Source organism: Camellia sinensis, chromosome 8, assembly GCF_055761805.1.
Source record: "Camellia sinensis isolate YWXY chromosome 8, ASM5576180v1, whole genome shotgun sequence".
NCBI classification, from domain to species: Eukaryota; Viridiplantae; Streptophyta; class Magnoliopsida; order Ericales; family Theaceae; genus Camellia; species Camellia sinensis.
Genome location: NC_138968.1, coordinates 145,018,892 through 145,090,980, shown reverse-complemented (window position 1 = coordinate 145,090,980; position 72,089 = coordinate 145,018,892). Strand labels below are relative to the sequence as shown.

Sequence of the window (72,089 nt, the reverse complement as noted above, 5' to 3'; positions counted from 1 at the left end):
CTAGTGAACCATGAGTTGTTCTACAACTATATGAAGCATATGAAAGTTCATTAAACCAGCCAAAAACAGATGTATGCCATGCCAAATATGCCCAAATAACCACTAAAACTCAGTCAATGCATGCAAAAATGATGAGCTCCTTTGGAAGGCCATGCAAGGGGTTACTCTACACCTATATGATGCACACATAAAAGGTCAAAACCACCTCTGAAAATGAGTTATGACAACCTTAAAACTCACCAAATAAGCCCTGGAATTGGTCTAGGAAGCATGCAATGAAAGGTCCCTTTGAAGGGCCTTGAATAGGATTGCTCTACACATGCATCATAGACATAAAATATGGCAAAATGGGCTCCGGACAGAGCTAATGCAGACCATAAAACTCACAAAATAAGTCCTGGAATGTGACTTCACAACATGAAAAATTGAGCTCCTTTGGAAGGCCAACAATACTAGTAAAGAGAATGAGGGGTGAGAGGGTCACCCCTCTATGATTTTGGAGCTCAAAGGCACATCAAAGCCACTGAAAATCCACTGGATTTCAGTGGCTAAGAGGCCAAAACAAGGCCAATGCAAATGCTCAAATGCATGGCTCAAAGCATGAGGAAATGAAGCATGCAAGGAAGAAGATGACTCCAAAAAGAAAAGTGACCTCAATCAAACTTAAAGCTGAGGTCAAAAAAAGACTTTTTCTAGTTTATGTGGAAGTCCAAAAAAGTTTTCAAGTGAGGCTAAGATATGATGCAAAATAAGCCTTAAAAGAGAGAATAGAGCAAACAAGGAGGTAGATGATCTCAAACAGGAAAGTGTCCTTAAACAAAGTTCAATAGGGGATCAAAATAAGACACTTTTCAGTTCATGTCAAAGCTCAAAAATGCTTTCAAATGGAGCTAAGGTATAGAGCAAAATAATGCAAAAATAGGGGAAATGAGGACTTACCCTTGTGGCACAGCAATGCAGCCAACCCTGGACCAAGAAAGTGAGCTTTGAACCTCTGAAAATGAGTTCCAAGGTGCTGGAAGGGATGGTGGAGGTGTTAGGCTTAGAGGTGTAGTGTAAATGGCCAAGAAAAATGGTGTTTTGAGCTTGGAATGGAGAGTTATGGAGGGAAGTATGCAATGCTCCAGCCAAATCTTTTCTAACCTTGCAAAATGAAGTTGAGAACTTGTCTTATAGAAGACAAAGGGCCATGGCTTCTTTAGGAAGCCTCAAGTAAAGGGTGCAAGCTTCTAAAGGAAGCTAACCAAAAGGGTCAAGCTTCCTCAAGAAGCTTGGCCAAAGGGTCAAACTTCTCTTCCAAACTAAGCAAAGGGACCAAATCTTGCTTAAGAAGAGAAACAAAGGGCTCAAATCTCGGACAGTGGGTCAAATGGAACACAGCTGGCATAGCTGGAACACACTCAGAGAGACAAAACAGAGGGTAGCTGCCGACCAGTTCAAGTGGTCGGCCGACCACTTGCCCTGGTCGGCCGACCAGGGTTCAAAAGGTTCAAGGCCTAAATCTGGTTATCCATGAAGCCCTTGAAGTTAGCTTTCCAATGCCGCAAACCTTGCATTAAAATTCCTCCTGTGCAAAAAGTTATGCCAGTTTTGGTGAAGCCGCGCAGATTCGGTCCAACCGGACTTCAACCAACCATATCTCCCCCACCTGGATTTGTCCTTAGGAGATTCTTGAGTGAAAAATAAAGCCCCATAAGTAATCTTTCCAACGGTGGTGGCCTCATATCTTAATTCCTCCTTTGCAAAGAGTTATGCCCGTTTCGGTGAAGCCGCGCAGATGTTTTCTCTCCTTCCCGGATTCATGCTGAACCACTTTTGACCAAAAAAGCTGGTCGGCCATCTGATTTTCTGGTTTTCCATGTGGCCACTTTGAAGCCCCAAAAGTTATCTTTCCAATGGCACCAACCTTGCATCAAAATTCCTCCTGTGTAAAGAGTTATGCCCGTTTCGGTGGAGTCGCGCAGTTTCGGTCCTACCTGGATTCATGCCGAACCTCTCCCAAACTAGTTTTCGTATCTCTTCTCCTCTTTTCTTCAACTCCAAACCCCTAGACAAGGTGTTTTGAAATATTTTTCAAATATTTCATCTATCTTTCATTCATTTCTACTTTGTCCTTGCTCGGTTTACCGAAAAGCGCAACATTTGACAAAATGCGAGCCTCGGAACATCGTAAAAACTTTATTTCAAAAACGTTTTGAAAGAGAGGGTTTTAAGGTCTAAAATATTTTGATCAAGATTGTTTTGGTCCAAAAAGGGATATGAAGTTGAGATTTAACTCTCTCCTTACCGAAGAAACTGAACCTTTCCCCTGCACACCTTTCTCCACCATGTAAACCATCAGTCGCGTCCAAATCTTAAGGGCGGTCAAAAATGGGGTGTCTACAGCATGCATGCATGAATCATGTTCAATTCTACCATCTAGCCTTAATTCTCTTTGAATAATGCACAAGGTAACTTAAACTCATAGAGTGTGAGTTAATTTCTTACCTAAAGTCCACAATTCACTTTAGATTCTAGGTAGGCTCAACAAACTATCACCAATTCCTTCCAATTCTTGAGAACCCTTAGCAATTCTCTTATTCTTCTTGACTTTAATCTCCTTCTTCGTCTCTCTTTCCCTCTTACGTTTGTTGTGTGTATAGGCTCAAAGATGAAGAAAAGGAATGAGTTGAAGCACATAAAGAGCCTTATATAGGGTTACTTAGTGGTGATTAATTAAAGTTAATCAAATGGGCATTAATTATTCTAATTTAATCGTTCCGAATCGAATTGTAATTAAACTTCCTATAAATTTCTAAAAATTCCAAATAACTCAAAAACCAAGTCAATTTCGTGATCAGATGCTGATAAACCTTCAATTCGCAGAACAGAACAAAATTAGAGACAGATATTCCTACGCAAAACAAATAGAAACTCATATACCACATAACACATGCAATTAATGCAAAATTTTCACCTTAATTACTTATTAGGCATTTTTAATCATGGTTTAACAGGTAATCATAGGTCGGATTGAAAAATTTAGAAGTCCCCTAGATATTAATTTGTGATTATGTATCAATTTTAAGTCTTCCAGCCCCGTCTTCACCTCGGAATTGTCTTGGCCAACGTTGAATCCACAACGCCGATATCGAATCACGATAATGAGCCACTCCGGAATCTACTAAAGCTTCAGGCCCGAATTCCACAGAATCCACTGAAGAACAACTATCTCTTTTGTATAGAATAAACAAACAATCCTTTGATGTGCACTTCTTAAACCATGAGTTGAATACTCAATCAAACATCAAAGAAAACTAACAAAATAGCCCCAGATATAAATCCTAATATCCAAGAAGAAGATCTGAAAGCGTAACCCTAGATTTGGAGCAACTAGAGGTTTTATAGAGCTTGAGATCGCGAGGTCCGCTCGAGCGTGGGAATGGATGCTCGAGCGGAGACTCTATATCGCGTGTTCCAAACCAGGGTTCACGCTTGAGCGTAAGATCCCACGCTCAAGCGTAAAAACACACCACTCAGTATATTTTGCAGACAAGTCAAACTTATGGAACCCAACATTCACCGCTCGAGCGGGGGAATGTCCGCTCGAGCGGACAAGCAACTTCGAATATATTTTTGCATTTTGCTTCGGGGGCGCTGCCCTTCAACCCCGCCGTGGCGCTGCCCCGAACCTACCAAGAGGCGCTGCGCCCTGGACCCCCGCAAGTTGACCGGGCAGCTCGATCCCCGTCATAGTCAGCGAAATGGCAAACATGAAAGAATTATCTTCTGAAACTTCTCTGCAAGGCACAATTTGGGTTGGATTCGCATCTAAGTACTCATAACTTTACTGAAATAAAAAGAGCGAATAAAAGTACAACTGAAAGGAGTTTTATAAAACGAGATTGCCAAGAATAAAAACCTAACAAGGTTGTTACAGGATGAAAGTTTATTTCATCAAGAAAAAGGATTTCTTCTTGAAGATTCAAAATTTTTTGTATATGCCAAAAAAATTTCATCTAAGCTATTTAAAATGGATGAATCCAATTCATTTTTCATTTTTTACACTTGACATCCTACTGGGCGTGTCAAAAATTATTGGCTCATTTTTCCTACGAAGGAAAATATCATAAAGGCGAGCGTGCCAGCAAGGATTAAAAAATCCTTACAGATTAAATTCAAGCCAATTATCAAGCAATTGTGTTGACAGTTCTTTTGCTTCAACGAAGAGGACTTCAAAATTGTCAAGTGTAGAGAAAATAAAAATTAAAAGAAGAAAGAAGGAGGCGGAGAAAGATGATTGAGTGAACAATCAAACTAACCATTAATTTATCTCTACTCCTATGTTTCGAAAGAGAAGTGCATAAAATAAAGTGAAGAGAACTTACCTCTACTCCCATGCTTCGAAAATGAAGTGCAGAAAATTAAGTGCATGAAATATAAATGACAAGAAAAATATACATCAATTGACTTTGATTTGAATTCTGGATCGCTTTACAATGTAGCTATGAATGACTATTTATAAGCAAACATTTGTAAGAAAAAAACTACCTAAAACTACCCACTCTTTCACCTCCTCAATTTCATACTCTATGATCTTCCAAAACTTCCTTCAACCTCCATTTCATACTCCATGTTCTTCACTTTGTTCTCCATCATCTTTTCATATTTCGTAACTTCTCATAACCACCAAATGAGTAGGAGGGTGCCACATGTCCTGCAATTATATAAATAATAAATAATAAAATTACAGATTTATGGTACCAACAGTACTAAATCAGAAGTAAGATCAACTAAAACATAAAATGCAATTACCATGAAATTAATAATAAATAACAACTAATTAAATGAGAATATATCTGAGTCGTTACAACTTAGCCCTTAGGGTAAGGTCATGAGTTTAACTTTCCTTGAAGAAGTTGAATTAAGGGGGCAACCATTGTCCTTAACTCCCATATGTACTAATCTAACAATTAACAACTAATTTTTGCCGATAAAAAAAAAAAAAAAAAAAGACTTCATCTCAAATAATAAAGATCAGTATAAAAAATTAATCATTCTAACATTCTTTCTTTCTATTTTTATATATATTTATACATGTATTTTTTAAAAAAATCATCTTAAATTTCTTGTAACCTACCATATATATCTCGAATCAGTAATGCTATGTGAATAAAAGACACAAAAATGTTCAAAAAATTCACATATGATCTATATTTATTCTTGGGTTGTGTTCTAGACTTCCCCTCAGCATTATGGTTAGTATTCTTGTGATCATAATTTTTAAGAATATACCTTAGACTTGAATTCTTGGAAAATTTCAACAATTTATCAAGAACACAAAATTGCTAAAGCAAATTTTTGTTCTCATTCCTATGTTGACGTTGAACATGTGATCTAAGAAGTAGGGACGGAATTAGGAAAAGATTATAGGGGGCTATGGCCCCCTGTTTCTATGAAAAATATTATTTGCCATAGTATTTTAAGAATATACATACCTGTGTGTGTCAATTTCCGACCACACGGCCAATCAAGCACTCAGCTGGAGAATACTGGCAGAATAGATTAAGCCCGAACGACCTGTCACAAAAAGAAGAGATTCCGGTGGTAGTTCGTCCACCCGGGGGCACTCCAACGATCAAGTCAGTAAAATATCTCTCAAAGATAACCAATAATGCTTAACTCACTAGACAGAGCATAAAAAGCATACCTTAGACCCATGAGGGTGCCTCCCTTTTATAGCCAACACAATCTTAGACCCAGTAGAAGCCTAGCTCAAATGGACTTAGGATTACTGCTAATCTTGGACTCCCAATAGGATTGGGATAAACTCTTTAAGAGTCTTATCTTTACCCAAAATGAAGTCCTCTCTCATTCTAGGACTCTTATCCCTTATCCGTTTATCTCGAATTCTGATATCTTCGCAGATAACCTCAGTCTTGCCGAGATTATCTCGGCGTCATGTCCAAGACACGTGACACCTCAGCTGGCACTTGGTACAACCTCGGCCACGTGTTGTCATTCAAAAATTATGTCCCCACAACTGCCCCCTAGGTTCTATTACCTCGACATCCAGAGGTGATGGAACCTATATCATTCCTTCCTTCAATCATGGCCCCGGTTTAACTTCAGCTTGTAAATTTTTCTTAAAATTTCAACAAATGTTAAATATGACCTCGGTTTAACTTCAACTTGTAAATTTTTCTTAAAATTTTAACAGGTGTTAAACATGACTTCGGTTTAACTTCAACTTGTAAACTTTTCTTAAAATTTCAACAACTGTTAAACATGTCCTCGGTTTAACTTCAACTTGTAAATTTTTCTTAAAATTTCAACAAGTGTTAAACATGATCTCAGTTTAACTTCAACTTGTAAATTTTTAAAATTTCAACAAGTGTTAAATATGACATCGGTTTAACTTCAACTTGTAAATTTTTAAAATTTCAACAAGTGTTAAACATAACCTCGATTTAACTTCAACTTGTAAATTTTTAAAATTTCAACAAGTGTTAAATATGACCTTAGTTTAACTTCAACTTGTAAATTTTTAAAATTTAAACAAGTGTTAAACCAACCTTAGCTTGTTGATTCCAACTCTCAAGCATCACTCTCCAGCCCTCTTTGGTGCACTACTTCCAGTGTCATTGTGAGTCCTTTTGGACCTCCCTCCATTGGTCGTGTCGAAACAAAGTTCCTTCCCCTGAACATCCCGATGTTCTTTGGAGCAGGTTTCTTTTGTTCAACGTGTCTTCTGGGATTCTCCATGCCCGACCTCCCGCGAAGGCCAGTGAGAATGTCCCTTGGTCCCACCTTGCTGAAGGACTGCAAAAACCGTTTTCTGCCCCCCTTTCTAGGCACCTTTCTTGGCCGCTGGAATCGGCATATCTTGTAGCGGGAACGGTGGCCACATGACATTGTTCTGCATCATGAAATTGATGACCATTTGCAGGTCCGCCAATTTTTCCGCCATTCCCTTCATCTCATCGTCCCTCCACAAGCATCTATCTTTTCATACTTGGAGGTCGTCCTCGTTATAATACCCACTCCGGTTCGATTTCTTCGGTACGCCGCCCTCCTGGCCGACGTCCTTTCCTCCGTGATTCTTATCACAAGTCTCTTCGTTGCAGTTATCTTCTTCGAAGTCAGGGTCAATATGTTTCCCACTCTCAATAGGGGTATCGTCCCCAACCTTCTCTTTCTGTCCGTCGTTGGCCATCTATTCTCTTTTCTTTCCCACAGACGGCGCCAAATTGTGTGTGTCAATTTCTGACCACACTGCTAATCAAGCACTCAGCTGGAGAACACTGGAAAAATAGATTAAGCCCGAACGATATGTCACAGAAAGAAGAGATTCCGGCGGTGGTTCATCCACCCGGGGGCACTCCAACGATCAAGTCAGTAAAATATCTCTCAAAGATAACCAATAATGCTTAACTCACTAGACAGAGCATAAAAAGCATACCTTAGACCCATGAGGGTGCCTCCCTTTTATAGCCAACACAATCCTAGTCCCAATAGAAGCCTAGCTCAAATGGACTTAGGATTACTGCTAATCTTGGACTCCCAGTAGGATTGGGATAAACTCTCTAAGAGTCTTATCTTTACCCAAACTGAAGTCCTCTCTCATTCTAAAACTCTTGTCCCTTATCCGCTTATCCTGGATTCCGGTATTCTCGCAGATAACCTCAGCCTAGCTAAGATTACCTCAGCGTCATGACCAGGACACGTGGCACCTCGGCTGATACTTCGGTGCCACCTCGGCCACGTGTTGTCATTCAAAAATTATGTCCCCACAACTGCCCCCTAGGTTCTATTACCTCCGCATCCTGAGGTGATGGAACCTATATCATTCATTCCTTTAATCATGACCCCGGTTTAACTTCAGCTTGTAAATTTTTGTTAAAATTTCAACAAGTTTTAAACGTGTCATCAGTTTAACTTCAACTTGTAAATTTTTCTTAAAATTTCAACAAGTGTTAAACATGACCTCGGTTTAACTTCAACTTGTAAATTTTTAAAATTTCAACAAGTGTTAAACCAACCTTAGCTTGTAAATTTCAACTCCCAAGCATCATTCTCCAGCCCTCTTTGGTGCACTACTTCCAGTGTCATTGTGAGTCCTTTTGGACCTCCCTCCATTGGTCGTGTCGAAACAGAATTCCTTCCCTTGAACATCCTGATGTTCTTTGGTGCAGTCTTCTTTGGTTCGACGTGTCTTCTGGGATTCTCTTCTCGTTGATTCTCCATGCCCGGCCTCCCATGAAGGCCGGTGAGAATGTCCCTTGGTCCTGTCGTGCTGAGGGACTGCAGGAACAGTTTTCTGCCCCCTTTTTTAGGCATCTTTCTTGGCCGCTGGAATCGGCATATCATGTAACGGGAACGGTGGCTGCATGATATTGTTCTGCATCATGAAATTGACTACCGTTTGCAAGTCCGCCAATTTTTCTGCCATTCATTTCATCTCGCTGTCCCTCCATAGGCATCTATCTTTCCATACTTGGAGGTCGTCTTCGTTATAGTACCCGCCTCGGTCCAATTTCTTTGGCACATCGCCCTCCTAGCCGACGTCCTTGTCTCCATGATTCTTATCACAAGTCTTTTCGTTGCAGTTGTCTTCTTCAACGTCAAGGTCTACATGTTTCCCACTTCCAGTAGGGATGTCGTTCCCAACCTTCTCTTTCTGTCCGTTGCTAGCCCTCTATTCTCCTTTCTTTCCCATATATAGCGCCAAATTGTGGGTGTTGATTTTCGACCACACTGTCAATCAAGCACTCAGCTGGAGAGCACTGGCAGAATAGATTACGCCTGAATGACCTGTCACAAAAAAGAAGAGATTCCGACGGTAGTTCGTCCACCCGGGGGCACTCCGACGATCAAGTCAGTAAAATATCTCTTAAAGATAACCAATAGTGTTTAATTCACTAGACAGAGCATAAAAAGTATACCTTAGGCCCATAAGGGTGCCTCTCTTTTATAGCCAACACAAATCTAGTCCCAATAGAAGCTTAACTTTAATGGACTTTAGGATTACTATTAATTTTGGACTCCTAGTAGGATTTGGATAAACTCTCTAAGAGTCTTATCATTATCCAAACTGAAGTCCTCTCTCATTCTAGGACTCTTATCTCTTATCTGTTTATCCCGGATTCCGGTATCTTCGCAAATAACCTCAGCCTTGCCGAGATTATCTTGGTGTCATGTCCAAGACACGTGACACCTCGGCTGGCACTCCAGTACAACCTCGACCACGTGTTGTCATTCAAAAATTATGTCCCCACAACTAAATTGTGTGTGTCAATTTCCGACCACACTACTAATCAAGCACTCAACTGGAGAACACTGGCAGAATAGATTAAGCCTGAATGACCTGTCACAGAAAGAAGAGATTCCGGCGGTGGTTCATCCACCCGAGGGCACTCCGACGATCAAGTTAGTAAAATATCTCTCAAAGATAACCAATAATGATTAACTCACTAGATAGAGTATAAAAAGCATATCTTAGACCCATGGAGGTGCCTCCCTTTTATAGCCAACACAACCCTAGTCCCAATAGAAGCCTAGCTCGAATGGACTTAGGATTACTGCTAATCTTGGACTCCTAGTAGGATTGGGATAAACTCTCTAAGAGTCTTATCTTTACCCAAACTGAAGTCCTCTCTCATTCTAAAACTCTTGTCCCTTATCCTGGATTCCGGTATTCTCGCAGATAACCTCGGCCTAGCTGAGATTACCTCAGCGTCATGACCAGGACACGTGGCACCTCGGCTGATACTTCGGTGCCACCTCGGCCACGTGTTGTCATTCAAAAATTATGTCCCCACAACTGCCCCTAGGTTCTATTACCTCGGCATCCTGAGGTAACGGAACCTATATCATTCATTCTTTTAATCATGACCCCAGTTTAATTTCAGCTTGTAAATTTTTCTTAAAATTTCAACAACTGTTAAACATGTTCTCGGTTTAACTTCAACTTGTAAATTTTTCTTAAATTTCAACATGTGTTAAATATGACCTCGGTTTAACTTCAACTTGTAAATTTTTCTTAAATTTCAACAAGTGTTAAACATGACCTTGGTTTAACTTCAACTTGTAAATTTAAAATTTCAACAAGTGTTAAACATATCCTCGTTTTAACTTCAACTTGTAAATTTTTAAAATTTCAATAAGTGTTAAACCAACCTTAGCTTGTAAATTCCAACTCCCAAGCATCATTCTCCAGCCCTCTTTGATTCTCCATGCCCGACCTCCCGTGAAGGCCGGTGAGAATGCCCCTTTGCCTTTCCGTGCTGAGAGACTGCAGGAACTGTGTTCTGCCCCCCTTTCTAGGCATCTTTCTTGGCTGCTAGAATCGGCGTATCTTGTAAAGGGAACAGTGACTACATGACGTTGTTCTGCATCATGAAATTGACGACCGTTTGCAGGTCCGCCAATTTGTCTGACATTCCCTTCATCTCGTTGTCCCTCCGCATGCATCTATCTTTCCATACTTGGAGGTCGTCCTCATTATAATACCCGCTCCAGTCCGATTTCTTCGGTACGCCGCCCTCCTGGCCGACGTCCTTTCCTCCGTGATTCTTATCACGAGTCTCTTCGTTGCAGTTGTCTTCTTCGACGTCAAGGTCAATATGTTTCCCACTCTTAGTAGGGGTGTCATCTCCAACCTTCTTTTTTTTGTCCGTCATTAGCCATCTATTCTCCTTTCGCTTCCACAGACGGCGCCAAATTATGTGTGTCAATTTTCGACCACACTACCAACTAAGTACTCAACTGGAGAACACCGGTAGAATAAATTAAGCCCGAACGACCTGCAACAGAAAGAAGAGATTCCGACAGTGGTTCGTCCACCCGGGGGCACTCCGACGATCAAGTCAATTATCTCTCAAATATAGCAAAAATCCTTAACTCACTATTCAGAACATAAAAAACATACTTTAGACTCATGGGCGTGCCTCTCTTTTATAGCCAAACACTTACCTAATCCCAATAGAAGCCTAGCTTCAATGGATTTAGGATTACTGCTAATCTTAGACTCCCAGTAGGATTGGGATAAACTCTCTAAGAGTCTTATCTTTACCCAAACTAAAGTCTTCTCCCATTCTAGGACTCTTGTCCTTTATCCGTTTATCCTGGATTCTAGTATCTTCGCAGATAACCTTGGCCTAGCGGAGATGATCTCGGCGTCATAATTAGGACACGTGGCACCTCGGCTGGCACTTTGGTGACACCTCGGCCACTTGTTGTCATTCAAAAATTATGTCTCCACAATACCATTTTATATGTAAAATGGCTCTCTACTATAAAAATATCTATATATCTCATTCTTTTCTCATCTTGCATTCTCTTTCTATCTTCTAGCAAAAAACCTTTTTCATCTCACTAGAGATTGCTTCTATGGTATATAATTTTTTTTCTATGTATATATACAATTTTTATATCATATTGTACATACATGTGTATTTGTGTATATAGTTAAAAAAAATTACAGTGTGTTTGGTTTGAGTTTTTTGGATTAAGTTTTTTGAAAACTGAGTTTTTTGGTTTTCGTATTTTTTTGTTTTTAGTGAATATTTTTTAAATTTTAAACATTTTTTTTACTTTTTTATATGCACCTTACTTAAATGTATTTAAAAAGTAAAAAATTTGTGAAAAAATATTTTAAAAAATTAATAAATACATAAAAATACAAAAAATGTACTGAATTCTCGTATTTTTTTTTATATATTTTTGGTATTTAGTGAATTTTTAAAAGGTTTCTTTCATAAATTTTTTACTTTTTAGATATATTTATGTTAGGTATGTCTAAAAAATAAAAATAAAAAAATTGTTCAAAATATTTTAAAAATTTAGTAAAAACAAAAAAAATACGAAAAACAAGAAAGTAAAATTTTCTAAAAAATATTTTTTGAAAAACATAACCAAGTAAGCTGGCCCCTTCGATGATAATAAAATTCTGATTCCGTCTTTGCTAAGAAACTTATTTAATTTGCAACGAGTAGGACTAATGTGATAAAAAAAAACACCACAACAATAGGGATGTTGGGGATGTTGATTTATTGGCTAAAACACTCAATCATATTACTCTTTTTATTTTTTTGTCCATTCTTTTTGTAAAAAATTAAAAAATTAACTCAAATAGCCACATTTCGCTCTGAGTTTGCTCAACATGCTTGGTGCTAGTCTTCTTTGGAAAGAATTATATGCATTAGATTAAACCAAAAAATCATTACAAATTATATATTCTTGTAAAAAAACTAATACTTACGATAAGGTTTCATTAACATCATTTCACCCATGATTTTGACCCAAGATTCATTACGTGAGAGCATCTCCAACTTAATACTTTTAATTCTTTTTATTCAAAAAATAAATATAGAGTATCTTATTATCCATCCAAACTCCAACCACAATTCTTCCATTTTCTCCTCTTAATATTTCTCTCCAAAATTAACCAAAATTATTTAAATTAATAAAATTAGTAAATTTTGTTCATTAAAATTAACTAAAATCATAAATAGTGGTGATGAATTTAGATTCTCCAACCAGTAACTAATAATAAATGTTTGATTTTCAAATTTTTGTTAAATATATTAAAAATTATATTCATTTTAAAGATACGATTTTAATTTTTTAATGATACCAAATTTATAAAAATTAGACGTACTTATCAAAAGTTATCTGTATCTTATGACAACTAACAAAAAATACAAAAAGATATGATTGGTGAAAAGAAAATGTATTGAAGACAAAATTGGTATTTACAAAATGAATAGGGTTTTGAAGATCATCCTTCATTTTTCATCCTCTTTCATCTCTATATTTAGAGGAAGAATCAGTCTTATTAAATGGAGATAATTTTAGATGGGTTGAAAATGAAAATCCATCAAATATGAAGATATAAAAAGTGTCAATATAAAATGTGAGTTAGAGATGCTTTGAATGATCCATACTATTTACGTTGTAAAACTTGTCTTGTTGTCTCCTAAAATCTAACATAAAAAGCAATGGACACTTACTTAGATCATAGAAATTAAGTTAAAACACCATGTATTTGGCTCATAAGCGCTAAGTAAGGCCTTTAGGTTTGTTATACCTGCAGTACATAAAACACCATGTATTGGGCTCATTTCGAGGTCCGATTTGATAATCCAAACCGTACACATTTTACAGTACATCAAGTAGAACATACCTATAAAAAATCAAGTTAATCGGATATTTTTAACCTTTTCATCTACTCACATTTGTATTCATTTTAATAATTTAAATCGCAATATCATTTATTTTTGTAGATACAAATATGAGAAGATAAAAAGGTTAACGATATCCGATTAACTTCATTTTTTATAGATATGATCTACTTGATATAGTCTAAGAGCCGTGCTAGGGACCCCCAGTTGGGGGTGACCCCCAGCACCCCCACTCCACGTGGGAGGCTGTGGACCAAGGGAAAATCAAAAAAAAAAAAAAAAATTCAACCAATCGCGTGCCACCACATCAGCTGGGGGTCAATGGGGGTCTTCAAAACTGGGGGTGCAAATCATTTTTCATATTCTAAAATGCAACGGTTTAGATTATCAAACCAAACTCCGAAATGAGCCCATAAGCCAGCACACAGCAGGCACCCCAGATCCGGTACCCTCAGGTTCACTTTCACAGTCTAAACGCAATTAACATCTCACAGTGCTAGTTTATCCGGTGGAGAGGAGAGAACAATTTGGCAATGTTTGGGACAAATCAAAAATTGTCCATGATACAAGTAAAATACACCATCTTCAAGCATTTTCAGACACAACTGCTCAAGTCAAAACAACAAAATTAAGTAGGAGCCATATAAAAATTAAAAATAAAAATAAAAAGGCCAAAATCCATTGTATATCTCAACTCATCAAACTGATCCCCCCCAAAAAACCTTAGCAGCATTGCAAGACATAAAAGTCAGACATTTTATCGATAACTAACACTGTCACCACTTGCAACCTTGCCAATGCGGTATGCTGTATATGCCCCCTTCGCATCCCCTAGTATTCTATGGGCTGCCTCCAGACTGACAACGAGAACCATCCCAATACCCATATTAAAAGTCCGCCTCATTTCAGCGTCTTCTATTTTTCCTGCCTAAAGAGGGGAGAAAAATAAAAAATAAAAATTTAAAGGCAAGAAATTTATATGCAACAACGCATCAATTGTTTGTATACAAGATCCATAGTTTTTTCTCAATAAAGGATTGAAGTATTATCAAGTCACTATCACATAACTCATCAAAAATCTGACAGTCGAGCACGATATACTGCTGGAAAAAAATATGTTCAATCTTCCAAATGAAGGTTGAGAATTTTTTTTTACCTCCTGTATCCATTTGAACACTGGAAGGATTACCCAAGAGTCCTTATAAATGAGAGCTCCAAGGCCTTTTGGAAACACTCGAGGTATGTTATCAGTAAAACCACCACCTGTGACGCGGGCTATTCCCTTCACGCCTCCCTTGCTAATTATGTCAAGCACCTTTTTCAAGAGAAACAAAATGTTAGATCTTGAAGATAGCAACAAATAAAAGCAACAAAATGGATCAAAATTAAGCGGGATGGATGTGAGTGATGACCTGCTTAACATATTTAACAGTCGGGACCATCAGAGCTTCCCCTAATGTAACAGTTTCACCAGGAAGTTGGTTGTTCAGAGAACCGCCACTTTGAGCCAGAACCCTATAAATATCCACCATAAGTAAAGATATTAAGTTTTAGCACAAAGGGTCTAAAAGAAAGTGTATGTGGCAAATATCAATTTAGATATTGAGTAATTGAGGCGCTCATCAGTGATCTTAATAATAAAAAAAAGGGATTATTACACTTAAGACAGTGAATGGTGTCAACTTATTACATTTAACTCCATTAAGTGGAAAATGTTGTTCAAGAACTTATTTATTAACAAGTTAAAAACATATGCAAAAGGTCATTTTTACGTCGCTGCTCCTTTCCGTCATTCTCCATCACAGCGTGGTGGAGTTTTTTCCAGTGGTAAAGGCCGGTGAAGAGATCAAGCAACCAATCTGATGACTCTTGATCAAGCTCTCTCTATCACTAATGTCATTTTCTACAATATCTGTTTCAACATATTATGAACAACAGAAATATATTATGAACCCCATTGATATTATGAACAACGGAAATATATTCAACATATTAAGATCGAAACACAATTTATACACCAATCCGACAATGATTGGAGTTATCACTACCTTACTATGATGGGTGAGAGGGGAGGGCCAGTGATGGAGGGGGGAGAGAGGGGATTGTGGTGGGTGAGGAAGGGAAGGAGCTGCAACAGGGGAACCAACAAGGAAGAGGGCGGGTGAAGGTCACGGTGGAGGAGGGAGGGGTTACAGTGGGCATCGGCAAAATAATGTTTTACCTATATTTGTGACTGAAACTTAAATAAGTTTTTACATATTTGACTTATAAAAAAAACATTCATTTATCGGAGCTAATTATAAGAACTTTACCATTCAATGACAAGTGTAAGCCACAAACAACCAAAGCAAAGGCAAACCCTCTAACAAGAGAAAAACCGTTGGAATGAACTCCACTAGATGGCAAGCCGACGAGGACATCTCCAACAGTGATGTTCTTCCCATCAATAACTGAATCCCGTTTTACAATACCAACCTCAAAACCATTAAGATCATACTCGCCATCTGCATAAAAATTTGGCATCTCTGCAGTCTGAAATGCACATATTGTGATGGACTGAGTACAGCTTAAAAATAAGTTTTTATTCCACAATTACCCAATTTCTTAGATTTCTTATATATTGACAAAAGAAGAAACAGGCAGACAAACACACTCATGAGCACACATGCACAAAATCCAAAACCTCTTAACTATTGAGTTTTTTAACTACGATAGATCCTGCACACTAACTTGTCAAATTCTATTCTTCCAAATCATGAACAATAAGAAAATCACTAAAATTGAGTTAAAAATATTTCCAACAAACAAGTTAAATCAACTGACATCAGCATGCATGATAAAACAGCCACGTCTCCAAATTTCAACCAACAACATACTGAACTCACAAAGCCTTGTCCCAACTATTTTGGGTCATCTAAATACTAATTTTCCTACTCAATTAAAGACCATCCAACGGAGAGAGAATTCATGGGAAAATGTCACAATTATCAGGCTACCAAAAAAATAAAAAATGTCTCTAGTGCCTGGCATTAACATTTTCCTTTCCATCATGCTCAACACTAAAAAGCACACCAACTTGTCATGTATATATACTAGAAATAATATATATATATATATATGAAAGGCTCTAAAATGTTACTGAAAATACCTCTCCCCCCAAAAGTGCGCAGTCAGATTGTTGGCAACCATCAACAATACCTTTTATAACCTGAATAGCACAAAAATAAATAATTACAATTTTAGAAACCAAGGAACAAAAGTGTATGTATACCTTTTCAGCAAGATCAACATCAAGACGGCTTGTGGCAAAGTAATCAAGGAAAAATAAAGGTTTTCTCCGGAAGTAACGATGTCATTGACACTCATTGCAACCTAGAGAGGAAAAGTGTTAGGAAGCTTCATATGAGTGGCAAAAACATAACATTTTTTGCAAGTAAAAAGCTTTTGGGTAAATTACATTGACCTCAAAGAGGTTTTTTAGCTAATACGTTAGTACCCATATGGTTCTAGAAATTACATCCCCTTCCTAAGTTGGCTTGTTTTTTTGGATAAGTACCCCCTTCCTGAGTTTTCTAACGGCATTTTAGTTTTACCCCTCCCATTGAGGTCGTTGAGGGAATCTTATTGACATCATCAGCACAAAAATGAAAATGGATAGGGCTATGCAAAATAAGTCTAACCTTCCCAAACAGCCCTGATATGATCTGCCTGCAGAATTTGGAAGGATTAGCAGTGCGAGTTGGGCAGGTTGAAATATTTTTTAAGATGGGTCAATTTAAGTGTGGTTAAAAAATCTATAGTCAGCCATTAAATCAAACAAACACACCATACTTCATATGAAATATGTTAATCAATTCTTAAAAGAAAAAACCAATCTAAAATCTCTCTTCATCTCTCATCTCCTCAGTACACAAAACCTCTCCTCTTTCATCACCAACTCCAACTTTTGATTAAATGTTTGGTGATGTGGTGTGGCTGAAGGGGATGATGGTTTGGTACTTATAGTGTGGTTGTGATCAAGTGAGGCACTAGTGGTGGGTGCAGAGTTGGGGTTCAATTGGTTTAATTGTAGCAGCCACATAGTGTTGGGTTTTGGTTTTGGGGGGTTCTCACAAAATGAAAGAAATCAAGCATAACAAATTGTGTTTCTGAAATCTAGTTTTGGAAAGACATTGATAGCAATAATGTAGTTTAGAGATTAAAAAATGGGTGGTGATAGAGAGACAAGTAGAAAGTGAATAAAATAGTGGCAAAGTGTGATAAATTTGGTAAGGTATCATGGGCAAAAGGTCAATTTAATCAAAATGACATGTCACTGAAAAAAATTAATTTTTTGTATAACAATGTAGGGTATATATGAAATTTCTACCAATCGTCAACTCCTTAACGGACAAAATCAATATAATTTACCAAAAGATTTTTGAGGAAGACAAAACAAAAGAACATGAGAGACATTATAAACTTTACCAGATCAATGCCAGTAGTCTCATGAATTCCAGTTTCAAAAGCGAGCTTAAGTTTAGTTCCTACTCCATCTGTACCAGCCACAAGATAGGAATCCCCTATTCAATCAAAAACAAAAAAAACACATCCACACAAAGAGGGCAGAAATTAGCAAACAAACAACTCTTAATTGAATGGGAAACAAAAGAAGAAAAAAAGGAAATTAGAGAAAGAGGAATCACTATAAAAGAGGCAAGCATCAGCAACCATGCCTTAATTCCTAGTTCATATGATTACCTGGTTTACACATGCACAGTTAGGGGCAATCTGAATGATCAATCAAGACTTAATGCAAAAATACCCAGAATGAAACACCCAAACATCTGCTATGTTATACATGTTGAGAAAAGAAAGCATGCAAATCATGAGAAAATGTAATCTTGGAACTCTTGTGTTGGTAAATCTTTCATTGGTCATCTCAGTTAGTACAAAAAGAGTAAAAGACAATTCGGAAACAAATGAACCATGACACGAAGCATGATACGAACTACCTTGCAAATACCTTGACATCTACAAACAAAAAATGTGCAAAGGCATAGCAGCAAATATTGAAAAGGAATTGATTTCAAACCATTTGCAACTCCAAAACTTTTATCACACTGATTGTGTGCAGTGCTTAATTGATTTAAAGCATATAACAGTAAAAAGTTTTATCAATGCAGCATGGAATAGATTACTATGGTAACATTGATAACATTTACCAAACCTTTTGTTTCTCAATGATTTTCTGGTGAAATACATGTAAATCTTCAATTAAAAATCGCTTTTACTAATAATAATATAAAATTTTATAATAAAAAAAAAATCAACAATTCAATGGATTCATTTGAAAACACAATTGAATCATATTTTCTTGTGTTTATTTTTTTTCCTAATTGACCAATGGCTGACCAAAGCAAAGCTGTCACCTTAGATAATGAAAGGTAAAGAAATCCTCTCTTACAGCTATGTGACGGGCTATGAAGCATGGGCACTCCAAAATCGGTGCTGTGGCGGTGTCCGACACGCCGAGGACACGCCAGATGGTGTGTCCCTTTAATTTAATGATTTTTTCGTAGGGGACACTGCGGGGCTCGCTTTTTTCTTTTTTTGCCTCTCTTATTTAGTACTTTTGTGAAGAATATTGTTGGATGTTGAATGTTTTCCCCTTCTCGTTTTAGTTTTTATTATCGTTTATTATGACTTTTTTGTGAATTGATGATCTATTAATTTGTTTAAATGTAGTTGTTATATTTATTGAATTAATGTTACCATGTTAGTATTTGTTAATTTTGATTTAGGATGAATGTAATATGAATCTACATAACACATAAAAATATATTAAATAAAAGATAAAAAAATAATTCGCCATGTCCCCCGCCGTGTCCATGTCCCTATTTTTTGAAAATTGCCGTGTTCCGTGTCCGTGTCGTTGTCGGTGCTTCATAGGTGACAGGCATTGGAGCTGTTCAATAACCCAAGTCATAGATTTATCATCAGCCTAACATTAGCATTCTAAGAGATAAAAGTAAAGAGATGGTTAAAGAATTATATTATTGACCAAAAACCAGCATGACTATGTAGTCATTACAGTTTACTATCTGCTTGCACGAGTAGGTCAGTGTTTAATCTCTTGCTGTAGTCTGGATCCTCCAATCAAATTCAACATAAACTCATCCCACTTCATCATGTGACTCGGTATATAGATAATAGACACCCAACTCCATTAAGGTAATCCTGGTGTTCCAGAACAAAGACCCTATAAGAGTTTGCAAAAGTTTTGTATGAGTATACATATCAAATTGAATGCATGGCTGAAAAAATATTTGTTACCTAGCGTTGTCTTTGCAATTCCAAAGGTCCAAAAAAAAAATTGTGAAAAGGACTAAAATAGATTACAAATTTTTTTATGAAATAATAAAAAATTGAAAAAAAGAACAGGCATTAAACTTCCCTAATGGTTATTTTTCTTCATGGTTTTCATGGTAACCAAAGTAATAAAATGATTTTCTTTACAATTTCTTCCCCTTTTCCTTACCAAATCCATGAGTAGAAGTGTTGAATTGAATCAAGATCCCAAATTTCATACATACTACATCTAACTCTAAGAATTGAAAATACAAAAGAACAGAAAAAGGCGTACCAAGAGGGAAAAGTCCTCCGAAGCCGCCAGTCACAGGTGCCATTTTTGCAATTCTCTTAACAAGCTCTGACCCAGCATCTATATCAACACCAGCATCCTTGTATGTAAGACCACCACCACTACTACTACCACTACTTTCACTGTGGTTGTTGCTTGAGCTTGACATTGAGACCGTAATTGACCCACCCTTTGTAATTTTTCTAGAACCCACTTGTTTAGAAGTTAATGGTAATGGAAGAAACCTCTTTGACAAGCAATTGAAGATGGGTCCGGAGATATAGGGTTTATGTGGAGAGTGTGCAATGAAATCCGCAACACATGTTGACGAACACTTTGTGTTTGTTGCTTCAAAGGTCGTGGTCATGGCGGAGAAGGAAAAATGCACAGGGAGAGCAAGAAGAGAGGTTGATTGTCGTAGAACTTTGCGCTTGAATTGGTAAACTAGGGTTCGTGACTGCCGTGGTCGCCGGAGCAGGACGGAGAGCTTTGCCAGAGAAGAAGGTGGTGGTGGTGGTGGTGGTGGTGGTTGGAGTGAGAGTTGGGGAGGCTGGCCAATGGGAATCAAGATCCCTCGCATTTCCTCTTTGCATTTTTTACTTGCTGGGTATATTTTTAGGTTTAATTTTAATAATTTAAATCGTTAGTATTTTAAAATTTGTTTAATGTATTATATTTATAAAAAATTAAGTTGGTTGGATATTTAAAAATATATGTTCAGAAAATTATTTATTAAATTTTTTAAAAAAATAATTTTTAATTCGAATTTTCTGAATACGTGCTTTTTGATATCTGATCAATTTAATCTTTTACAAGTATGATATACTAAATAAATCTTAAAATATAAATAATTTAAATTATTAAAATTGAATCTAAAAGTAAGTTGAATGAAAATAAAAAAATTGTAAAGAGAAAATACAAGGAGGAGATGCTGATTCGGCCATTGGGGGTCTCGTCGCGATGACAGAATGAGACGCGAATAGCCAAATTCGAAGGAAAATTTGGTTTTGAGTTTTTTATTTTTTATTTTTTTTATTTTTAGTAAATATTTTTAAAATTTTAAATAATTTTTTTATATTTTTAAAAGCGTGTATTTAAATAGTAATATATTTGTGAATAAATATTTCAAAAAATTAATAAATACATAAAAATATGAAAAATATATTGAATTTTCATATTTTTTGGTATTTAGTGTATTTTTAAAAGATTTTTTTCATAAATATTATACTTTTTAAGTGTTTTTATATTAGAAGTGTCTAAAAAAATTTTAAAAAAATTACTTAAAATATTAAAAAAATTCATTAAAAATAGGAAAAATTAGTCTAAGGTCCTTCTCTCAATTTTAATAATGAAAGAGATCCACAATATTATTTTATAATGTCTAAGGTCCCTCAACCCTATACCCATGTATTACAGAGAAATTTGGTATAAGCTTCAAACCTTCAACCCTCTCTCTCTCAGACTCACGCCTCACCTCTTCCAAACCCACCACCCAATTTACAAATCTGATCCCACATATCATTCGGAACCGGCACAACGGCCAATAGCACGAGAGTTTATCAAATACTATAAAACTATTGTACAGAAGGTTTCTTCACCATAACAGAGTGAGGGAAGTGAAGAAGGTTCAATGGCTAGTCAAACCAAACCCAAATCAGCCCTTCCATGGAAGATCAAACTCTTACTCTCCGCCTACACCTTCGCCGTCAACACCTCTCGTCGTCCCAATGGCACCGTCAACCGCCGCCTCACCACCTTCCTCGACCTCAAATCTCCTCCCTTCGCCACCAAACCCATCCACGGCGTCACCACCTCACCACCTCTGACACCAAAATCGACTCTTCTCTCAATCTCTAGTTTCACCTCTACACCCCCACCGCCCTTACATCCACTGCACCACCATTGTCTTCGTACCATTCTCGGACGACGGAGACTACACCGACGATGCGACGGGCTTTGGGACTGGAGTGGTAGAAGAAGCAGAGGTCGCCGAGGCGCATGGACTTGAGGTTCTTCTGGGCTGCTTCTCTTTCCCCATTTTCTGTTTTTTGCAAACTCTAAATTCCAAGGATTGTTTTGTATGTTGAATTCATTATGAATATAGACATAAATATGGTTATTGGATCAAGTCTCTTTTTGTAGTATAAAAATAATGTTGTATCAAATCACTGAAGCCATCAAATTGCAGACAACAAGTAAATTTCTCTGGTTTGAGGGGATTTTCTCTGGGATTGAGTAAATTTCTCTGGAGTGAAGAGGGAAATTTCTCTAGATTGAGTAAATTTCTGGTTTGTTGAATTAAAAATGCTCTTGTTGTGAGAAAGTCTTGCAGATAACAAGCAAACTTCATATTTTTGGCTATAGAAAACACACCCGATAAAAATTGATATTATTACTATATTCAAACGAGCAATTCATTGAGAACAATGCCCACCAAGTGTTTTCAGAAAAGTACAAAAGCTGTGTTATCTGAAATTATGTCTTTAATTTTCTTTCAATGGATTGTTTGGCTTCTGAGAAAATCAGAATTTCTCTGGGAAGAGAATTTCTCTAGTGATGGATCCAAAATTTCTCTGGTGATGGCTTCTGAGAAAATCAGAATTTCTCTGGGAAGAGAATTTCTCTAGGATGGATCCAGAATTTCTCTGGGAACAAAATTTCTCTAAGATGGATCTAGAATTTCTATTTATTACAGATATGTGACGTATTCTCAACTGTGAATATGGACTGCTGTGAGTGCTTGCCTTTTGGAAGTGCTTGAGCTCGTAGATTGGAAGGAAATTTTCTTTTGCATGCTAAGGTGGCTGCTTAGAGTGTAATTTGTGCTCTGCTACTGATATATCTACAAATAGGTTGCTGGAGCTGTGTCAAGTAGCTCCTACTGTTGTTGCTGTCAACGGTAGCCCAATTTTGAAGGTAATTAGGTTCCTGTCATTTTTGTTTTGTAAACCAGTATATAGGTGGTCCTCAAGACAACCTTGAATAGCTTGGGGTTTGCCCTTGTAGATTGTACTCTTTTTTCAACAAAATCGAAATTTCTCTGGAGAGAAACAGAGAATTTCTCTGGGTTGGAGAGAATTTCTGTGGAGAGAATTAAGAGACCTTAGACATTATGAAAATATTATATGTCTTTTATACTATAAAGTCTTAATACCATGGACCCTAAAAAAAAACCCCTTAAAAATATTAAATACGAAAAATAAAAAAATAAAATTTTCATAAAACCAGAACTAAACAAGTTGAATGGTTTTTAAGGTCTCATATAGTAAAGGCAAGGTCTCATAGTAAATGCTATCTATCTTAAACAATAAAAAATTAAAAAGAAAAATCAGTTTAATCATACAACTATAAATACGAAATAAATCCTATTTTATTTTATAAAATAGATAGTTTAAGTTTATAATTATATATATTATTTATTTTATAAAATAAAATGTGATTTGGTTAAATAATTATAGATATTCGATGAAATTAATTTTGGAAAAATTAGTCTAAGGTCCCTCTTTCACTTTTCGTAATGGAAGAGATCCACAAAATTATTTTTTGATGTCTAAGGTCCTAAACATATATCAGAGAAATTTGACCTTACCAAATCAAAACTCATCTCTCTCTCTCTCTAAACTTCTCCATTCTCAGACTTGTCCAGATCAACTCTTGTTCCTCACCCCCGACTTCATTCTCTAGCCGATTGAGCTCCACCTTCACCGTCAATGGCGTCGCCGCTCCGGGTCTTCATGTACGATCTTCCCCGTCGATTCAAGTCGGGATGCTGAAACGTTGGAGATCCCAGAACCTTACGCTAATCAATCTGTTTTGCAACAATCTCGAAGGTCAAACAAGTGACGGTGTAATTGGTAGCAGGATCAAAGAAGCAACTGCCTCCTCTTGAGCAATTTTCACAGAGAATGTTGGCCCATGAAAGCTCAAATTCAGAGGCCAGCTGTGCGTGGAATTCCATGAAGTTACTGGAAAAGTTGCGATTTGTTATTGTTGCTGTTGGAGACTACAAGGTAGTTGCAACTATCTCATCTATGATAATGGGTTTGTGAAGAAGACTTGATAATAATGGGTTTGTGAAGAATTCTCCACTATACCAGAAAGTAAGAATAATAATAATGGGTTTGTGAAGAAGACTTGACTGTTTTATTAATACAACTAGTATAAGCACTACTATTGGTGTTCATGTATAGTGGAGAATTCACTGGATTTTCACATTCCATCAACACTGCTACAGCTTCAAGACAGGGAAACTCCCATGGCCATGGCCATTCACCTGAACTGAATTTTCACTGGGTTCTCTGGTTTCAAGCTGGAACCTGGAATGCTTAATTTGTATAAAAATACAAAGAAAATTTTGATCCAGAGAAAATTCTCTCAACCACATTAATAAACAACACTGAACCCAGTAGCAAAACATCAGAGAAATTCTCTGGTCTTTCTAGAATTTTTCTGGATCGGAATTTTCACTGAATGCGGAATTTGTGTGAATTTTCTTTGGATTTCTAGTTTTGTATTATAGTTTTGTTGTGTGCCATTGTTGTTATTGAAGGTGCTTGAATTGAATTGCAGTGGTTGTATTGAAATGGCTTGGGAAGTCCAGAATTTATCAATTTTCTCTGGTTTGAAAATTGGTCAAACTGAACCCAGAGAAATTTGAATTTTCTCTGGGTTGAACCCAGAGAAATTATTTGGAAGTCTAGAATTTCTCTGGTCCAGAATTTCTCGGGATAAAATTTCTCCAGACTAATTTTCTTTGGACCAATTTTCTCTGGATGAACTTAAGGGACCTTAGACATTATGAAAATATTGAGTGTTATTTATACTGTAAAATCTTTATACCAGGGACCTTAAAAAAAATTTCCCATTAATTGTTTATATTGATAACCTTTATTGCAAGATCTACAAAATAGCTAGTTCAGATTTTTGATGTGGGTGTAAATTTTCACAAGATAGATATGAAGAGATAAATATACGAAGAGTAGCTCATCCCTTTCTTTTTTTGGAAAAATTACCATTTAGGAAAATTTTCAAAAATTATTACATAATAATAAAAAAATTATAATTATAATTATTAATATTTACTTTTTTATAAATAATTTTTCTGACTATTACGAATGGGTAATTCTCCCTTCCTTGTTTAAGTTTATATATTTCCTTCTATTTATATTTAGCTTTTGTTGTCCATTGCATCTCCCTACAACCAAAAATAAGTAAATAATTATCCCAAGAGTCATAAAAAAGTCAACCATAAGATTTAGAGAAAATACAGTTAGTTTTACAAATAATTATTGGGAAACTTACGTATAGACCTAAGTGAACTTATTATTTAATAGGTTTTATGATAATTAATAATATTTTTTATTAAATATTATTAAAAAATGTTATTAAATATTAATTTTTAACGACAATTTAAAATTTTTGTCACAAAAAATATTACTAATTATAAGTTTTAGCGACTATTTAAAAAATCGTCACAAAAAACAATCATTAATTTACAACTTTCAGCAACAGTTTAAAAAATTCGTTACAAAAAAGTCACTAATTGTAAGTTTTAGCGACAATTTATAAAAATCGTAACAAAAAAAAGTCACTAATTGTTAATTTTTAACAGTATATGTAAAAAATTGTCATAAAAAATTATTTTTAGTGACAATTCTACTAAGACTTATTTTCAATAAAACTTTATGAAAATTAAGTTCAACTATTAAGATCTATTGATAGTTTATCCATAATTTAATTTATATCCATTTTTTTAGCATGATTAAAGCAACTGAAAATAATGCCAATAGATACATGTTGAAATAAACAAAGATAAGCATGCTTTTTAATAAGAAATAAATGATAATATTATTTTTATTTTTTTTATATGACTAATAAATTATTAATGAAAAAAAAACTTAAAATATTTTCTTTTTATGTATTTATCCTTTGTTCTAATAATGAATTAAAATCTTTAAAATAAAAAATCACTGTAATCATTCTAAAAATATGAGACCAATTGTATTTTTTTTTTAAATATAAAGAGAAATATATATAATCTACCCAAAAATCTAAGGATAATTACCAGCAGCGGGTCCTACGAACCAAATTTACTTATTAATAAGTCTTAAATAAATTTTTATTTATTTATCTATCCTTTGTTTTGATAATGAATTTTTTTTAAGACTTTTTTAGAAGTATGTCTTATATTTATGAAATGATCATTTAATACTTGCAATAATACTAAAAGTTTTATCATAGTGATAGATAATTACAACATTTTAATTTTTGTTTATGAATTTTTCTAATCTAGTTATGTTAATTTGTATTAAATTATGATGTAAAAAAATGTAAGTAATTAAATTATATTTATTAAATATTTTTACAATAATAAATTTATCATCGAAAGATAGAACATTCCTTATAAATAAGTCCCGTTCATAAAATCCAACCCTAAGGTCATCTCCAACGGTTCACCAAATTTATCACCAAATTTGAATTTGATAAAAAAAGACACATTTTTTTGTCTCCAACAGTTTTATCAAAACATATCAAATTGAGAACGGCTCAAAATTTTCACCAAAATGAGGATGTCTTGCACCTTTCAATAATTTACAATGCATAACCGTTGAGTGTAGACTTACTGGACGTCCGGCCTAATGTCCCCCTAATGACCACCTCAAGGCATAATTTGTGAAAAATTTACATTGACCGGTCAATCCCCAGTCGACCACCAGATGACCAACTCTACATCTTTTTTAACCTGTCTTTTTTGCCAATGCTCATGGTTGGCAATCACACTGCTTCTAGGTTTAGCTCCTTTTTGCAATGGAATTGGGTTGTGGTCCAAGAGAGAAATTGAGACGAAGCAATTGAAATCAGAGACAATCGGGTTGAATTCCGATGCCCTTTTGGTGATAAAGCTTCCAACTTCACAAGTTTTAAGGGTTACGTCTCGGTCTCTGTTTTTAGTCTTTCTAATACTTGCATTGCCTTCTATTGTCTCCATCATGAGAGAACCCCCGAGTTCTTTGTTTGACTATGAAGCAATTGGGTCTGATTCATTCGGTTTCGAATTCTTGCCTTTGCTTTTTCACGATTTGTGGGACGAAGGATTGCTCATAGAAGGCAACAGAGCTCTTGTTGTGAGCTCTCGTGTTAGGAATTTCATGGATTATTCAGAATTTTTGAACGAGAATGATATTCATTTGGCAATTGAATCCAATCTAGAAAGCTAAAGCTTGATTCCAGATGAGACTCAAATTACAGCAAGATTCAAATTACAGATGAGACTCAAGCTTGATTCCAGATGAGATTCAAATTACAACAATGACCCTTCAAATACTTTCCAACAAGACTCAAATTATAAAATTGTGTATTTAGGCGATTCAACAACTCCACTGTGGTTGCAATGAGGAAAACAGGTTTGATGATTGAGTCGGTGAATTTGCCAAGAAAGCTGCAACATTGTGGTAGCATGGTGGAAGCCAAAAAAGAGGTTTTGAAGGGTTTAGAAGATGCATTGTTTGAGCCACCGCTTAGACGAGCATTGGCAAAGTCGAGTGATTACTTGAAAAAACCCAAATTCCTGCCAGACTTGTTACAAGATTCGCTGGTGTAGGAGAGGGTTCAAGAAAGGAGTTGGAAAATTCGAAGATCTTCGAAGATCCTTGAAGAACAACTTCGAATTCTCTAGAAGATGATGAGAGGTTTAGATTCTTCAATAGTCTCAACTCAAAAACACAAGAGTAAAGGAGATGATGGAGATAAGAGATTGGGTGAAGAAGAAAGTAAAATGGCTAGAGAAAGAATAATGGCAAGGCTCTCCCATAGATCTCCTACTTTAACTCTTAAGGTTGATAATGGAGAAGGGAAATTAGTTCTTTCCTAAGAGTTAATTCTCCAAAATCCATCCCTTTTAAAGCTATGGGTGGGTGCTATTTATAGGCACCTCATGATGTAGGATGGAGCCCATGTGCAAGGCACATGGGGAATATTCTCTCTAACCACCTTGTCCGAGGAGGTGACCTCTCCAAGGATGAGGAAAATCCCGAAGAGGAGATCAACCTCTCGGCGAACCCTTCTTCTTAGCCACACCTAACCAATGATCCCCAATCATCCCAAAGGGCCGAGGTAATCCTAGAGGACCTCCCCACCGCTAATTATTGCCGAGTCTCATGGACTCCCCGGGGTCGTGCCACCTCGACCCGAGTATAGGCTAGTTTAACCGAAGAGTGAATTTATCTCTACTCATCGTCCTCGGGATCAGGTCCTTTGTTCGAACTCCATTACGCCCATGGTTCTGGTGCGTAGATCCCGGAAAGCTCTAAGCCCGCAAGTGTTCTAGGACTCATTAACGGAGCGACTTCTAGATTACGTTTGAATCCGTTCGAAGCCAAGTGCTTTGGATCTCTAAGTTCGTGGATCCGAACCCTTTCGAGTCCTAGCTCGAGTAAGTCTCTAAGTTCGTGGATCCGAACTCTTTCACGGCTTAGAGCGATTCAGCCCGTTTGATGGCGATAAATCCGGGCCCACCAATCTTGGACTTGCGATAAATTCGGGCCCACCAACCTCCGAGTATTGGGCCTAATTAATTTAGTGGGCCCAAATTAGCTCCTCTTACATTTGCCCCTTGCGTGTATGAGAAATTTTAAATTTCTCGAACATGCATACTGTCATTTCTTCGGCCCTGCTTCACATCACGATCACGTCCCAAAAAAAAAAAAAAATGTTGTCTCGACAGAGCCTATGGATAAAGTTGATGATGCACTGTAATTTACGAATAAAATTGACAAGCAAAAAAAAAAAAAATTTTTACTCGTTTTTTTTTTTTTTTTTTGAGGCCACTGAAATATATATTTTTATAACATCCGAGAAAAATACACATATTCATATATATGTTTTTAATCCAAGCAAATAATAACAAATCACCCATATTTTTTAACAAATAGCACAAGGCTCACATTTTTGTTGTTTGGCACACAGCAGACCAATTACATGCATATGTACACATTTAGAATATCCTGAGGGAATATTCAAAGGATAATGCTCCTTCTTTTTCTATTTAAAGAAAGGGTCCAAAACCCTAAGCCTCACAACTTTTCTTTTTGTTCAGCCGCCGAAACCATTCCAACTTCATCTCTCAGCCTACTCTCTCTCTCTATATATATATCGAGAGACCAAGCTTCAAGAAAAACCTTGCTTCTACAATACCGAATACCACTGTCATGCTCTCATTCTTCAACAAACCAGAGGTTGTCACTGCTTGCACACTGACCTTTATCACAGCTCCAAGCCTCGTTGCCGCCGTCGTCACTGAAGACCCAGCTCCGACTGCTACAGACGCCATGACCCAGCCGCTGATTCGTTCCAGTTCTGACTACTGCGGACGTCACAACCCCAGTTGTATGACATCGCCAACTCTATTTCACCATGGGTGCTTCATTTCAGCTTAGAAATCCAGACACTTCGGGCTCAGTTGTGCAGACCCACGCGATGCCGACCTCTGTAACGTCATTGCTCTTCTGCGTCGTTACATCCGACGCCGACCTTGACTGCCCAGATATTCCAGAGCTCGGCGTTGGCTTCACTCTGCTGCCACTTCACCGCCAGTCACGGCTGTCCAGCGTTCTTCCTCTTCTTTACTTTTGGTAAGCATTTCGAATATATATGTATACATATGTATCTATTGATTATGATATATATTTTGTTAGAGCTCAAATTACCCAGATCTTAGTTCTTGCACACGACTGCATTGTCGTGGCCCCAGCTTTCGTCGGCCTCTCGCTGCTCCAGCTCCGACCAAGCCACCATCGGCCTTTCTCTGCTCCACCTCCGGTTACTGTTGGCTTCAACGGTTCCAACGCAGACCACACACGTTCGCCCTCTCAACGCAACGTGTATGGTCTTGCCCAGCCTAGCTCAATCTTGTTGATCTTGATCGACGCCGACTCCGCTACGTCTTCAACATGGCCTTCGTCCTCAACAGTCCAGCGCCGACTACGCACGTTGCCCTTTCAACGCGACGTGTGTGTGGGCCTGCCTAGCATTGCTCAGCTCAGCGTCGGCCTTAGGTGTATCTGTCTCACGTTTGTGGTCTCGCCACTACTTCCAGTCGTGCTCTTCCTCCATTGGCGTGAATCTGTGAGTAAGCTTTTTTTTTATTTAATTTCCTTTTGGTGGAAACTCTTGTAAAGACCCACTTTCCTTCTCATTGTAAACTCTGATACATTAAATAAAATGAATCCATGCTTGAACTTCCATGCTCTGATACATTAAATAAAACGAATCCATGCTCTAATACATCCATGTTCTAATAAATAAAATAAAAATAATATTGGTGATTTGAAATTCCAATGTGAAGCTTGAATTTGTTTGGACTTTGCAATTTTTGAAATAGGCTGTGGGATTTATTTAAATGTTTTTTTTTTCTGACTTGAAATTTGCTAAAGAAATTCTGGGCTATTGCATATATAAATTGAACCATTGCTGCTGAATTTTGCACTTGTAATAGAATACTTGCCACTTGAGTTGAGCAATTAACATTGACTTGAGAGGAATATTCCTGTAATTCGCACGACAATCCATTGAATCTTGCTACTGATGAGAAATGTAAAATACTTCGGATCTTGGGCCTGAAATTTGCTATTGAACTTCACTCTGTCCAAATTTTGAGCCCCGTATAAATTGGACCTTTAATATGGAATGTAGTGATTTTGAGAAAATGACCCGCTTGAACTTCATCACAAAACGGCCTATGACATTGCACCTCTTATTGATGATAGAAACTTGAACTCTGTATGTTGATGATACACCCATTGGTATTACAATTTGTTGAGCTTGAAAAATACCCAAGAAAATGAATTGTTGATGACTTTTGAGGTTGAATTTGTTGATAAACCCATCATGTAAATCTTATTATAAAAATGACTGATTGTTGCGACCCTTAGCATAGTAGACATCGTGCCTGAATTCTTGGTGTAAAAATTCCTCGTAGAATTTGTTGAATTCATGGATTCTCTAAGAAACGAATAGTTAATGCCGAAATTTCATTCGAATGTGTTGCTTCAATTCCAATATTCTGAATTTTAATGCAGTCAACTCCTTGCTATTTATACCTATTGTTTCAGCCATATGTCTTCTCGAAAGAAACCCGTTGTCCCGGGGTCATTAGAACCGGCTCTCATGAAAGAGAGGGATGTACCTCTGGCGTCTGAGTGGAGGAAATCTCCTTATTTTGGCCGGAAGGACCCCTTCTGGCGGGCGGCTACCTCCACCACTTCTCTTCTGACTCCGAAGGGAGCTCTATTATGTCTCACTGAGGACACTGACTCCAGACATGAGGCCCTTATTTCTCCTTCTTCGGTGCTACGCTTTAGGATTGAGCGAGGGGACTTTCCATACTGTTATCCTCAGCTCAAGGCCTTTTCAAACCCTCATTTTGGTTGGCAGGAGTGGGTCGATGATGTCCTCTCGGACAGGAGCCTTTGTCAGCGGCTTCAGGAGGCCTGGTTATTGATCCCGGTGAAAATATCTCGATCCCTATCCATCCGTCGCAACAATATTAGCCTTGAAGCCATGGCTCTTCGGTGGAGCACCGAGACACATACCTTTATACTTGGCCAGCACGAGATGGGACCCACCCTCGAGGATGTGTTCATGCTGCTGCGTCTAGAAGTGACCGGCCCTGATGCCTTCTACCCTGAGCGGACACCCCCCGAGGATGATTCTTTGATCCAATCTCTGAAGCTAAATCTTCAAGCTTGTGGCCAATGAAGTTCTGCATTTGATGGTTCAGCGAGGAGGACCAGTCGAGTAAGGACGGACCATGCCTCCTATACTGCATGGATCCGCCACTTCTTCAAGGATCTTCAGCCCTTGGCTAGAGATGCTGACCCCGATTCTCAAGACTATGAGGCCGGTCCGATGTATGGCTCTAGGCTTTGGGATTTCTGGCTTGCTTCATTTCATTCTTCATTCTTCCGAGCACACCTCCGGATTCTCTCAATCCCTTTGTCTTCCCCTTGGCAGTTAGGCTCTTCAGAGGGGATCGGATTCCTTTGGCTCCGCTATTTCTTGGGAATCTTTATTACCTGCTAGATCTACTACATCGAGACATGGTTCGTTCCGTGGGTCGATATGAGCCTGTCTCCTTCATTCACAGCCAGTTCCTGCTTTGTTTCTTCTTTGAGAGGTTCCAGAAGTTTGCCCCCACTCCGACTGTATTCAAGGCAGAGGTTCTTCAGGAGATTGTGGATAAAGATGGTATCCCCGTGCTCGGTACTGATGGGTCTCGAACATTTGAGAAAGTGAAGTCTTGCCAGCCGTTGATCACGCGTTGGTCACGTACCATTTCCACCTTATCCTTGAATACTCTGGTGGATGATCCCCGACGCTTTGTGGCACGGCCGTATGTATGCCCATCGGTAGGTGTGGCAACACCACTTATTTATCATGGTTCCTCCTGCTCGGTGTCCTTTCTTTTGCCGAAGAACATCCCTGTACACTTTGTTGATATGGTGATAATGACCCGTCCAAGTTCATTACCGGTATGGCATGAGGAAGGCGTTGATAGTGCCATTTATAGACCTGACCGTGTAGCATGTCAATTCGGGTTTGATCAATGTGCCCCAGGGCCAGCACCTCCTTTATTATCATTTTCAGAGAGCTACGGGCGCTTCAGTCGCGGGCTTGTACACACCATGCTTCCCATATCTGGCTCTTTGACGATGCCAGGCTTGAGCCGAGTAGGGGCTTTCACCCCCTCCTTCAGGCGATATTGGCGGAAGAATATCGATGCATTTATTGCATTTGTCCAGAGCAGACCGACCATATGTTTGCCTCCGCCGATCTATAAGAAGGACTCTTCTCTTCGGCTACCTGAGAGCCGGAAATCTGATCACATATATGAGAGTTTCTTCATTTCATCTGCTCCAACTGACCCTTCGGCTCGGGCATCTGCTTCTAGCTTGGCAATTACTTCTCCAGAGCCAGTTCCTTTGAATAAGGCCTCTGGTCCTCCGACGACCCGCCTTAAGAAGATGGCTCACAAGAGGACTTCTGATGCTAGTCCTTCCGCTCCTTGCCTTTCCAAAAGGCTTCATGAGGTACCCGAAATTTTTGATTTGAAGTTACTTTCCTTCTTGCGACTAGACCTTCTTAAGTGAACACTTTTTATTTTCCCTTGTTGTGTAGGACCCTACGGCTGTTGACGTTCTCAGTACCATGGCTACGGCCATGCTTCCTCCACCAGGCTGGATTCAGACTTGGACGACACCCTCCCTTTGTCTGCAAGACTTATAAAGATGCGCACCCCTCGTATAGCGGCTATAGATGATGATGATGATAATGAGGTTGAGTCCTCCGATCATTTTTGTGGCCTTATCCCGCGCATGCGTCGTCACCGTCCTATCGTAACTGAGGAGGAACGCTATCTTGGTGACGAGGTTGTCGGGGCTCGCCATTCTGATGTTGAGATTGCTGAAGGGACTGATGCCACAGAAATTGATGCCGCAGGTCATGCTTCTAGAATCAATGTAGAGATGAGGTGCGCCTCTGGGAATGGTGTGGAGGTGGATGTGCTAGAAATTTCTGAGACTCGCTCTGGCACTTATGGTGATTCTCATCCTCCGGCCCTCCTTCCTTCTTCAGGGATGACTGCTATTGTTCAGGCTTCATTAGACATTGAGATCGATCAGGTGCCCTCTGTACGGCCAAGTGACTTTGTTGATGCTAAGAGTCCTTCAGTTGCTCCGGCTTTGCATAATGATTCTCCTTCTAGTAATCTTCTTTTCTGAAGTTTGTCATGTTCTTCCATCTGTGAGAAATCTTTACTCAAATGGCTTTACTGTTCCCCGCCCCTAATAAGACTTCTTTTTTTTTTCTTCAGTGTTAGCTGCCACCAGGGTCCTGCCTTCACCTACCTCGGACTCTACTCTGACTCTCTTTGTTACTTCTCGTGGTTCTCCTTCTCAATGGGAGACACCTGCCTTTGAGACGACTGCTAAAGGTCCTTCTGGTAATCTTTCTTTCTGAAGTTTGTCATGTATTTCTATCTGTGAGAAATCTTTACTCAAATGGCTTTACTGTTACTTACTCCTAATAAGACTTCCTTATCTTTTCTTCAGTGTTAGCTGTCACCGGGGTCCTGCCTTCACCTGCCTTGGACTCTGCTCTGACTCTCTTTGTGACTCCTCGTGGTTCTCTTTCTCAAGGGGAGACACTTACCTTTGAGACGACTGCTAGAGGTTCTTCATCGCCAGTTCCTTCGAATGTTTTGGATCTGAATCTCAGCGATTTCCACTTTGATAGTGATGTTTTTGGTCTTTCCCCTTATCGCTCTGCATTCTCGGGCTCAGGACCTCTACCGAAAGTTACCCCTCGGGGTGGTTCATCTAACCCGCTAGACATTCGGGAGATTCCTGAGACTAGTAGCTTTCCGACCCCAATTCCTCCTTCGGCTTCTGGCAAAGTATCATTTCTCCGTTATTGGGTAGCTCCTGAGTTTGCTTCAGTTCTACAGCTTGTGCATTCGAGTTACCCAGAGACCTTTGCTTTATTTGCTTGCTAATGTCCACTCATTCAGACTGCTCTTCTCGAGTCTTTTGCCACCATCTTATATAGCTTGGACAGGCAACGGCTGTGTGACCTTAATGGGAAAGTAGTCGAGATAGCGTATCAGGGGATCTCTGACATGGAGCGTCACTAAGTGGATTTATCATGGCTTCGGAAGCGCCTGGATGTAGCTTCAAACGCCAGTCATCGGGAGGAAATTTTGTCTGTGCTTGCCTCTTATTGGACCTCTATAGATGAGACAAAGGCAACTCTTCGTGAACTTGAGTAAGGCTATGCTCGGGCCTTGGAGACTTTAGAAGCACACTCTGCTGTTTGTCCTCCGGATGTAGATGTGACGAGCAGCTTCTTCGAGGGTGTTTTTAGGAGAGATTGAGTTTTTTTTTATCATTACTTTCTTGCCCCTTTTGATATAAATGTTTTTATCTAGGACAATGCAATGAAATGACAAAATCTTTGCTGTTTGGATATTTTCGCATTGTTTTCTCATTCTACTTGATAAAATATTTATTTCAAATGATACAATGGAAAGAACAATCATATACACATGTTTATAAAAGCTGAAATATTCTCATTAATTCTTCAACTTTCTTGACAAAAGTATAATAAATTCACTGCAAGTGATGGGATAAAACATACATCATAAAGAAAACCAGCTTCTTCATAACGTAAGGGAAATACAACTTTTAGACAAAGTAGGAAAATGAAAATGAATTTCAACATAGATGAGTCTAACTACGGGTAGTAATTCTTGATAAACTTTGCATTGAGTGGGCCAGTTCAGAAGCCATCTTCAACCCTTACAAGCTTGTAGTACCCGCTTAAGCTTGCCTGAACCACCCTGTAGGGCTCTTCCCATTTTGGAGAAAACTTGGGCAAGGGTTGTCCTCGCATGATTGGGTCTACAATCTTCCATAATAGATCACCTTCTTCGAACTTTCTTGGCACCACAGTCTGATTATAGGCCCGGGTGATGGACTTATGATACCTTTCCATGACTTTTGCAGCTCTGTCATGCTTTTCCTCTAATGCTTCCAATCTGGTGGTTCGAGGCTCTAGTACCATCCCCGAGACTAGAGCCATTCGAGTAGATGCTGTTTCCAACTCTATAAGTAACACTGTCTCGGACCCATACACAAGGGAGTAAAGAGTTGCTTGAGTTGGCTTTCTCTTTGAAGTGCGATACGCCCATAGGGCTACTATCAACTGTTCGAACCAAGTCCCCCCAAATTCATCCATCATCTTACTCAGAATCCTTATCAGTGTCTTGTTTGTGGCCTCCGCTTGCCCGTTCCCTTTTGGATAGTAGGGTGTGGATTTGTGATGCTTCACTTGGTAAGTCTCTAGGAGGCTCTTCACATATTTGTTTATGAAGGGAGTGCCATTGTCCAAGAGGATGGTGTTTGGTACTCCAAATCGGAAAATGATATTTTCCTTGATGAAGTTCGAGACTGCGGGACCCGTAGCTTTCTTTAGAGGGATTGCTTCGACCCACTTTGTGCTTGATTCTGTAGCTGCGAGAATCCACTTGTACCCCTTAGAAGGTGTGGAGATGGGCCCTATCAGATCAAAGGCCTAGGTATGGAACGGCCATGGCGTTCGAATACTATGCAGGTCTACAGTTGGAGCATGGATCAAATTTCTGTGTTTCTGACAAGTTTGGCACCTCTTCACGTAATGGGACGCATCTGATTCCATGGTCGGCCAGTAATACCCAAGGTCAATAAGTTGCTCAAACAGCCTAGCCCCTCCTTGATGCTCAATCTCGTGGGCTCTTCCGAGGACTAGATCCGACTCCTCCTTGGAGAGACATCTCAGGGGAGTGCCCTCAATACTTCTTCTATCAAGCTTGTTTTGATCAAGAAAGTACCGCCTTGCTCTCCTCTTGAGGTGTGCAATGTCCCTTGGGCTTTCAGGTTGTGTTCCCTCTTTGAGATAGTCAATGTAGACTTGCCTCCAGTCAGGGGTATCAATTTCAAAACAACTCTCATCCTCCCGGATGTATGACTGACACTTGGGGCGTTCCTTCTGTAATTGATTCGAGTCCTTTTCCATCCGGGCCAATAATAGCCTTGTCTTTGGATTCTTCTGTACAGACTGATATCCCCATCCCCGCAAGACTTTTCATGGATCTGTTGTAGTCGGAAGCTTGCTTCTTGTTGGCCAACACATCGGGCTAGGAATCCGGTACCCCCTCGGAAGTAAAGTTCACCTTGAATAATTATGAATTGGGCAAGCTTGGCCATAGTCAATTTTCCAACTTTGCGTCTGAGTTGTTCGAGGATTTCTCCTCTTCAGTCCTCTGGAAGGTCTTTGCCTTCGGGTATTATTGAAGCTTCTGTTCTCTTTATGATAACAATTGTCGCCTCTTCTTCTGAAATGTCAACTCCTGCCCCTAATGTTGCGAGGGCATCTGAAAACTTGTTGTCGGAGCGAGGCACATGCTCTATTTCGACCTTCTGAAATTTGTCAAGAAGCCTTTGGACTGTTGTTCGATATGTGGCCAAGGCAGGCTCCTTTAAGACGAACTGTCCTGAAATTTGCTTCACTATCAGCTTTAAGTCCCCCCAAATCCGAATCTTCTTGATACTGTGCTTCTCAGCTGCTATCAAGCCTAAAATAAGAGCCTCATACTCGGCTTCATTATTCGAACAATGGAAATCCAATTTATAAGACAAATATAATTTTTCCCCACTTTTGCTTGTAAGGACTATCCCGGTTCCTCCTTTACCTCCGGCTACTGCTCCGTCAAAGCTCAAGGTCCAAAAGCTTTCCTCGGAAACCATAGCTGCATGCACCTCTCCTCTTAATTCTTCATTCACTGGTTCATAGTCACCACTTGGAAATTGGGCAAGGAGATCGGCTAAGGCTTGGCTTTTGATTGCCTTGGGAGCTACACATGTGATCTCGAATTCACCCAGTGCTAACAACCATCTTGCCACATTCCCGGTTAGAGCAGGCTTGCTGAGGAGGTATCGGATTGGATCACTTCTAGTAACAATCTGAATCTGATGTGCTAAGAAGTAATGTTTGAGCTTTTGGGCAGTGAATACCAAAGCTAAACAATGTCTCTCTACTAAAGTATATCGGACTTCTGCTCCTCGAATCTTCCAGCTGATGTAATACACCGGGCGTTCTGCTCCATCTACATCTTGGACCAATAATGCCCCTATGGACTTGGGGGTTGAAGTTAAGTACAACATTAGAGGTACCCCGGGCTGCGGGGCTATCATGGTCTGAGGCGAGGTCAAGGCCGCCTTGATTCTCTCGAAGGCCTTTTGGTGCTCTTGGTTCCACTCGAACTTGGCATCTCCTTTCAACAACGAACCGAAAGGGGCAGAGATCTCTGCCAATGCTGGGATAAACCTTTGAATATAAGACACCTTCCCGAGGAACTTCTTTAATTCCTTCTGAGAATGTGGGGGAGGCATTGCTTTGATAGACTTGACCTTGTCTTCATCTGCCTCGATACCATGCCTATGTACAAGAAACCCGAGGAACTTCCCAGCCGTCACCCCGAAAGCACATTTGAGAGGATTCATCCTCATTTTGAATTTCTGGCACCTCTTGAATACTTTCTCAAGGTCTCGGAGATGGTCCTCTTCTTTCTTGGATTTCACCACTAGATCATCAACATAATCTTCCACCTCATGATGGATCATGTCATGAAAGATTGCAGTCATAGCCCTTTGGTAAGTTGTTCCGGCATTCTTGAGTCTGAAAGGCATGATTGTATAGAAGAAGTTTCCGAGAGGTGTTCTAAAAGCGGTCTTTTCTGCGTCCTCTTCAGCCATCTTAATCTGATTGTATCCGCTGAATCCATCCATGAATGAGAACATCTGGTGTCCCGAGGTGGCATTTACGAGGGTGTCGATGTGTGGTAGAGGGAATTCATCCTTCGAGCAAGATTTGTTCAAATCTCGAAAGTCTACACATACTCTGATTTGACCATTCTTCTTCTTTACTGGCACTATGTTTACCAACCATGTGGGGTACTGTATTGGCCGAATGAAACCTGCTTGTTGAAGTTTTTCAATCTCCTCCTTAATCTTCTCTTCGAGATCCGGATGATATTTTCGGGCAGCTTGCTTAATTGGCTTGGAGTTTGGGAGCACATCAAGATAATGGGAGACTAGGTCAGGATTTAGTCTGGGCATTTCCTTATATGACCAAGCGAACACATCTGAATACCGGCTTATCAACTTTAACAACTGTTCCCGCCTCTCTGGGCTAAGGCTCGAACTTATGAATACCGACCTTGGAGCATCTTGTCCATCACTCAGATCTATTTCAATAAGTTGTTCGGGCTGAGGCTTCAACCCATCTTGCATGCATTCTTGAGCCACTACATGCTTTATCACTATGTCATTATCAAGAGGCTCTTCTTTTGACTCGGAGTCGGTGACTGAAGAAACCGACTCCCCGCACCTTCATAAATAGTACACCATCTTGCCCCATTCTCGGACTTTCATCACCTTTCGAGGAATAGGCGGACTTTCTGGTCTAGAGATTGCCCGTTTACTTGATTCTGCCCTTGGCTCCTTGTCATCTTTGATATCCTCCCAACGAGGAATTTTGACCCCCCGAGGCTTAGAGGTGGTGGGAACTTCTTCGACAGCCAGTTCGGTGAAATAGATGCCATCAGAATAATGAGCTTCATGGATCTCGAAAGGCCTTTCTGTAGCTTGAATTGTCATTGTCTTCTTTCCCCATTTAGCCTTAACACACTGATGATAACTTGACAGTACTACCCCATATCTATGCATCCAGGTCCTCCCTAGAATGATGTGATAATTTGCCTCGGAGTCGATAATATGAAACTTGGTGGCTGAGCGAATCTCTCCGATGGCTAAATCAACTGTTACACATCCTATAGTAACTCTCCTTTCTCCACCGAAGCCAGTAATGACTATCGGCTGTTTCACAATGTGCTATTCAGGGATTCCGGCCTTTTCTAGAGTAGTGCGAGTCATAATGTTGATAGAGGCTCTGCTGTCCAGAAAGGCCCTTTTGAACTCAACCCCGTTAATAAAAGCAGTCACGTAAAGCGGGCGGTTGTGAGAAAAGGGATACTTTCAATCAGTCTCGGAGAAAGTAATGGCACTAGATTGCTCTTTTGCCTTCCTCGGAATAGATCTCTCGGTCGACATGCATTCCTCATGGTATGCCTCAGCTATATTGATGATACACTTGGTGATTTCTGTTCTTGCCTCCCTAGAAGGTCCAAGCTGGTCGAAGAATTGCTTGAACTTTACACAGTCTTGCAAGGTTTTGGCATAGTGATCCGGATCTTTTTCCACTCTTGGAGGCTCGTAGTTAACCATCTCCTCGGTCTCTTCAAAATAAGATGCCACATAAACATGGTGTCCTCATCTTCTGTAGTACTCTTCTCCTCCTTCTGGATCAAAGGGATCGTCGACATGAGTTGTGAAGGTTCTGCCCTCTGGATCGAGAGCACTTCCATAGTAAACTTGCTCACCCTCGGGCTCAAGGATGTCGTCCAGATAATAATCATCGTCATCGAGATTGGCGATAGCCTCAATCATCGGGCCTTCATAAGCTATCATAGCAACATTCTTGCCCTTATCTCGGTGCTGAGGATATGGTTGTTCTCGGATATCTTGAGTCCCTTGCTTTTTGAACCTCAATTCGTCTTCCTCGACTTTATCTCTGAAGATTTTCCAGAGAGTCCAACACTTCTCTGTCGAATGTTTCAATGTACGATGGTAGACACAAAATTCAGGGCTCTCACGGTCCTTTTTTGATGGCATTTCTTCGACATAAGGAAATTTTAGCTCTCCGTCGGCCACCCATTCCTTAACTAGAGCTTTTACTTCCTCGATTCCACATGGATAAGAAACATTCCCCTTTTCACCATTATATTGCTTCCTCTTCTGGCCTCTATGACCTCCTCCTTGTGACTTTCGGGTATCTGGGGCAGAGGCAGCAGCAACAATAGGTCCACGAGACGATTTGAAGCTAGTCTTGTAACTGGCCTTAAATCCGGACTCCTGAGCCTGAAGAATGCTAATGTTCCGAGCTGCTTCTATTAATGCCGAGAAGGTGGGTAGCTTGTGATTAACTAGAAACATTTTGTACCTGCTCAATACCCCTTCTAGACAGATTTGAACCAGATAACTCTCCTCCACTGTTTCATGGCAATCCACGGCCTTGTCCTGAAACCTTTTGACGTAGTCAAGGATGTCTTCACTTTCCTGCTGCTTTTCTTTACACAATGTAAGTGTGGTCATCTTCTCCGCCACTTGAAAGAACTTAGAGTGGAATTTGTTAACCATTTCCTCCCAACTTCGGACAGAGTTTGGGGCCAAATTAACATACCAACTATATGCTCGGTCGGTGAGGGACTTAGAGAATTCTCTCAGCCGAAGGACGCGGTTTGAACCATGAATACCTAGAGTCTCAATGAATCGCACAACATGTTCTCGAGCATTTCCTTGTTTGCCATCGAACTTGATGAACTTCGGCACTGTATACCCCTCAGGGTATGGATAGCTCAGCATCTCAAAGGGGTAATGCGGCTTGACATCCGGATCAGGCAAAGAGGGTAAAGTCCTCTTGCCCCATTCGAGATCGAACTTGGCTTGCACATCGGCGAGAGTGAGAAACTGTTGAGGAAGAGAGTTTGATGGTGGTATTCTCGAAACTTGGCTTATGGACCCAAAGACTGAGCTAGGGGCGACTTGGCCATTCTGGTGCTGCGAATTCATCATTGGTAAGGACATTTGACGATACTGGCCATCAGCGCCTATAGACAAGCCAGTTGGTGATGGGACATTGAATTGAGGCCCGTAAAGTCCACCGCACGGCGCCGCTATACCGGGTTGTGCTTGCAAATTTGTTGTTGGCACCAAAGGAGGCCTGGCTGGTACTTGAGTAACATTTACTGGTGGTGTAACAAGATTAAGTACGAGCAGAGCTCCCTTTTGCGCCATCATGCCCCTTATATTTGCCTGGACATCAACAGTCGCCGGAACGCCATTCATTACACCAGAACCTCCCCTAGTCACCATTGGATCTTGGCTTGGCACGCCATGAAGCCCAGGCGTGGGCAAATTGCTGCCGCCTACTGTGGTTTGAGCATGTGTTACTGTGGCCGTGCATGAGCCATCAGCTGACTGGGGCCTACTTCTTCTTGGATTTGATTTTGCGCTCCGGCGGGAATAACTCCACCACCAGTTTGATTTCCGTTTGGCGTCGGTGCAAAATTAGAACTCATTACCAACATGGTGTGAGTGAGATTCTGAAGAGTGGCAAGAATCTCTTGCTGAGTATTTTGAAGTCCTTGAATGGCTTCAAGCAAAAGTGGTTGATCTGGAGCCATGGCCCTGTCATCACCACCATTAGAGGATCCTTGTTGGTGAACTTCATCTTCTCCCGCCATCCTTGTTGGAGTTGTGTGGATTCCAAATCTCGTTGAGACCATTAACCAATCCGCCTCCCCAGCAGAGTCGCCAAAATGTAGGAGAGGGTTCAAGAAAGGAGTTGGAAAATTCGAAGATCTTCGAAGATCCTTGAAGAACAACTTCGAATTCTCTAGAAGATGATGAGAGGCTTAGATTCTTCAATAGTCTCAACTCAAAAACACAAGAGTGAAGGAGATGATGGAGATAAGAGATTGGGTGAAGAAGAAGGCAAAATGGCTAGAGAGAGAATAATGGCAAGGCTCTCTCATGGATCTCCCACTTTCACTCTTAAGGTTGATAATGGAGAAGGGAAATTAGTTCTTTCCCAAGAGTTAATTCTCCAAAATCCATCCCTTGTAAAGCTATGGGTGGGTGCTATTTATAGGCACCTCATGATGTAGGATGGAGCCCATGTGCAAGGCACATGGGGAATATTCTCTCTAACCACCTTGTCCGAGGAGGTGACCTCTCCGAGGATGAGGAAAACCCTGAAGAGGAGATCAACCTCTCGGTGAACCCTTCTTCTTAGCCACACCTAACCAATGATCCCTAATCATTCCAAAGGGCCGAGGTAATCCTAGAGGACCCCCCCGCCGCTAAATATTGCCGAGTCTCATGGACCCCCCGGAGTCGTGCAACCTCGACCCGGGTATAGGCTAGTTTAACCGAAGAGTGAATTTATCTCTACTCACCGTCCTCGAGATCGGGTCCTTTGTTCGAACTCCATTACGCCCATGGTTCTGGTGCGTAGATCCCAGAAAGCTCCAAGCCCACAAGTGTTCTGGGACTCATTAACGGAGCGACTTCTAGATTGCGTTTGAATCCATTCGAAGCCAGGTGCTTCGGATCTCTAGGTTCGTGGATCCGAACCCTTTCGAGTCCGAGCTCGAGTAAGTCTCTAAGTTCGTGGATCCGAACCCTTTCGAGGCTTAGAGCGATTCAGCCCGTTTGATGGCGATAAATTCGGGCCCACCAATCTTGGACTTACGATAAATTCAAGCCCACCAACCTCCGACTATTGGGCCTAATTAATTTAGTGGGCCCAAATTAGCTCCTCTTACACCTGGAAAGTTACAAAAAATGAATTTTTATCACAGATGACAGTGGCGGTGTTGTGGAATGGTTTTATAAGAATTACCCAACGAGGGATCAGCATTTTACGGAAAGGAATTGAGGGAATAGAAATTGAGAGGGGGGGAAATTCAGTTTTCTCTTTCCGATCGACCAGCCGGTCGTCTCCCAGGACGTCCAGTACGTTTTCATGAAAGCTACAGTACTCACCGTTGGAGTAACTGATATCAAATTGAGGAATTCGTCTTTTTTTACTCAGATTTGATGAAATTTCTGATGAACAGTTGGAGATGCCCTAACTAACACAAAAAAATATAAAAAATTCTCACACGACTCGTCAAAAAATCTAAAAGTTAATTGCGGGAAAGTCGCATTTAATGAACTTAAATACCATTAAGTCCTGTTGACTTTTTAAATACACCAATATATTCTCCATTACCTTTATTGCCCTCATTAAATTCTAATTTATCAAATCTTTTCATATTTCTTTTTCATCTCTATCTCTTTTCTCTCTTCACCATGTTTCTAGAAATCATAAACTTCACACAACTACTAGCCAGCCACTACTACCATCGTTGCCTACTACCACCGCATCACCACTGTTGTGATCTACCACCATCACTACCATTGTCGTCTACCACCACTATCGTGGTTAGCCACCGCCATCGTTCATCAACTATCAACACTACTACCATCTCAGATCCACCACCACCATCTCATATCCACCTCCACCATTGCAAATCTACACTCCATCGTTGTCTTCATCCCTCGCTGTCGTCGCTCGCCTCACGCTGTCGTTGTTGCTTGCCTCACACCACTATCCTCCTCTGTTGTTGCCATCACTATCGGCCATCATTCTCCTCTATTGCCATCAATATCACTCGCCTCAACAACCATCCTCCTCCCTCGTTGTCAAGAACACTCACTTTGTTTGTTGTGTTGATTAGTTTCATCACTGTTATTTTCTAAAACTAATGTCATTTTTGTGAGTTTGTAAGTGATGTTATTTGTTTTGAGATGAAACTTATTTTTGATGAATTTTTAAAAGCAGTGATAAATTTATCATTTTTCTCACTAGAGAGAAGTAAATATGCAGTATGGTCAATCTATCAGTGATAAATTTATCATTGATTTGTTGAATATGTTGTATACTATTGCTGAAGTTTCATAAATATACAGTGATAAGTTTATCACTGATTTGTCAGTGTAGAGATAAATATATGTTGGATGGGTCAATCTATCAGTGATAAATTTATTATTGATTGGTGTTATATACTATATAGTTTGTGACAAAATTTTTAACAAATTTGCCAATGATAAATTTATCACTGAAAAGAGGACAAATAGCAGATAGTAAAGGCAAAATTATGTTGATTAATGACACTGCAGACAACTATTTTCTGGTAAGGCCTTTCGTTTTCCTCTTTGTCAACTTCCTCTCTCTCCTATACTTCTCTTTTTTCTATTCTTTTGTCACTATCAGATCTAAAGAGGTAGTGATGTGGTTTGAAATAGACGTTATTTTTGCCAACAAATGGCTTCGGAAACCATCACTGGAAGTAGTTGCTAGATGTGATCACCGGAGGTTGTTGAAAGTGATAACTGAAGGTTATCATCAACTGTTGAAAGTGATTGCCAATGGCTAGAAGTCAACAGTTGAAAGTGATTGCTAATGGCTAGAAGTGGGAGTGATGGGTCATATCAGTGATCTAATGATTGAGTTGTCGAAGGAAGTTGTGGGAAAGGTATTTTGAAAATATTTATAGGTGAAAATATAAATAGAACTTACAAGTAAATAAATTTAGTCAATAAAACCAATCCATAAATCCCCTAAAATCTAAAGCCTATGGCCCAGCATGAACCAATCTATTTAATTCGACCTAAATTTGAGGTTGGACTAGCCCAGCCCAAGCTTAGACGGAAAGGTAAAATTCACGAGCCGGCCAATAAGCCAGACCCAATGAGATATCTAAAGCTGGCTCAAACCTGGCCTATACGTGCAGCCTAAAGGCTCGTATTAAGAGAATTTCAAAACAAAATTAGATAATTGTTGCTAATCAAACAACTCTCTCACACACATTCATCTCAGTAAAGAAATGCACCTCGGGCAAGTTTACGGGATAACAGCCAGGTGGTGGGCCACAAAATATAAATCTTCCCCTGTTTAATCTAGCATATATGTAATATGCTATCACAGAGAGAGAGAGAGTACAAATCATGCTAGGAAAGGCATGTAAAATAAGAAATGATTAGAAGCTCCCAATCCATAGTCTACCCAAAATGAACCAGACAATGATAAAACAATACATCACAAGAAGTTGATAATCATTCAATGTAGCAAGATACAACCCTAGCATTTGACTATACTGATAAAGTAACTGTATCTACCAAAATTGTTACATATATTCTTTTTCCCGTCTCGATTTTACTGTTTGTCTGACACTGACAAGTTGCTTTGGAGGGGAAAAAGATTGCAGAACCTAGCAAACCTTGTATCTTTTGGCCCAAGTTGAACTGAGAAAGGAAATCCAAACTAAGTCTGCAAAATCAGTGACAATAATCTGTTTCTTGTACAAACAGGTTTATTCAACTTCTTTAATTATTCTTCTTTTCCGTAATGGCTCCCTTGGCATGCTTCCTGGGGCACTGTGAGCTCGTCGCCTCTCATCTTTCTTTCTTGCGGCTTCAGTAATAATACGTCTGAGAGAAGTAGCCTTGTATATTGGTTTCGGCAAGTGCCTGTGCCTGTACAACATAATCATCAAAGACAATGAATTAGTAGTTTTAGGTCAAGCACTGTGAAGATAATTTGGAAGTTAATTCTGAGCGTGAGAATTTGTAAATGTGAGGGTGATGAACCAGTAAGCACATGAGAGCCCCCTCATTAAACTCTCAACCACTTATAAACAGCTCCACAAATGTTGTAAACCAATATTACCTCACAATACGCTTGACCTCAGGAAGGTGCTTGTAGCGATTCTTGACAGCCTCCTGATACTCGTGCTTTCTACGTTCCCTTGGTAGAAGCTGTAACAAAGCATTTATGTTAAACTGAAATGACAGTACATTCTTTTTGCATTGACTTTTTAAATAAATACTAGTTTAAACTTTCCTAATCCCCATAAAAGTACCAAATACAAACATGCAATAAAAAATTTTAGATGTCAGATTAAAAAATAGGTTGGTTCAACAACTTAGAAGAACAAGAAAACAAAGAAGATAATTATGACTATTATACACCAAGCCAACTACATTAGTCAGCAGCACCAGCGAGGTCTCAGGTATTCACAACTAATCTTTCAAAAAGTTCAACTAATAAAAGAACAGCGGACAAAATAGCAACAATTGTATCAAATGGCCAATAAAACATGCAGAAAGCAATAGATTCATACAACTCCCAATTGTTCAGATGCTTTAGCTTTCCAAAGCCGAAGATTGGTATCATCGCTCCCTGAGATAACATAACTTCCATCACAGCTGAACTTTACACAAAATACCCTGCATTGATGACAAAATTTCAGCCAGGACGCAACTAAATAGTGAATACTATATCTACTAAATATCCTAGAATGCTATTGTGTTGAGGATAGAAGGGCATTTTCATTAAGGCCACGGGTTTTGATTATGCATATGGTCACAATATTTAAGTGTTTAGGAAGCCAACGTCAGAGGCAATGACAACATTGACAAGAAAGCAAAGCATAAAGTTTGATCATGAAAAGAAACGAAGCATACCTTTGCATTCTCTTGGTATGGTAGATTTCCCTGCTGTGGCCACCATTATATTGAAATATTCTTATCTGCATAGCATGAAGCTGAATCAGAACACTGCCCTTCTGTTTAATGCTATGAAAAAGTTAAAAGGGGTTACATATATGACCCAACAAATGACTGAGTGAGAACTTACTGTTCTGTCATAAGATCCGGTTACAAATTCACGACCAGTTGGAGAGTAATCAATATCCATCCTGTCGGGGTAAAAAGTACAAGGATAAGCATAGATGATTTTCTAGAAGGATACAATTCTAAAACAGAGAACAATACATAACAGCACAATTCAAGAACTTAGCCTCTGCCATCTTACACTGCAGAAACGTGGTCCTTGTGCACACACTTAGCTTCTTCTAATTTTCTAGCATCATAGCTGTAGCAATTGCAATCTTCGTTTGCCTGTGTTAATATAAAATAGAAGAGCATAAACAAGAACAGGAATTTCGTACACAGGAAGCTAGAAGTTCACAAAATCAAATATGGTGTGTACCCAAAGCGTAACATAAACTACTGAGGTCAGAGAATTGTTCCCATCTCACCTTTTGCATGCTTATAAAGTCAGAACAATGCACAGCATTTCAGACAGAAAGAAACATCAAATGCTGATCCAGTTCTAATTTGCGTTTCCAAGCAGTGGGAGGGGCATGCAATTCAATCTAGGGACTCGAGACAAGTTGCCACTTACCAGGGCCAAGCAAAAGAACCACAAGGGCTTCTATCAAGGTATCTTAGCCAATTGAATAAGCTGGGAATAAACCCACTGGGCTAGCTCAGTTGGCCACCCCTACAAGCTCCCAACTGGGAGGTCAAGGGGTCAATTCTTGCCAAAAGCAAAAATGAATTATTTCTCCCCATTATGGGGATTTTGTTGTATTGAGTTTATTTCCTCCCATTATGGGCTCTTTCCAATTTCTTGTGTTGGTGATTTGTATTAGTTGTTGGGCTGATAGATTTGTGTTGGACTGTGATTGTCCAATTGTATGTAATTCTCCTCATATGCATATAATCTCCTACCGTTTGAACCCCCCCAAAAAAGTGGGGAATAATTTATTTAAATCCCCTCATGGAGTATCCAACCTTTGACTCCCACCCAAAATTATCCAAAATCGCAAACCAATGATGCCAAAAGATAATTGCCTTGTGAATCTGTGATGAAGTATATGAATAAATGACTTTTGGCCAAAAGAGCTTCCAACTGTTGCACTTACAGCCGTGAAATTCATTGGCTCCATGGGATTCCAAGCTATAGAATTAGTTTTTGTCTGCATTAAGAACACACAAGTTAGACTCATCAAAAACAACAAAGCGTTAATTACGGAGACACTTCTTCAACTATTACTACATATCAGTTTACCCCTCTCAACTTGAAAACAGAACAATTAGACCTGTACAAATGCACCCCTTCTAGAGGGATTGAAAGTAATGCAGTTTCATAGTTGAGAGGGTCCAAGTGTACGATTTTGAAGATGAGAAAGGTAAAGTGATATTTAGTAATAGTTGAGAGGGTATCCGTGTAATTAACACCAAAATAATTTGAATGGCTAAAAATAAGCAACCAATGCAGGAAATAAGACATTCTGAAATATAGAGATGCCATTGGGCAGCCATTTTAAACAAATATTCAGTATCACTAAAGTATACATATTTAAGCATACATAGTTTACCAGCCAGCTATATTTTTCAGTCAAAAGGGAATTGTAGACTAATTTCAACAAACTAGATGACAAAATCGCAAATGCAGGAATGCATGTAGGCTTAGTGTTCTTTCCCTTTAGAATCTTAAGACTTTGTACATGAACATCTTCTACACCTTTTTACATGCTTAAATTTTGATAATCTTGATATAATACAACTGACAGAGATATCTGGCTCAGAAAAGAAAAAAAAAAAATATCCAAACGAGAAGCAATTATTACAGAATCTGAGTTACCTTACCGCATATATAAATGGTTGCATGACCTGCATTGCAGTATCCGATTTGACCTAATAGCTGATGATCTAGTAGACTAGCACTAAATTGTGCTTTTCTACCTTTTTTTCAGGTGGCCACAAGGAAAATTACATAATTGAGGTTAAGGAGGCTATTTTTGGGTTATACCAAGGTGTCCTAACCAATTACACTATCACACAGATGCTGAGTGCATATAATAAGCCCAGGGACAGTCAAACCTACAACAATGGTTCCAAAGCCATCACTTGCTCAACTCTCAACTAAACATGCTACTTTTGAGGTTTAGAACATTTCTGTCACCTTCTATTATAAATTTTTTTCTTTTTAAAAATAAATAAAAAAAATGGGAAAGGGATAGTAATCTTCTAAACTACTTTATAATTTATAACATTAAACAGGTCTGCAGGAGCTTTCTTTTTTTGTTACTGGAAGAGTCTGATCTAAGGGGAAGGGGAAGGGGATGCTGAGGATTGAACCCAGCCACATGATCCTTTGGGCCAACTCCCTTGCCCCATAAAACTAAACACCATTTGTCATCCTCAGGAGCTTTCAAATATCATAGGAGACATCTTGAAAATAATTAACAGATAAAGGCAGGCTATGGTTTACAGATATGTGGATCTAGTGTCGACATCCTATGCACTTAGCGGTTGTCCACCAAGACAACTCAGTCATTTCACAAAGGACACAGCATTTTGGTTAAAAATATTCATATCATCAAGACAAGCTTTGCTTCTCCGATTGAGATGTACTACTTTGTCATTGTTGAATAATAACAGGATCATGAATCACTGCTGAACAAAAATTCTTATTAAGAGAAGCATAAGAAGCATTAACTGCAATTCCTCTATGAAGACAAAACATTTTAGAATTTTAACACCCTTTTCCATTTGCTTCTAATAGTTCAACCTATCCAGAAAAATTGTCAACTCACAAATGTAGTTTTGATCCTTTCGGTGCTACCAGAAGTCATTTTGATATACGATTTTATCTTGCTTCAATTTTACTTATTATCCCTGATCCGGAAGTAATCTTTTCCTTTCCTTGGGCAGTACCTTCCAACAAGAAGCACTATTTGTGGGAATTTGGTTAACCAAATAACTAAACTTTCATCCATTATTGAAAATCTACAATTTCTTTTTTGGTCAGCAATTGAAATCTACAATTTCTCTGAAGTTTGAGTAATGGAAACCTGTTCAAAGATTGAATCTATCACATACTTCGAGTTACTTACTAAGTTACTATCAGCTATGTTCATCAATTAAATTCCCACACAACAATTTCTTGAAACATATTCTACATACATTAAATTATCAGGGGAAAACAATAAAACAAGCAATAGATAGTTTATTCTACATACACCCTTTTCCATTTGCTTCTAATAGTTCAACCTATCCAGAAAAATTGTCAACTCACAAATGTAGTTTTGATCCTTTCGGTGCTACCAGAAGTCATTTTGATATACGATTTTATCTTGCTTCAATTTTACTTATTATCCCTGATCCGGAAGTAATCTTTTCCTTTCCTTGGGCAGTACCTTCCAACAAGAAGCACTATTTGTGGGAATTTGGTTAACCAAATAACTAAACTTTCATCCATTATTGAAAATCTACAATTTCTTTTTTGGTCAGCAATTGAAATCTACAATTTCTCTGAAGTTTGAGTAATGGAAACCTGTTCAAAGATTGAATCTATCACATACTTCGAGTTACTTACTAAGTTACTATCAGCTATGTTCATCAATTAAATTCCCACACAACAATTTCTTGAAACATATTCTACATACATTAAATTATCAGGGGAAAACAATAAAACAAGCAATAGATAGTTTATTGTTAAAGCTTCACTTTTTGCTTATCTTCCCACATAAGTACATTGGCAGGCATATTACACAAACAGATACACTTAGATTGTCAGACAAATCTTTAAGACTGGATTAAAATTCTGGGAATAAAGTACATAATTACCCTCATAATAAGCTTCCTTGCAGGTGATGACATTCGCAAATCATATATCGCTATGCTACGATCGCTACAAAAGAAAACAAAACAAAGTGTTGAGTAAAGTGATTGGAGCATCAAAAGATCATAATGACCAAATAACAACTTAAAATTAATTACAATTTACAGAAGTCTATATAACATAGTCATCTGAAATGGCAAAGTGATTGAAAAAATCCATTAAGTAAACGATATCCTATACACGTTTCATCAAACACCAACAGCTATGGACCCCAAGTTTGACAGTGTGGGGAAGTGGTTCTGGAAATACTCTTTGGATCCAATGGGGCACTCGAGATCCTCAGCTAGTAACCTGAAAATGAATGAACACTCCGGTCGGGGGTGCCGGAATTAGCACTCCGACGGATAAGTCAGTATATACCCTCTCGATTGCTTGTATCTTAAGTTAAGCGTGCTAGTTCTCACATACCCCTCTTTGGTTGTTCTTCTATTTATATACACTCCTAGTCCTCAGGATAGGGCCCACTATTAATCCGTCGTGTGATTGCTCACTCTGCCCTTCTTTCGTCATATTACAACTTCCAATCGGCCCCTCATTCAACTGGCTTTATGGCCGACTAAAATATTTGGCATCCAGAACGTACAATATGGGGGTGAGTATAATATGTACCGAATGTCTAAATGTGTACTCGGCCTACCTGCGTTCGCTATTATTCGGCTCCCACAATTGCCCCCCAAACACCCCACTAGCACTAGTTAGTCGGCGTGTTTGGTTTCGAACTTGAAAAGTCAAAAATTCGGCGGTTAACCTCATTCCAACGTGTGTCAAAATGCATACGTTTTCCAGTCATCATTACAAATTCCCGCCTCTTCGTACACGTCCTCCATTTAATGTGATTTAAAACTTTGCCTCTTCGAATGTATACTCTGAATACTCGAAGTTTCTGGCTTGCCTTCTAGTTCAACTCCTTCACTTCGCGACCTCTGCAATTTCCTCGTCTCTCATTATACCTTCTGCGTCCTATAAGTTTTCTTCTCCTTCACTCCCAATACCATTTCCTTGTTTACTTTCATTTTTGCATAATCCTTAGGCTGGCTGTGATGGCAAAAAATTTGAAAGAGCTCCTTTCTGCAGATCGAATTTCCGGCTTCAGACGCCATTATTCCATCCCCGACGACGTCCATCTGTCACTCGTGGCAGACAGCACCACTGATATGGAGAGGACCGATGAGAGTACAATCATCTTTCCTCTCCTATCGATTGCTGAGGGCGGAGTCCGTTTTCCCCTACACCCATTTTTAAGAGTCGTCCTTTGATACTGGGGTCTAATTCCTTCCCAGCCTAACGTGAACTTTTTCCGCATCATAATGGGGATTGCTGAGTTAAACCGCTGTCTTAGGATTAACTACCTGCAATTCAGCATTATTATGCCTTAGCCAAGTCTACTAGCCGGCTGGGGCGCTATTTTCTCAGAGCCAAAGATACCGATCATCACCTAGTGACTGTGCTGGCCAGCTCTGGCAAGCGTGTTGACGACGTGATAGTCGTTGTCCGAGGCAGCTGGGAATTCAATTCATGATGATCAAATTTTGCCAGCAAGGAATTTGCCGTTTTCATGTAAGCGGCCATACGGTCGTTTTTGGCCGCGTACTCCCCGTTTAGTTAATTGATCACACGTTTTGAATCACAAAATATAAGCAAACGCCGAGCACCCAGGAGATGTGCGTTCCACAAGCTGATTAGCAGGGCTTCGTATTCGGCCTCATTGTTCGATGCTTCGAAGCTGAATTTGACAGCCTGCTCAATTATTGCAATTATTGCTTCGTCGGGAGCCATGATCACTACTCCAGCTCCGCTGCCGCGTTGATTGGACGATCCATCACAGCACAACTGCCAAATGTCCCCAACATAAATTCTCCAGTTCGGCTTAAGTTGAATTTGATCAGACTTCAAGTCGGCAAAACCCCCAGTGAATTCGGCAACAAAGTCGACAAGCACTTTACCCTTGATTGAGGTTCTAGGTAGAAACTGAATATCGTACTGGCCGAGTTCAAGAGCCCACATTGAAACGCGCCCTGACGCTTCTGCATTGCGGAGTACTGCCCAAAGGGGATAGTCCGTTAGTACCCCGATGGTATGCCCCTGAAAGTAATGCATCAGTTTTCTTGATGCCATGGCGAGGGCTAGGATGAGTTTTTCAAACGAAAGGTAATGTGTTTCGGCATCAATCATTGCCTTCCTCACATAATACACTGGCCGTTGCTCCCCAAGCTCTTCCTTTAACAGTACGACGCTAATGGCCCGGTCGGAGATTGCCAGATATAAAATGAGCGAGTCACCTGCCGAAAGTGTTGTCAAGAGTGGAACTGATCGGAGGTAGGTCTTCAGACCGTTGAAAGTGGCTTCACACTCAGAGGTCAATTCAAAAGCCTTACCCTACTGTAGGGAATGAAAGAATTGTCAGCAGCGATCTGTGGAACGACTAATGAACCTGTTGAGTGCGGCGGCTATCCCCATCAACTTTTGAACCTCCTTCACCAATCGAGGGGAGCCGAGTTCCAAGATTGCTGTGATTTGCCTCAGGTTGGCTCGATTCCTCGGTGGTTGACAATATAGCCAAGGAAGTTGCCGGATCCGATCCCAAATACACACTTGGAAGCATTCAGCTTCATTTTGTACTTGGGTAAAATGCCGAATGTCTCCTCCAGATCGGCTAGATGAGTTTGCTCTTCTTTGGACTTAACCACCACATCGTCAATGTACACTTCCATAGTACGGCCGAGTTGCTCCTTGAACATGGCGGTGACTAGCCTTTGGTAAGTTGCCCCTGCATTCTTCAGCCCAAAAGGCATAACCTTATAGCAATAGGTTCCTCTTGGGATGAGGAATGCAGTTTTGTCTTGGTCCTCCGGGTGCATGGCGATTTGATGGTAGCCTCGGTAGGCATCGAGGAAGCTCATACGTTGATGACGTGTCATGGCGTCTACAAGTTTGTCAATTCTGGGGAGAGAAAAACAATCATTGAGACAAGCTTTATTTAAATCGGTAAAGTCCACACAGACACGCCAAGTCCCGTTTTTCTTCTTTACCACCACAATATTCGACAGCCATATAGGATAGGTCACTTCCCGGATTGCCCCAGCATCAAGTAACCGGTCAATTTCTTCAACAACGGCAGCAGTGTGTTCTGCGGCTGACCACCGACTTTTCTGAATAATCGACTTACATTTGGGGTCAACATTTAAACGGTGCTGAGAAACAGATGGATCTACCCCCGGCATCTCATACGGCGACCATGCAAATACATCAAGGTTGCCGAGTAAGAAGGTAATTAGCTGCTGCCTATCAGTTTTATTCACGGAGGCGCCGACCATGAAAAATCTGTCAGGGTCCCCATCAATTTCAACTCGATCCAGGGCTTCTGTGGCCATTTCACTTGGGAGCCGTCCAACATCGTCGAGGCTCTCACGACCCGGCACCTCAATAGAATTCACCTCCAGCTCTCTTAGTGTCTTTGCAGCGAAAAGATAACATGCTTGTGCCGATTTCTAGGAACCACGGATTTGTTCAATGCCGCGTTCAGTCAGGAAACGGAGCGGTTGATGATAAGTGCTTGGCACGGCATGCATGGCATGCAGCCAAGTTCGTCCCATGATAAGATTATACGTCGAAGGCAGCTTGACGACCAAGAATTCCACATCCACTGTTCGGGAGCCCGCTCGAACTGGTAGTGTGATTTTGCCCAACGGGTATTCTGGATTAGCGTTGAAGCCAAATAATGGATAAGGAGCCAGAGACATGTCCGACTCGGTGAATCCGAGTTTGGTGAAGGTCTTGTAATACATAACCTCCGAAGTACTCCCCTGGTCTATGAGAACGCGTTCAATGGTGAATCGGTTTACGCGTAGTTCGATGACCAATGGATCAATGTAGGGGAGTGTTACGCCGATCAAATCAGAATCATCAAAGGTAATATTCAGAGCTTCATGGGGCCGTTTTACTAGTGTGATTTGATTTTGGGGGCCTGGATAGGACTGAATTGCATGCACGGCGGGGGCTGTCAGCAGGCTGTATATCATATGGATGACTCCGAGCAGAGATGAATCCTGCTGTAGGGCAACTGTTTTGGTTGAGTTGTTCTTTCGGACGTGTTGCAGCCTTGCAGGAGTCGACCATCTTGTACCAACTCCTCAAGGTGATCTTTCAAAGCATAGCAACTGTCGATATCATGACCGTGATCTTTGTGATATTCGCACCGCCTATCCCATCTCCTCGTGTAGGGAGGTCCCATCATTTTTTATGGCCATTTGAATAACAGAAGGTGTTGAACCTTAGCCATAACCACACTGATCGGCTCCGATAACCCCGTGTATTTCTTGTTGGCGCGCCTTGCGCACCTATTATCCACTTGAAGCTGCTTATTAGCTCAGTGTAGACATTGGTTGTTTGATCGGCACGAATCCCACCTTATATCTTGTTTAGCCCAATTCCGTGATTCAGGGCTCTGTGGTGGTACAACGTTTATCGGCTGCACAACTTCAGGCGGGGCCGACTTAGTGGCTTTATGCCCGTCTTTGACCCGGAGGGCATCATCTTCTACTTTGCAATATTCCTCAACTTTTTTCATCAACGACCAGACCGTTTTTGGGGGCCATCTGGTCAAAGAGCTGCAGAGGGCACTGTCTGAATGTAACCCCATCTTGAAGGCGGTGATGGCCATGGAGTCATTGCAGGCATCATTTACTAGATTAAAACATTCCCAATACCGCGCCGAATACGCACGAAGGGTTTCCCTCGATTGAATTTGCATTGTCCACAGAGAATTGGCTTGCTTCGGCTGGACCTCATTAGTGATGAACCTTACCTTGAAGGATTTTTGGAGTTGGTGGAAGCTCTTGATCGATGCCGGCTTCAGTTTATAATACCACTTGACAGCTAGTGGTCCCAAACTGCTCGGAAATATTCGACACATGAGGGCCTCGTCATCTGCATAAAGCGTCATGGCTTGCTTGTAATGGCGAATGTGATCGGTGGGGTCTGATTTACCATCATACAAGGTGAATGACGATGCTTTGAACTTTTTGGGTAGCACTGCCCTTGCAATCCGTCGTACAAAGGGGTCATGCTGATCCTCTTCATCTGAATCATTTCTTCTTCGCTTCTTCTATGCACGCTTACTTCCCTCAGAAGAACTGGAGATGTCGACTCGTCCCTTCTTTGTAGATTCTGGGGATGATAAGTCAGAGCCACTGCCACTATCATGTCTCCGAATTCGAGATCGTCGACCATCCTTTCTCAGAGGTCATCCCGAGTCTTGGTGCGTGGCTTGTTGGGATTTTGCCACTTCCAAGGCCAAATCTTGTCGAAGGCGCTCGTTCTCAGCCATCATGTTTTTCAACCTTTGTTCGTTTTGCTTCGCTTGCCCCATAATCGCTTGCATTGCCTCATGTGCTGATGGCGAGGGTGAATCGAAGTTCAAGACCCTTCTTGAGGTAATAGTCTCTGGCCCAAGCATGTTGCTTGGAGTGGTTTCGTCTTGTGGCGCAAGGTCGCCAGCAACTACCAGAGGATTTTCCGTCACGCCCGCCATGGATGTGCTTGAGTATTCCCATAGACGGCGCCAATTGTGGGGAAATGGTTCTGGAAACACTATTTGGATCCAATAGGGCACTCGAGATCCTCAGCTAGTAACCTGAAAATGAATGACCACTCCGGTCGGGGGTACCGGAATTAGCACTCCGACGGATAAGTCAGTATATACTCTCTCGATTGCTTGTATCTTAAGTTAAGCGTACTAGTTCTCACATACCCCTCTTTGGTTGTTGTTCTTCTATTTATATACACTCCTAGTCCTCAGGATAGGGCCAACTATTAATCCGTCGTGTGATTGCTCACTCGGCCCTTCTTTCGTCGTATTACAACTTCCAATCGGCCCCTCATTCAACTGGCTTTATGGCCGACAAAAATATTCGGCATCCAAAACGTACAAGATGGAGGCGAGTATAATATGTACCGATTGTCTAAATATGTACTCGGCCTACCTGCGTTCGCTATTATTCGGCTCCCACAGACAGCTTTACAAATAAATAATATTCACAAACTATATAAACAATAAAAGAAATTATATAAAAAAGCAGTCCAATAAGTCATGAAAGCATGACGAAACATGTGCCTTCCCACCTTTGATTTCCTAACAAGGTAAGACTTACCATCTAGGAAACAATAGCACTTGGAAACAATTATGTTAATTTCCTTGTATTACTTGTTCAACTCATATGCCAAAAGAAATTTAAATACATGGTTATCAACACCAATCTATTTGCATATCAAAAAAAGGGATTCTCAAATTTCAAGCATTACTAATAAAAATGCACAACATTGATCTTTTTAGGCAGAATCAAGTCAATATGGCAACGCTCTCTTCCTTCCGAAACAAAAATGCATACTACTATAAAAACCATAGTGAATACAGAAAAATCTAGCATGCAATAAAATTTGTACATCAGATTCAAGTAGAACACAGGGACAAGAAACAATAAGGAATTGTCAAGGTGCAACATAACTGAAATATTTATAAATTCAGAATGCAATTTTAGAACTCAAACCATCCACTAAAATCTAGGGATTGTAATGCCATGCATACCTAGCTGATGTGGCCAAGATATTTGGTTCTCCAGGATTAAATCGAACAGATATAACTGTGTCTTTTCCCCACTCAAAGCTATTCACAGGCTGGGACCTATTTACGATGAGAAAAAATAGCATGTAAAAGTAGAAAAAATTCAGGAAGTTAAGAAGAATCAAAACAAGTAGAGTTTAAAACCTATTATGATCCCATATATCTACTTGAGCTCCAGCTGTGGCAAAGATATTACCCTCCCATTGGTGATCAACAGCCCTAAAAAACAAAGATGTATAGGAAGGTTTAGAACAAAAGGAGACAAATATTGAAAATTGAACATATTTCAGTGATATAGGAATGTGATAAACCATACCAGAATGCATTCTTCCAAACATAAACTGCCAACGGCTGAAAGTATGTAACGTAATTGTTCAGTCAAAGGAATGGCATAATCAGTCATTCTATTGCATAAGATGGGTACATTTTGCTTAGAAAAGCCACTAACCTTAGAAGAATTATCAGATGAGTCATCTGAGTGCATAACATTAGCAAGAGGAACATTCCAGAGTCTGACACTGAAACAAAAAGGTCCACTTTTAGATTGTTGTCTACCAATAAATGCAAGCATAACTGTAATTTCATACATCAAAATCGAAGTTGCATCAAACAAATTTTGCCTTACGTGCAATCAGTTCCACATGATACAAGAACACGTCCATCCGTAGATGCTGTCAACCCACGTACAGCACCTTGGTGACCAGGAAACTGACAAACTGTTCGCCTTTATTTTTATAAAACAGAATCAAACACCAAAACAAACATAACCACATACACATAAAACTCTTTCTTAAAATATTAAAATAAAATACATACAAAACCAGAAAAAATATATATATATATATCTATAATAAAAACAAACAATTAAAAAAAGAATACCAGGATCATGCAGGTTCATTCCGCAATCAGCTGACACACATCATACAGAAATGTGACAGGCTATGGTGGCAAAAAAAAGTTTATGTTGGTTCTGAGCCAGACATATAACATGCACAACCATATTATCTAGCAGATTTCATATTATATTGTTTCAAAACATAATGGCAATCAACGTTATAACTGTAACTATGCATAATGCACTTCTATCATACTAGAAGAAGTAATATAAATTCAACTATCTCCATTATATAAATTACCAGACAACCTGAGTTTGTTTTCCTGGACTCGCCTACCAGGACCAAAATTTGAAATCAAATCTAGGCATAGAATTTTGAATAGAACCACTGACTGTGAAACAATTTTTGCATGCATATGCATCAAAGGCAAGCTAGATTTTTCTTTATGTGATTTATGCACCAAAAAGCATCTTTTGACATTTCAGTGAATAAAAACAAAAACAAAATTAACCTTGGAGTATAAGGTACAAAGGTAACATTTACGTTTTTAGTTTATGTTTACAAAAATTTTATAAATTGGTTTTTGTTGATTTTTAGAAAAACATAAATTATAAACTCGTTTAGTTTGAATAAAATGTTTAAAAAAATTTAAAAACATAAACTAAAAAATATATTTGTTCAAGCCTAAAATATTTATATTTATTTTTATTATTTATGACTATGGGATCTCACACATTATAATTGAAAAAAAAAATTAATTAAAAAAAATAATTGAAAAAAAAATTTAATTGGAAAAAAAATTAATTGAAAAAAAATTAATTAAAAAATAATTGAAAAAATTTAATTGGGAAAAAAAATATTTGGAAAAAAAATTAATTGGAAAAAAAATAAGTTGAAAAAAAAATTATTTGAAAAAAAATTAATTAAAAAAATATTTGTAAAAAAAGTTAATTGAAAAAAAAAATATTTGAAAAAAAAAAATTGAAAACTGAAAACGTAAACTCAAAATGAGTTTACGTTTTTTTCCTCAAATTTATAAACTGAGACAACCATTTATAAACCAAAAAAATTATCAAACAAGTTTTTATGACAGTTTTTTAAATTTTTGTAAATATAAACTGAAAACGGAATGGTTACCAAACAGGCCCACAGTAATCATTCATTGTCAAGGAAAATTTAAAATGCAAAAAGAAAGCAAGACAGAAAATGATGTAACTGATTGCTTTAGCCCCTTCTAATAACACTTATAAACACACAAAAAAATGAATGTGCAGATTTTAAGAAAGCAAGGAAATGAGACATCCAAACCAACATCCCACTCAATCACTATCAGAATATGTAGTTGAATGCTGTGTAAGAATACCTGGAAGCCATGTCCCAAAGCCGAATGTCTGCAAACATAACAAAAGAATAGAAGCATAAAAGTAAGCAACGTATATATTTTCAAATACTAAAATTCCCTCAAACAGAACCATGTTTATTGGCATAAATTGGCAATCTAAACTAACTGACACAATTATAGCATGAATAAGATTATTCAAAGAACGAAAATTTGTAGTCTCCTTTAAGATGTACAACTAAAGCAAACAAGTAAACTATTGCTGGGCTTAAATTTTTGATGATAAAAAATAGTTTCTTCATTTTTTTTTTTTTAACATATCAATGAACATATTAAGCAAAGCACCTTCTGAACTACTAATACCTAAGTATTTCCTGATTTGAAAGCAAATAATTTACTTTGGATATGCTAGTCGCATGGCCTACAGAATGACCTTACCTTGCTTTTATGAACTTGGAGAATAGAATTAAAATTGGACCAACTACAGCAAATTCATTAACCCATTGTTCTCCAAATAAAAAATTCAACTAAGTTAATCTTTAAAAGGGCATGAATTTAACTAAAATAACAATGTACAAACGATACCTCCATCCATAGAACCAGAAAATATTCCTTTCAAGTGATTCGGGTTCTTGGCCATACACGAGACGGCATCTACATGCCCATCCATTGCTCCAACAAATGGCCTTGCAAATATCTAATTAATGCCCAAATTGAAACCAATTACTCTCCCAACTAATAAAATCAACCCACCACAATTATACACATACATGTGTATTGAAACAGATTATGAACTGAAAAATGAACTTTCTAGTTACCTTCTCCAACTTAGCTGCGTTAACAGCCCGGACATATTCGATTGCCTTTTCTTGCGTTCGCAGATTTGGGTCAAAGTTCCGATATACTCGCTAATGCAATTCAATTACAAAGCAAAATTCAATTTCAGAGGAAGAGAGAGAATTGCAGAATTCTAGAGAGAGAGTGTGTGAAGATTAGAGAGGCTCACCTGGAGATCCTGACTTCGTTCGCGAGTGAATTCATCTGTTGAACGCGATATTACTTTGACTTTCATTGCTTAAGCTTCTAGGGTTTGCTATAAGCAACGATTTACGAGAGATGGAGAAGCTACAGTGTACCCTAGAGAGAAGACGTTAAACCCAGAGAGAGAGAGAGAGAGAGAGAGAGGTGAATAGACCAGAGCCTTGGCCTGGGCCAGGGCCAGGGCCTGGGCCTAATGGTTTTGCAGCCGTTCAAGAGGTGAATAGACCAGAGTCTTTGGGCCTGGGCTAATGGTTATGTAACATTATTTCATTGTGAGGTCAAGAGCCGCAAGTCCTTTGTGAAAATGATATATTTTATTTAATTCTAAAATTTTTTAAGATAGAATTTATCTTCTCCTCTTTTCTTACATCTTGCTTCTTTCTTGTGTCTTTTTTTCTCTGATATTAGCCACTACCATGACCACGCCTTCCTTTTTTTTTCTCTCTCCTTCTAATCTACAATCAGTAGTGACTAGTGACCACCATTAATTGAAGTTCACATGCAACCACCGAGCACTAACTCCATGCTTTGTGCTCACCGACAACGAAAGAGATGAGTTTTCGATGAAGAAAATGAATAGATCTATTCAAAATTGATGTAGATCTATTCAAAATTGATGTAGATCTACTCAAATTTACATCAGATCTAAGCAGATCTACGTTAGATACGACTAGATCTAAACTAAAAAATAGTTGTCGAAGTATAAACATTTCTCTGTATTTGTCTCTTTTCTTCGATCTCTCAGTTTTAATATATATTTTTTTATACTATACACTTCTATTTTCCTGTTATAATGAAGAAAATTTTCAAGTTATGAACAAGTTACTTTTGAATTTTAATTACATGTGATGAAAATTGTAAAATTTTACCATTTCAATTTTTTTGGTACTGAATTGAATCATTATTTAGAACTATAAAATTTTACAGTTTTATAACTTTTTTTAGAACTGTAAATTTTACAGTTTGATAACATGTTTTTCAGTTTGATTAATAAGAATAAATACTTAATAGAATCATACTTTGAAAGTGTAACATTTTACAGTTTCAAAACTTACTTTTAAAATTGATCAATATTAAAAATTATTTGCTTAAACCCTACAAAAATTAAAAATAACATATTTTTTTTTCATTGTTGTTATTTGTTGTTCTCTAATTTTTTTCTTCTTCTTTCAGTTTATTAATATTTAGCACATTTTTCTATTTTTTTTTACTTTAATTTCTCAGTTTATTTTTCTTTTTTTTCGACAAAATTCTAACCATTCCAGTTAATCTTTGGCGATGTTCTTGATGTCCAGTGAATATTCTAGACATTCTGATGACTTTCGGTGACGTTCAAAACATTCTGGCGACACTCCGGCAAATTTTCGATGATATTCCAGCGACTTCTTGGTTAAGTTAAATATTCTGGTGAGTTTCTGATGATTGTCTGATGGAAATCCGACGGTGGTGGGATGTAGGAGCGTTTTAACATTTAAAAAAAAAAAAAGAAAATTTTTTTTGTAACAATTAAAAATATATAAGACTAATTAGTGCAAGTATTTTATTTTGAGACTATATAGATTTTGAACTTTATGTATGAGACTTATCAATAAATTCCCCTTTAATTTTTATGGAGAAAATTTTGATAAATTTGTGATTTTATTTTCATTGATCATTGGGTTGTATATAATTATTTATAGAAATTTTTGTATTCTTACATAAAATTTATACGCAAAAAATAATAAGAATAATATAATAATATATTATTGTAAATAAATTCGTTTTCAATAATATTTTAATTTAAGGTGAAATATTTATAATAAGTTTACTCCTATTACTCCTATTTCTTATTAACAATTTTAAGATAGTGTATATAAATATAAAATATTTTATATTATTTAAATAAATAATAAATAACTCTATCGTGTTATAACTTGAGTTCGACTCGTTTATTTAATAAATTTAAAAATTAACTTAGACTTATTTATATATATAACAAATTAAACCGAGCAAATTGGTTATTGAATTAGGCTGAGCAGAACTGATTAATAATTCAAATTATACACGGCCCTACTTTAAATATAATAAATAAATTAAATTAAATTAAATGTGAAAATAATAAAGTACATAAAATATTTATAATTTGAAAAAAAAAAAAAAAAAAACTCAATCAAAGTGAAGAAAGAAAACCACTCATTGGAAATATAGGAGTGTGTTCCCTTTTAAGTTTCAGATTTAACTTTTATTAAGAGCAATTCGTTATTTGGGATCACACCTGCGAGCTCTGTCTGATATTTGTCCGATTCACGTGGAGCCTGAGATTTGCCTGATCCACTTAGAGGGGGCACTTTGTTTAAGTCCCGAAATTAGTTGAGGTGCATATAAATTGATCTGAACACCTAGTCACTAAAAAAAAAAAAAAGTGAAAACATTCTTAAATTTAAAGGGGGACACACTATAATTTATTTTTATTTTTATTTTTTTCATTCCCATTTAGTGTGGTTGGTTTCAGTTTTGTAAATTTAATTTTCTGAAAATTGAGTTTTTTATTTTTCGTATTTCATATTTCGTATTTTTATGTTTTTAGTGAATATTTTTAAAATTTCAAGTAATTTTTTTACTTTGTTAGATGCACCTTACTTACATGTATTTAAATAGTATACACAAAAATATGAAAATGTATTGAAATATTTTTTTTTATTTATATTTTTAGTATTTAGTGAATTTTTTAAATATTTTTTTCACAAATATTATACTTTTTAAGCGTATTTATGTTAAATGTGTTTACAAATTAAAAAAAAATTACTTAAAATATTAAAAAATTTAGCAAAAAAAAATATGAAAAGCAAAAAAGTAAAATATAAATTTTTTTGAAAAGTAAATTCTAAAAATTGAAATCAAAATGATTAATTTATTTTCTATTATTTTTGCCCTAAGTAAACTAAACTCATATTTTAATCACAATCATCCACCACATTATTTTTTGAAACAATAATGCTTGAGACCACTAAAAGTGGTGCTCTAAAAGCCACTAGTGATGTGGCAGTGGACGGGACCCACTGCTTGTGTCTTGTGTTTTTTTTTTTTTTTGGTTAAAGTGCTTGCCAACTCATTAGTGGTGCTTTAGAGCACCACTTTTAGTGGGATGTATCATTACCCTTTTTGAAATTATTTAGACGCGCAGAATTGTAGGGGAAGTTTATTACACCGACGTGGTTTTGGAGATGTGCTGCACCTCAAATCTAATTGTGCTCAGTTATTCAAACACGAAACAATAAATTAATAACTAAAATTACATTTTATATTAGAGGTGGACGTTCTTTTACGTTGAGATTTATTTATTTTTATTTTGTTATATTATTTTAAATTGGTGTCTAGCACGTGTCCTACTAACATATTATGAAAAGAAAAAAGTCCATCCAAAATCAAATACATTAAAAATATAATTTCACGTAATAAATTTAATAAAATGAAACTCTATTTAATTAAATTATTATAAATAAATAAATTGGTAATTTAAGAGCCAACCAAGTCCAAAGCCCCAAATAAACTCAACCCCAATTTGAAATAATCTTTATTTCATGGAAATCGTGTGGCCCAAAGGCGTGGAAATGAGCCAGGTGTGAGAACCATATCATAAAGTATATGTCACTTCTTCGCCTTCTTGTGTATATGTCACTTCTTCGCCTTCTTGTTAATTTTCCATGCATTTTCCCATAAATATTCCGGGAAAATCATCGAGAGAAAATTCATCAGTCTAAGTCGTAAAATCCCATTTCAGCTTGCTTCCTGAATTGATCGACATTACTTGAATAATGGCTCTCCAGGTTAGCAGTGCATTGTTGGCTGCTACTTTCAGTCCCAGGAAAGTTCAGAGAATCAGAGCCGCTGTTTCAACAGAAACGGAAGAAGGGAAGGCGAAACTGGGGGGTTCTGAGTTGAAAGTGTCGAGGCTTGGGATTGGAGCTTGGTCTTGGGGTGACACCAGTTACTGGAACAATTTTGAGTGGGATGGTAAGTTTCTGAACCAATAATTAAAATAAAAACAACAAACAAACACTAATTTTTCATTTTTATTAAAGCATTTATATTGTTATTTGTAGCATTTGCTTTAATTTTGGGCATTTTGAGAATATGATGTTCATACCAAGGTTTAGTTTCCAATGGTCTTTCTTTGTATTTAACATTTTGAGAGATACAAAGTTAGTAGATTCAACATTGGCAATTTGGCATTGATGGATTTTATTTTGTTTTTTGTTTTTCTGTCTCTTTTTTGGTGCAATTGTGATTCTCAATGAACTTTTCTGTTATATTATTAACCACTAATTTGTTGATTTTGAAGTATCTGCGAAATTATAGGTGATTTTCAAGTATCTGCGAAATTATAGGTGTAACACCCCCCCCCCCCCCCCAACTCTTTTTTTTCTTATTTTTTTTATTTTTATGGGTACACCACCAAAAGGTACTAATAGTTGGACTTTAATTCCCATCGAGTGAAAATAAAAATAAGTCTTATTAAAATCGTCGCTAAAAATAATTTTTTGTGACAATTTTTTGCACACATCGCTAAAAATTAATAATTAGTAATTTTTTTTGTCATTGTTTTATAAATTGTTGCTAAAACTTATAATTAGTAATTTTTTTTGTGATGAATTTTTCAAACTATAGTTGGAAGTTGAAAATTAGTGATTTGTTTGTGACAATTTTTTTAAACTATTGTTAAAACTTATAATTAGTGACATTTTTTGTGAAATTTTTTTCAAACTGTCGTTGAAAATTAACAATTAGTGATTTTTTTAATAATGTTTGATGAAAAATGTCATTAATTCTCATAGGATCTATTAGACAATAAATTCACCTATTAGGACCAAGTCCCCTTTCTTTTCCCCTCACTTTTGGTTGTGATCTCTGGTTTGAAATGTTTTCTGTTGGTTTGAATCTCCAACCCTTCACGTTTTTGCTCATCAAATTTATTCAATAATTTAGACAAAAAGCTTGATTTGATATAGCTCACTTCAATGGTGACAATCAAAATTTTCATCAAATATTTTAAAAATACCTAAGCTATCCCAAAAACCTCCTTCAATTCAGGTGAAAAAACCCCATCTCCAATCCTTCATCTTTTAACGATTTCATCAAACTTAAAGTGAAAAATTGGTTGTTGGAGATTTGGTGAAAGATTTGATTCATAATTGTTTTGGTGAATTATTTGGTGAAAAACTTGTTTTGACACAAGTTTTATGAAAGGATTGGATCTCATTTTCTCCACTTTTTTCGTCAAAATTAAATTTGATGAAGGATTTGGTGACAGATTGGAGATGCTCTTATGTTGTTAAGTTAAACAACAGCAATGTCTCAGTTTATTTTCAGTTTAGTGTAGATAATTGTGCTTTATTTACTTTTTCCCTCTTTGTGATGAGGGTAGATAGGAGGATGAAGGCAGCTAAGGCTGCTTTTGATACCAGTGTAGATTGTGGTATTACCTTCTTCGATACTGCCGAGGTTTATGGCTCAAGGGTGAGAAATGAATTTGATTTGCACTGTTTCCTTTCTGCATTTTGCAATGAAAACGTTAATGACTCAATCAGAGCCACATTTTTTATTGATTCAGATGTCGTTTGGTGCAATAAATTCTGAAACACTACTAGGAAGGTAATTCTAAGAAGTTCCTCATGCTTTGCATTTCATTGTACCACTACCACATACTTCCTAAAGATGGACATTTTTGTTTTCTTTTAACGCTTGTAATTCTTATAATCATAAATGACCTCTTTTGATAGATTTATTAAGGAAAGAAAAGAAAGGAATCCTGAAGTGGAGGTTGCTGTTGCAACCAAATTTGCAGCATTGCCATGGAGGCTGGGCCGTCAGAGTGTCCTTACTGCCCTTAAGGACTCACTATGTCGTCTTGGGCTTTCTTCAGTGGACCTCTATCAACTCCATTGGTGTGTGCTTTATTAGCCTTTCAACTGCATTTGTTCTGTGAATTTTTGTTATCATAACAATTATTAATTAATGTGTTGTGGTGAAATTCTAGGCCAGGAGTATGGGGAAATGAAGGTCGTTCATTCATATCTGTCGTTTCGTTCAGCAATGGGTTGATGTAGTAACTCAAATTGGATATATATCAACCATGCTAAGGTTCAAAAGAGGCTTAATTTATTGGAAAATCATCTTGCAGGATATATTGATGGTCTTGGAGATGCAGTGGAGCAGGGTCTCGTGAAGGCTATTGGGGTTTCCAACTACAATGGTACATTGTAACGTTGTCATTTTCAGTTGCTCTTGGTTATCTAGGTTACACTTACTGAAATATGCCATGGTACCCTAATAATCAATTAGGGATTGCCTTATACATATTGAAAGCCCTTTATGTCGTTTTTGGAGCCTCTAGAGGCCTCTGAATCCTTTCTTCTTCAGCTTCATCGTTATCTTCTTTTTATTTAATTTTTTTACTATTTAAGGGGTGATACTCAAATTTATTTGCAAAAGGCATTTTTGTGAATCTGGCAATTATGCCAGATTTTTCATCCCGCAGCATATATTGTTTTGATAAATAGACATGTTTCCTTATTTCAGAAAACCGTCTTCGTGATGCATATGAAAAGCTTAAAAAACGAGGCATCCCACTGGCTTCAAACCAAGTCAATTACAGTCTAATCTACAGGCTTCCAGAAGAGAATGGTGTGAAGGCAACCTGTGATGAACTTGGGATCACTTTGATTGCATATTCACCTATTGCTCAAGGTGAAACAATAATCATTTTGTATTCTTTCCTAGTATATGTAGCTATGCCTGCATAGTATATCTAATGTTATCAGTCAATATGCCAACAAAATAAATTCCATTCAGCATTTGTGGATATGCTTGGGCATATTAATGTTTTTTCTGGATACTATAGTCAAGCGGTGAGCTTGAACCAAATAATGAGATGATTCAGAAAATAAAATGCACACATTGGAAATTAATGGTGACATTGTTCAGAAAAGTCTTTCGTATACCAAAGAGGAGATCATACTATTTGTTGTGACCATAGGGAAAATGCAAAAGTGAAGATTACCTGAGGTGCTCACTTTAAATATAGTGCAGATGAGATGAGAAACATGAGATGTACAACTGTAACTGTTACAAAGACTATAAAGCATAACCAGCAACGTTGTTCTGGATTCTGAAACAGTGAGTCTTGAAAATAAAACTTGGTTTCCCTGCTTTTCAGTGTCTAAGCTATTGAGTCCTTGGAGCAAAACCTTGTTTGCCTACTTCTTGCAGTGTGACATCTCTGTTCTTCATCCTTGCGGGATCCCTATGAAATCTTTACACACTATACCTGTGAAACAACTTTCATAAAAACTTTGAATTCTTTCTTCTTTGACTGATGGCATATTGTGGAACTCAAAACCTAAAACCCTTGTCAGACTAGAAATGAAAATCAAAAACCTTTTTTTTTTTCTCTTTTTGGGGAGAAAATTGATGAGGAGGTCTAGCCTAGTCTTTAGTGACTATTTGTTATTGTTGTTGTAACTGTATTACTTCGTGTTTCATATTTATAAACAGCTCATGACACTCCATCGCTACAATTTCAGGCTGTAATTTGAGTCAAAACAGAAGTGCATCCTGAAAATCTCTGTGAGGGCAACTAACATCAGTTTCCTTGCAAAAATCCCTGCAATACCTAACACCCTAGAATCAGATTAGGAAAGTAAGTTTTGATGCCGACTCACTCTAAGAACTCATAAACTTTCCCAAGATTTGTGCTTATACAGTTGCATGTTTTTGGCTCAACTATGTTTATATTTTGTCCACAAGTAAGAAATACACAACTATCCTTTCTTCAATGCAAGGGTTGGAACACCCATTGTAATGATCACTCTTTGAGGTTCAGATATGCAATACATAGAGAGAAACATCCCGCTAATGGTGAAGAGAGAAGTTTGCAGTTTGAAACATCTGATCTTCTAGTGAAACCAAGCAGAAACTTTTTACAAACATATAAGAAGTGAAGTCATATAATTGAGAATTAATAGTGCAGAAAGAAAATGAATACTTGATAGAAGCTTATATCTTGATGTTAAATGGAAATAAAAAAAATACTTATTATGGACATTTATATTCCTTATTTTTTGGAAACATTAGAGCAAAATGTGCCTAACATGTGTCTTTCAACTTATGCAGGTGCTTTGACAGGAAAGTATACACCAGAAAATCCTCCCACTGGTCCTCGAGGGAGGATTTACACCCCTGAGTTCCTGACAAGGGTATGGTCCTGGGAATATATAACAATCAATTAAACTTCAATATTTCCAACTCATTCACTCGAGTATATTTTGTGTTGCGCAGCTCCAACCTTTGATAAACAGAATCAAGGAGATAGGACAGAACTATGGGAAAACTCCCACACAGGTTCTCTCTGTTCTTTACCGGTTTGTGTTATTTACTGATTCTTCTTGGAAAATATGAAAGGCTGTTCCAGTTATTGCCTTATTCGATATGGACGCTTCCAATAAGTTTATTTCTGTAGAGATTAACTTTTTCTGATATGAATGGAAACAGTTATAAACCTAGTCACCTTCTTCTTTTTCGAAGAGTCCTCTTTTCCATCTCCTTGGACATCATTTTCGGATAGAAATGGACAATGGTCATAAACCTAGGTCAAGTAATTTCCCTAATACATTACTACGAATAGTTCTATCAGATCTATAGTTTGCAAGTTGGCACTGGTTCTTCTGTTAGTTCCTCTTCCTATGTTACGTGCACAAAATTCTCTCCAAAAATACTTCATATTATAATTAAGGTCATTGTACAACTATAAAACTCAAGCATTTTAATTTTGCAATCAACCTTCATGTAATAACTCACTATAATGTTAAAAAACTAAAAAAATTTTGTTTATTGAGAGCCATTGGATTCTTTATGCGAAGATGTTGTAATAAATTGATTCTACTCTACAGGTCGTCCTTAATTGGTTAATATCTCAAGAGAATGTTATTCCAATTCCGGGGGCCAAAAATGGTGAACAGGCTGCAGAGTTTGCTGGTGCTCTGGCATGGAGACTCACCGATGAAGAGATTGAAGAGCTGCGTTCTTTGGCATCAGAAACAAAACCTGTTATTGGTTTTCCTGTAGAAAAATTGTAAAATTCACACTAAGCATGTGTACACAAATGCATTTTCGATATCAATAACCTATACCCTTGAGCGCTTAAATTTCCACATATGCCCACAATACTCGCTTGTTTGTAGTTCTAATGATTTGTAAAAGCATAGGTTCTGTTTGTTTGCTAAATTGTGAAATTATTCTTAATAGCAATGAAAAATTGTAAGCTTTCATACTCTTCTACTATTTGATATTATGCATATTCGATTAAAAACTCAAAACACATGCACAAGAAACCATTTACTGATTAAGATGATAGAGATTGTGAGGATGATCATATTTTTGGCTTAGTAAAAAGCTTATTTTTAACTTTAGAGCTTCTTTGAAATGGATGCGAAAGTGTTCTTTGAAAGTTTGTGTGTAAATCAGGAAATATGTCCATGTTTGCTTTAAACATGTCTACCTTCTTTGAAAGTTATTCTGAAAAATATTGCTGAATAATTTTTCCATGATTAAAAGCTACAGAATGATTGTGATCACATTTTTATAATTAAAAATCATCTTGATATATAATTTTTAAGGATTGGCAGCAATGCCACATAAGGATTTATTGCTTCCACTCCATTTTAATTTTCATTTCATGAAAGAAAAGTACTAAGAGCATGTTTGATTGGGTGGATTAGAGCATGGGATTTGGATTATTAATTCGTGAGCCCAATTATCCTATGTTTATTTTAATATTTTGGTTTAGTATTATTAATCCAATGGATAATTAATTCAACAAATTTGTAGGATTATTAGTAATGGGGTAAGGGTGAGATTATTAATCCAATGGATATTAATCTAATTGGATAGTGAATACCACACTAATTTAATAGGATTATTAATACTTTATTATTAATCTTGTGAATCAAACATGACCTAAACGTGTTGCAGAACCAACACATTTAGATCTCACATTATAATTTGCCTTTAGAAATTTTAAAAAAGCTATACATGCACTATAGAAATAGATATAGAACGCACGTGTTATGCATGTGCAAAATTTAAAAAATTGAAAAATAGAAAGAAAATACATGTAGCTAATTATAAAACGTTTTTTAAAATTGTGAAGTGGAAAATATTCACATCTCCTCCAATTAATCATCATTCCACTTTTGATAGTTTTAACTCAAATCTTTTTATGATGGCAAAAGTAACTGCGAAAAACATACATAAGTAACTATGCAAAAAACATAAACATATAAAGAACACCGAGATCAACTGAGACTAAAAAGGGAACATAACATGGGTTGTTATTCTCCTTTTTAAATCATTATTTTATTGACTACTAGTAAGCAAGTCTATCGCTTTATTTAATGAGTAATGCTAAGAATTTCAAAATTTTATTAAAATTTTTACCAAATGTCTCACATGGGGTGGGATCTACACAAATATTTGATAATTTTTTTAAAATTTCTAACATTTTTATTATTTAATTCAATTTTTCTTCAAAAAATTTATTGCTCCCCCCGTCTACGCAATGCTCTAGGCCGATTACTGAAGGACACTTCCTACCATTTCGACCCAAACATTAACACAAAAATTACAAATCTCACGCTTTAAAACTACCATATGAACAATGTGAAAATGTTAATTTTGAGAATAAAAACTATATTTATGAGTGTTTTGTTTTAAATTGTAAAGTTTAAATCAAGCCACATCATTATGTACTGAAATTTATATGAATTTTTTATTCGTATATAATTATTTAATTTTAAATAATGAATTGCACTTTCTGGATTAATAATATGAGAAAGTTATAATCTCAAATACTCCGTTAAAAAATGTTCAATAAATAAAGACATTAGTGTGCTCAAAATATTGATATCAAACTAGAAAGGCTAGTTAGTTCACAAAAAAAAAAAAAGAAGAAGAAGCAAAAGAAAAACTAGAAAGGCTGGTCAATATATTCTAGACATGAAAATGTACACAGACAAATTACATTTTGTCCCTTTTATATTTGATCATTTTTTCACTTTGATTTTTAAAATTTATTTTTTCTCACTTTGACCCTTTATATTTCAATTTTTTTTCAATTTACTCCTAAAATTAATTTCTATTCAAAATTAGACAGAAAATGCCATTATAACTATCACACAATATAAAAAATACATTATAATATTTATTTATGTTAGTGATTTAAATTATATATAATAAAATATTTTTATACGACGTGACTATTAGTGTATCATTTTTTTCTAATTTTTAATATAAATTAATTTTAAGAGTAAATTGAAAAAAATTTGAAACAAAAAGGATAAAAGTAAAAAAAAAAAACTTTAAAAATAAAAATAAAAATAAAAATATGACTAAATATAAAAACAACAAAATATAATTTACCTAAATATATATACACACTATAAATATAGATAATGCACACCCGGCCACGTGCAACCTCTAAAAAAAGTTCAAAAAATAGACACGGTATAGATGTGGCCTTTTCCATTATATAAAGGTTTTAAAATTGTGTACCAAGATGGACCCTCTAAATGCACTAAACAAAATGATTGGATAGCACATTTCTTAAGACAAAATTTTTAATTTGATTATTTTTTTAGCACTCCAA

General features: G+C 37.8%; 2 protein-coding genes and 1 pseudogene across 4 annotated transcripts; 1 reads left to right on the top strand and 2 right to left on the bottom strand.

Annotated features, from left to right (window-relative positions):
* Positions 1–13,678: 13,678 nt before the first annotated feature.
* LOC114301551 (phosphoribosylformylglycinamidine cyclo-ligase, chloroplastic/mitochondrial-like) lies at positions 13,679–20,396 on the bottom strand (annotated as a pseudogene). Its single transcript, XR_014338368.1, has 8 exons — positions 19,789–20,396; positions 17,631–17,725; positions 16,435–16,535; positions 16,312–16,371; positions 15,523–15,695; positions 14,576–14,678; positions 14,320–14,478; positions 13,679–14,091 (listed from the first exon to the last, which is right to left on the bottom strand). The product of XR_014338368.1 is annotated as a phosphoribosylformylglycinamidine cyclo-ligase, chloroplastic/mitochondrial-like (transcript).
* A 24,727-nt stretch (positions 20,397–45,123) lies between these two features.
* On the bottom strand, positions 45,124–60,649 carry LOC114301576 (WD repeat and SOF domain-containing protein 1). Its single transcript, XM_028246523.2, has 17 exons — positions 60,375–60,649; positions 60,187–60,276; positions 59,954–60,065; positions 59,393–59,420; positions 57,819–57,917; positions 57,642–57,711; positions 57,510–57,544; positions 57,338–57,412; positions 57,158–57,253; positions 50,520–50,583; positions 47,810–47,863; positions 46,915–47,000; positions 46,738–46,798; positions 46,566–46,630; positions 46,223–46,328; positions 45,769–45,857; positions 45,124–45,575 (listed from the first exon to the last, which is right to left on the bottom strand). Exons 1-17 carry the CDS (start codon positions 60,438–60,440, stop codon positions 45,413–45,415), a joined length of 1,359 nt encoding a protein of 452 aa, XP_028102324.2. The 5' UTR covers positions 60,441–60,649; the 3' UTR covers positions 45,124–45,412.
* Positions 60,650–63,964: 3,315 nt separating this feature from the next.
* Positions 63,965–69,724, top strand: LOC114301575 (NAD(P)-linked oxidoreductase superfamily protein). 2 transcript variants are annotated; one of them, XR_014338366.1, is made up of 11 exons: positions 64,004–64,402; positions 65,814–65,905; positions 66,000–66,040; positions 66,169–66,333; positions 66,426–66,448; positions 66,570–66,641; positions 66,968–67,135; positions 68,561–68,643; positions 68,726–68,788; positions 68,939–69,036; positions 69,337–69,670. XR_014338366.1 is itself a non-coding variant. In XM_028246520.2 (10 exons), the coding sequence occupies exons 1-10, from the start codon at positions 64,204–64,206 to the stop codon at positions 69,520–69,522; spliced, it is 1,092 nt and encodes a 363-aa protein (XP_028102321.1). In that variant the 5' UTR covers positions 63,965–64,203; the 3' UTR covers positions 69,523–69,724. The 2 variants fall into 2 exon arrangements, 1 of the variants encoding a protein (XP_028102321.1); XM_028246520.2 differs by lacking the exon at positions 68,939–69,036 and having other exon boundaries at positions 63,965–64,402; positions 69,337–69,724.
* Positions 69,725–72,089: the final 2,365 nt, after the last annotated feature.

Coding starts and splice junctions, on each gene's coding strand:
- LOC114301576 (XM_028246523.2), bottom strand. CDS start 60,440: ATGAAAGTCAAAGTAATATCGCGTTCAACAGATGAATTCACTCGCGAA. Junction 60,277..60,374: donor AACGAAGTCAGGATCTCCAG/GTGAGCCTCTCT, acceptor GAATTGCATTAG/CGAGTATATCGGAACTTTGA. Junction 45,576..45,768: donor GAGGTCAAGCGTATTGTGAG/GTAATATTGGTT, acceptor TATGTTGTACAG/GCACAGGCACTTGCCGAAAC.
- LOC114301575 (XM_028246520.2), top strand. CDS start 64,204: ATGGCTCTCCAGGTTAGCAGTGCATTGTTGGCTGCTACTTTCAGTCCC. Junction 66,041..66,168: donor TCTGAAACACTACTAGGAAG/GTAATTCTAAGA, acceptor CTCTTTTGATAG/ATTTATTAAGGAAAGAAAAG. Junction 67,136..68,560: donor ATATTCACCTATTGCTCAAG/GTGAAACAATAA, acceptor CAACTTATGCAG/GTGCTTTGACAGGAAAGTAT.